This window comes from Cornus florida, unplaced genomic scaffold (genome assembly GCF_030987335.1).
Source record: "Cornus florida cultivar Cherokee Brave unplaced genomic scaffold, ASM3098733v1 CherokeeBrave_3.0.0_Hap2_Chr07, whole genome shotgun sequence".
NCBI lineage: Eukaryota > Viridiplantae > Streptophyta > Magnoliopsida > Cornales > Cornaceae > Cornus > Cornus florida.
In genome coordinates, this window is record NW_026775577.1 from 18,084,394 (window position 1) to 18,156,482 (window position 72,089).

A 72,089-nucleotide genomic window follows, 5' to 3' on the forward strand; every position below is an offset into this window, starting at 1 on the left:
TTTCCGCTCTCCATATCTCTCGACCCTAATTTCAATCACCACGATTAAAAACTAATCATTCATTCTCATGATCATGGGTTGGTCCAAAGTTTAGACCTTGGTACTTTTGACCACGTGGCATGATAATTTTTTGTCGCAATTTAGGTGTTAACAACTCCATTTGAAAGTTAGTTACTTGAATCTTGTAATGTTTCAAATTTCTCTAGATTTTTCGGTATTTTTATTTTATTTATTACTCGTACATCGTTTTACGCGCCATGTGGGTCTCGAAATTATTTTTTCATTATCATGCATTTATTTATTTATGTGGTGACGTGTTATGTATATAAATATATAGGTGTATATGTGTAATACCCCTAATTTTTAAAAGGATAAAATTGAAATTGAAATTTTTATTTCATGTGTATTTTTAATTGATTTTGTGGCTATGTGTTTATATAGCAAATTGTTTATTCGAGTAATTGTTTATTTTAATTATGTGATTTAATTATGTGTTAATTGCTTGTTTGATTATGTGGTTTAATTGTAATTAAGTTGTTAGACTTAAATGATATATTGCTTTATGTTTTATTTTAATTTTATTTTAAAAAGGAGTTGTTTTTGGATAGTAGTAGTGGACCAAATAAATGGTCACATGGACTACTTGGATGGACCTTCATGGGTAGGGAGTATGACCCATGGGTACTTGAGGTGATTATTATTATTATTCTAATTAATTATGATAAGGAGGATTTAGTTATATATATATATTTATATACTATATTATATTTATAAATGGTTATATTTATATGTAAATACGTTATATGTAAGGGTAGTATAAGTATTACTATAGTAGGATTATTTATTCCTCTTTTCTGTATAAGCTGACTTAGGGTTAAATTAGGATTAGGGTTTTATGTTGTATGTATATATTATTGTCTATATATATGTATTTAAGTCTGTAGAGGAGTAGGCTAGGTTTATACGGGAGTTATTTTATACTTAGAAAATAAAAGAGAACAGAGAAAGAAAAAGAGAGAAACTGAGAGAGGAAGCTAGGGTTTTGGCCAAGGATTATAGGCTGGACCAAGGAGGAAGGTTGAGGGCTGTTCGAGGGTTAGAACCAGAGCAGTTGGAGGCTTAGACAGTGGCCAAGGATCGTCGGAAAGAAACTAGGAAGAAAAAGTTAAGGTTTCAATTCGAAACCTAGATGCAAGTTTTATTTCTTACTCTTTCCCTTTGATCTGTGTTCTGTACATACCTAGATAGTCTCCAAGAACCTAACGAATATTAAAATTGATTATGTGAGCATGTAATTCAAAATTTTAAATTATATTTTATGTGTTGATTAATTAAAATTTAATTGTGGAACAAATTGATTCATATTCTGTTTTAACTCTTGTAACGATGCTACTGAGTTTATATGGTTTTTTCTGGATGATTTAGGACTTAGCCGGACCTCTAGGAACTTAAACTAAATATTTCAGAGGGTTTTAAATGCCATTGGAGACGAAGACGATGACAGGAAGTAGGGACAGAGACGCTTCTAAGGGAAGAAAGCCAGCTCATTTTATTTTTCAGCCCACAACACTCTGTGAGAAAGAGAGCCGGCTCCATAGAATTAGGGAGCCAGCTCCCTTGGTCATAGAGCCAGCTCCTAAGGTTAGGGAGCTGGCTCCCTTGTGTGGGAGCTTGCTCTCTCATTTTTAAGAGCAAGCTCTCTTGCATAGTAACTCACTGAAATTGTTTTTTTCCACGGTTTTGATAATTTTTGGGGTTTCCGGACTGTTCTGGGTTATTATTAAGGATTTTAAACATTGTTTCATGTTATATTAAAACCCCATATGGTATAATTAATGTCTATATGTTAATGGATTGAACAGTATGAAAGCTTGAACAAGTTTGCACACTGTTAACAGATAGGAGGATTTAATTGCTTAATTTGATTTTAGCAACTTAAATGACTGTAATATGATATTTAAATCTATATTGGATGCATAATAGGGTCATATACTTGTTAGATTTTATTATGCTTATTCTGGACTTTAATTGATGAACCATTAAATATTGTTCTATCAATTACATGGATGTTATTCTGGACTTTAATTAGTGAACCATTAAATATTGTTCTATCAATTACAGGGATTGTTATTCTGGATTTTGGTTGATGAACCATTAAATTCTGTTTCTATCAACTATATGGGTTATGTGGATTTTACTTGATATACTGTTTTAAGTGTTGCATCATTTATGGATCATATGCATTATATGCACCGATATGGGACGGTGACATATTAGGGATGGATTAGATCAAAACGCTAATTCCTACCTATTCATACATACAGAATGGATTAACTAAAACAGTTAAATCCTACATGAATTTATGTCTTGTCAACTAAAACAGTTGAACGACATATTTGATGTTTGTTTTACATTTTGTATTAGGAAGGTTTTATATATATGATTATGGTACCGTGACATGAACTTGAGTCTAAGGATCATGGTTAAGGTTCGTATATCGCATGGGATGAGTAACTGGAACATAGGTGTTCCCTGGTAGGTGTACATGCCACCGTGATGTGCGATTTACATGTTACCTCCTATTCAGGTTGAGACAGACTTATGGGCTAATGAGCGTCCTATAGTGTGTATTTATACATATATGGACTACTTAGCTATTGTTGAGTTATCTAGGATCTATCTATGTATTGAGTCTATGCTTGAATTGTAGTTATAGTAGAACTTGTTCGTGGGCCTGACCTACCATTATTTTTTCAGTTTTTCGTCAGGAGTAGGGATTGTTCGTGTTGAGCAGGGATCGACTACTTCACTCTTCCGGATTATTTACTTAGAAGTTTTCCTTATGTTTCAGTTTTCTGATGTAGACAGTTATGTCTATCATTTGTTTAGTTTTGATTTTTCAGGGGTCTACAGAGTATGGATTCCTGAGTTGTACAAGTTGGAGGATTATTTGTATCAGAAGAATTTATTTATAAGAATTTGTTCTGAGATTTTCGTTAATGGTTTATCGTTTTAGTTTCTTTCAGCAATTTTATTTATTCCTATTTATTATATTTGTATTCTGTGTTCGATTATTGCCATTTGTTTTTTATATCCTCGGGTATTCGGGTGTGGTTCTGGTCAACCCGCATCTGAAAATCCGGGGGTATCATAATACGTGGCATGTGAGATGAAGTAGATATTTTATGGTATGACTTGTAGTTGGATGAGCTTTAGAAAACATTGTTGTCATTTAGGGGTGTAGTGGACTTTAACTCATTTTAGGCCATATGTTTTGAATGAGATAGGGTCAAGTCTTGAACATAATCTCATTTCATTTTCCTCTCTCTCTCGGCCAACTCTCACTTTCTCTACATTTCACTTCCTTTCTCTACATGTTCAATTTCTCTCTAAGATTTGATTTACTTAGTGACAACTAGGTAAAGTGCAAGAAGGTAAGTTGATTCTACTCTTCAAGGGCTTCATTTCTATACCAGTCTTGCTTTCATTGGGTGGATTTCGAGTTTGGGAGCTAGGAGTTTTAGGTTCATCTTTGAGGTATGGATGTTTAAAGTATTAAGTTTTGACTTGTATTTGAGTTTCTTGTTTTGATTCCATGTTATACTTGCTTAAATTGGAGGTTTTGAAGTTGAAATGATGTTGTGTGTTCAGTAGAAAGAGTATGTTTAAAATTTTTTTTTTTTTTTTGAAAGTTAAAGCAATTACGCACACACCCTACCTCCACTGAGGTTCAAACCCCCGACCTCCCTTTTAGGAAAGAAAGGGTGATACCGTTGGGCCAATTGGTCCTTTGGTAACATGTTTAAAGATGATGTTGATTATATGCGCATCTTGGTTGTTATGATGTTGAAAACATGATTAATTATGAAATGTTTTCCTCTTGAATATATATATGTGCAAAATGATGATGATTATTGTGATGAGCATGTTCCGTTAAGTAATTACAAATTGTAAGCATAAACGGATTGATCTCTATGATGCACGATTTCATTCATGGTATAAGCATGATTAGGGGATTGAGGTTGAAATGGTTTTTAAAGAATGTGTTTAGGAAAGGTGTGAAAAACGGTTTTATGAAATGAACCGGATTTTGTAAGTTCGGGACTAATTTGACCTAGAGGAAGTGCGTGCCAGATTTGGATATGTAACATTGATTACCCCAAATGACTGCCAGTTTTGGAGTCAGGGATGGTTAATCAATCTCGCCTCGGTAAAGTTGGTGGTTTTTGGTGTGTGTTGAGTCAGGCCGAGATTATGGTCGGGAAGGCATTGCATTCATGACATATTGATATACTTGTGTTGATTACAAATTCTTAATATTCCTGTGTATAATCCTTATCTTTTACCTATTCATTTTGTGTTGACTCAAGGGAGCCTAAAGCCAATGTTAGGCAATTCCTACTGGCCGTTGTGCTCACCCCTTATTTAATATTTTCAGGTCATTGCAAGGAAATTGTAGAAGAAACACCCCTACAAGCTTAGGCATTGGTTGATCCTCTTTAGTAATCTTTTGTGACCTTTTGTAATAGAGTTGCATAGGCAAAGAACAATGTATATGACCTTATTCTTTTGTTAGCTTCAAGAGAAATTTTTGTATTTATGCCCACAGGGGCCTTATTATTTTGTAAACCTATTCTTTTGGGTTTTGGATCATTCTTTTGAAACATTTATGTAATGAATTATGGAAGCTTTTATCCTTTAAATGATGAATTAATGGTTTATTTTGATGATTTCATGTGTTATTGTTAGGCTACGTGATATTTATGGACTTTTAATTGATGATTATTCACTCTAAGATGCAAATGGATGGTTTTGGGAACTGATCCATTCGATCACATTGGTTTCATCTAATCGACGAAATGAAGTCATCTTAACGTTTAGATAAGATCTGGGAACTATTTGTGTGCACAGATGCATTCATCTGTGTGAACAGATGCCCTCATCTGTGCATACAGATGATCCCTTAGTTTGATACCCCTATTGGATTTTCCATCTAAACGACAAGATGGACAATTTGTGCGCACCTATGAAGCACGTACACGTAGGGTAGGGGCGACGTACCAGTGTCCCAGCCTTGGACACGTGTCCGACACTCTTTTACAGGTGTCCTATTTTTTATTCTTTTTTTTCAAGTCAGACATGCCGGAGGACATGGTCGGGACACTTCAGAGGACACGACAGTTCAGATTTTTGTTAGAAAAAAAATAGGGATGAAGATATGTGTGTGGACAACACACCAAATGCAACTATAGATCTAGAGATGGAGGGGATAAGAGAGCAACTGGAAGAGAAACGAAAGCAACAAAGAGGTGATGAAAAACCTGATGATCATGATTTGTTGGTATAGATCGATCGAAATCTATCGAGTCCCAATTTGATTCAGAGAATTAAAGAGAAAATCTTCTTTTAATGGTTTAATTGAACTTCTGTATGCATATTCATTCATATATCACTATACTGTAAAATAGAGCCATCAATAAATGACAAGGGAAACAGAAAGTTAAAAGACAAAGGAAATAGAGACGCTGCTTAGAGGAGAGAGAAGATAATCAGTCAATGTGAGAAGACAAATTTAACTATTATAGTATTGAATACAAAGATAAACTACTTATTTATTGTTTTTATTTTAATAGAAGTTTGATTGGAATTAATATAAATGAGCTATGTCTATTAATATAAATAAAATTATAAGTGAAATTAAAATTATATATATATATTATTATTTTATCGTCGTATCCTTGTTGTATCCGTGTCCTATTTTTTAAAGATTTGTCGTATCCGAGTGTCCGTGTCCATATTGTACTCGTGTCCTATGTCGGTGTCCGTGCTTCATAGGTGCGCACAAATGGTCCGATATTCACTATTTGACCCCAGCCTTCTGTATAATTACCTAATTACCCCCAAACTTCACCCAAAGCCTATAATAGCCATAGAAAATGATAGTTTTACCCCTAAAGAGTTTGTAAGCTATAATTTAAAGTAATAAATGACTATTTTACCCTTTTGGGGGTTTTAAACCATTGTTTAACCATAGTAAATGACAATTATACCCTTATGGACTCGTGAACTACTATATTGATGTGAAATGACTATAGTACCCTTGTGTGTCCTCGGGCTCAAGTAAAGACCCGGTTAGCAAACCGGATCCCCGGATTTGGGTCGTTACACCATCCCTTTTACTTTTTATGATGGTCTTTCAAACTTGTTTTTGGCTTCAGAATGAAACATATATAATTTTGTTAATTTAAATTTTAATTGCGATATCATTGTCTGTCACGACCCGACAATTCCAATAACATCCTCCATTAATTCATATACAAATACATCAAAATACACCCAGGATCAGAAAAATTGCCCTCTCTTTTATACAAAAATCAATTTTCTCAAATATACAAAAATTCTCCAATAAATAAAATAAATCCTGCAACGCCAACTCTTCATCCTAAGCCCGTCTCTACGATCCCCGTCCATCTTCGGTACCTGAAACTGGAGGGTGGTGAGACAAAAGTCCCAGTAGGAAAAACCAAACAAGAATCTCATGGAGGTTTAATAAAACAGTTTCACAAAACATACATAATCATGTGAGTATATAGACAAAATAAATATGCATTTAATCAAAACATTTAATCAAAACCTCCCCATGCCATTCAAGGAATAGAGAACCCTACACTGAAAAAGATTTATGAATCATCAATCCTCAAACTCCGGCCTCCTCTGCAACTCTCAGCTCCTCTGTCCCTCTCTCAACTCCTCTGTCCCTCTCTCAACTCACTCTGTTTCTCTCTCTCTAACTCTCGGCTCTCACTGTCTCTCTCCAATTTTTTCTCTTCTGTATCTGCTTACTCTCTCTGTATTCATTCTTACGTAATAGTGCACCCAACACATAATTAAATAGGCCAATTCACTTACTCATCAACAAATGCTAACCACACACAAATATCAAAAGACAATCATTAATCAATGGACCCCACAACCCATAATTTCTTTCCTCATAATTTTCTTCCTTATCACATCATATCTGTCAATACAACAATATCACACTCCACTCCAAGAGACTAACCCACGTGAAGAAAATAAAGACCAGAAACTTTTTGGTCACAAAATCACATTAGTGGGACCCAAAAAAAAAGATCATCACAATCCTATTTCCCACCTTTTTCAATTCTTTTCATTTCACAAAAAACATGGAACACAATCTCTCATCCAATAAGCCCACGTGAAGCCAAAGACGTTTGGTAACAAATGGGACCGCCATCACCACCTTTTCCTTTTCTTCTTCTATTTTCAAATTTCAGCACCCATTTCAACTCTTCAGCAACCAAAACATAAATACATAATTAATAAATAGAGACAGTCTAAAAATCATAAAATACTTAAATTAAAATCCTAAAAATTCGGGTCATCACATTGTCTATGGTAATAGTATATATAATATCATTATTGCTAATACTCATATTGTGTTCATATTTTGGAGCACAAATTTTATTTCATTGTTTACCCTCTTTTTATTTTGAATTTGCATTGTGTCATTTTTAAATTTATGAGCATTTTTGGGGTTTTTATGATGTCACACACTCGATGTCATCTATTTTGTCCCTTAGTGAGGTATGGACAGTTGAACACAAAATGAATTGACTATTTTTCTCTTGGGATTGAAATTTTGGTCAAATAAGTGTTCGGATTGTAACATGGCCAATATTATAATAATTTTAAAAGTTTTTGGACATTTTGAACGTAATGATGATGTTCGTTTATCCATTTTACCACTAGTTTAAAAAGTCAAACTTTTGAATTGACTGTGCTGTTCTTATTTAGCAACTTTAGTTAAATTATGCTGTTCTTCATTGACAAACAAAAATGACTCGTTCAATCTTCAATGTTAACTTTTATAATAATAGTAATAATATTTAATTAAATAAATAGTAGTAGTAGTAGTTAAGTCGAGCCTAAATGGGCACATTTGAGATATCTCTATGCACCCAAATTTGAAAATTGATAGGTGCATCGTGTAATGTTACCGATTTTTCCTATTTTCTATTTTCTAGAATTTATTTAATTTTTTTTTGGATTATTTTAATCTTTGCCTCGTTTTGCGTGTCATGCGGGCCTCGAGGGTCGTTTTGGTCATTTTCTTGAGCCGAGAATTTTTAGAAATGTAATTTTTAATTATTTTAAGTCATTTGGAGGCGACGAAACTATTTTTAGAATTTTCGGAAGTTAAGACGATTTTTGGGTTCGGGAACTTCTCCCGATTTTATCATTTTAAGTGAGGGGCATTGTAGTCATTTCACATGCATATACATATAAGTGTATCATTACATTAGAGGAGATATTTTAGGGACTTTGTTGGTATTGCAATGGATGTTGAAGGACAAAAGAGTAACTAACCAAAAAGTGACAATACACACATTTTAACAAGTGGCAAGCCTTTAGCCACAAGGTCAAAAGTTGACAACCTCATTTTTTTTTTTTTTTCCCATTCTTCTTCTTCTCGGCAGAATGAACCTTTCTCTCTCAATATTCCATTTTCTCTCTCTATATTTCTACATTCATGTCTCCATGTTTTCAAGCTTCCTTTTGAGTGAGTTATGTTAAGATTTTGATGAAGCCATATGGAAGAAGTTGTTGAGCTTGAGGAGGGCTTTTATTTGAGACCAATATTGCAAGGGGTTAAGGATTTCGAAAATTTGGAGGCCTTAAGGCTTGTTTGGCTTGGCTAGTTACTTTGAGGTACGGATTGTCTAACTTGTGTAGTCTTAAGTCCTTGTAAGTGATTATTGTGTTTCCCTTAAAAGCATGCTGAAATTTTACATGAATTGGTTGAGTTGGATTATAGGTTTCATTAATGACTATTGCTTATTAAGTTGTTGTTTAAATTGAAGTTCAATGCTATGTTGTTTAGTTGTTAATGAGGACTTCTTGTTAAATTGTTGCTAAATGTAACAACCCACTCCACCATATGGTATGATATTGTCCGCTTTGGGCCTGAGCCCGTACGGTTTTGCTTTTTGGCTTTACCCCAAAAGGCCTCATACCAATTGAAGATGACACACTTACATATAAACACTTTACCTTTCCTCTACCCATGCGATGTGGGACTGTGTACCCGTAGCTCACCAGTGTGGTAGCCTGACAATGTCTCTCGCACCCGCCCACGGCACACTCGCCCATAAGGTCATCACAATCCACCCCCCTTGGAGGCTCGATGTCCTCGTCGGCACACTTCCAGCTAGGTCAGGCTCTGATATCATTTGTAACGACCCACTCCACCACATGATATGATATTGTCCGCTTTGGGCTTGAGCCCGCACGATTTTGCTCTTGAGGTTTACCCCAAAAGGTTTCATACCAATTGGAGATGACACACTTATATATAAGCACTTCACCTTTCCTCTACCCAGGCGATGTGGGACTATGTACCCGTAACTCGCCAGTGTTGTAGCCTGACAGTGTCTCTTGCACCCGCCCACGGCACACTCGCAGTATGTCATCTCCAATTGGTATGAGGCCTTTTGGGGCAAAGCCCAAGAGTAAAACCGTGCTAGCTCAGGCCCAAAGCGGACAATATCATACCATGTGGTGGAGTTGGTCGTTACATATGGTATCAAAGCCTGACCCAGCCGGAAGTGGGCCGAAGAGGATGTCGGGCCTCCAAGGGGGGTGGATTGTGATGACCATGTGGGCGGGTATGTCGTTGGCGAGTGCGAGATACTGACAGGCTACCATACTGGCGAGCTACGGGTGCACAGTCCCACATCGCCTAGGTAGAGGAAATGTGAAGTGCTTATATGTAAGTGTGTCATCTCCAATTGGTATGAGGCCTTTTGCAGTAAAGCCCAAGAGCAAAACCGTGCGGGCTTAGGCCAAAAGTGGATAATATCATACCATATGGTGGAGTGGGTCGTTACAAATGGTATCAGAGCCTGACCCAGCCGGAAGTATGCCGATGGGGATGTTGGGCCTCCAAGGGGGGTGGATTGTGATGACCCTATGGGCGGGTGTGCCGTGGGCGGGTGCAAGAGACACTGTCAGGCTATCACACTAGTGAGCTACAAGTGCACAGTCCCACATCGCCTGGGTAGAGGAAATGTGAAATGGTTATATGTAAGTGTGTCATCTCCAATTGGTATGAGGCCTTTTGGGGTAAAGCCCAAGAGCAAAACTGTGCGGGCTCAGACCCAAAGCGGACAATATCATACCATGTAGTTGAGTGAGTCGTTACACTAAAGTAAAGTCATTATTCAGATTGTAATTGTGTGGGATGATGGAAAATGTGTTGAAATTCACTCATCTTATTATGCTCTTTCGTGTTATGTGTCATGCTTACTTGACTTGAGGAAACGTCATTTAGGCATTCTCTACTGAGTAGTGGTGTTCATCCGTCTTATCTTAAACATTTTCAGGATTTTAGAAGTGACGGAGTGGATAAGACGCCTTCACACGCTTTTACGTAGTTAGGAAGTTTATGATTTGAAGTCCATATATTCATGTTCAATGTAATTGAATAAATCTTGATGTATAATGATGTAATTCAACCTCATTATGATATATGAATATTATTTTATCAATGTGAGCATGTTTATGTTTGTTTGGGATAAGGATTTCATCATATCAAAAGTTTTAAGTACAAACCATGTGATGCCAAGTTGTTCGGGCATTCAAATAGTGTGAAAAACGTATTTCTGGGCCATTTTGGTTGACCGGTAAGCCATTTCGATCGATCGTTCTCATTTAGAATTGAAACCAGTAGCCTCAGACACTCCAGAGCCACAACCGGTTGACCGGAGTGTCATTTTGGTCGACCGATGGGTCATTTCGGCCGACCGATGTAGCACTCACATGTCTGCTGAAATGAAATTGTGACAACTTTGAATCCCAGATTTCAAACGATCGTATCTCACTCATTTTAACTCCAAATTGGGTCAAATTTGAGTCTAACTTCAAGGATTTTAAATCAGCTTTCCAATGAAATTAATTTCACTCAAAAATTCTAATCGTAGGGAGAGTTATGACCTTTTTAGTGTGGACAACTCCAAAATTCTTTGAAAACGAAGGGAGTAATTGTGTGAAATCTTCATTCTTATGTCCATGACCTTGTGTCATGGGTTTAAATGACCCTTTATGACTTATGTTGACCCAATTGGACTTATTTAGAGTTATATTATTTATTACCACACCTTAGTTGACCGTTTTACCCTTGGATGTTCTCGGGTTCGGGTAAGGACCCGGCTAGCGATTCGGACCCACGGGTTCGGGTCGTTACACATCGTGCACCTGGACTAATCTGAGCAATGCGTTCACAACACATGTTGGCGCGTGCATATTACGAACAACTCAGATTAATCCGATGCACAGTATACCAAGCACACATAATATTTATTCCAAATTTGGCATGCAAATTAACGTTTATGGAACCTACACAGAGGCCATCTTATGGCTAGGTTTATGAATATGCCAATATGATAAACAAGAAATGTAAGAAACTGACAAATTGCAAAAACAGCTATCTTAAACCAAAAACAAATGAACTCAAGAGGCATGCATAGACATTGTATTTATGCACGCTCCCTCGTTCTAATTTAGTTGTCCATCTTTTCTTTTCAAGTTGTCCCAAAATATTTGTTTATTTACTAAAATTAAAATAAAATATTTTACAAACACTCTTAAAATTTAAACACCTTTATTTTTTTTTTTAAAAAAATTCAAATTTAATTATATATATATTCACCTTTAAAAAGAAAATAAGGTAATTTTGAGAAGAGATCATGCATTAAAAAAAAATTCAAATTTAATTATATATATATTCACCTTAAAAAAAGAAAATAAGATAATTTTGAGAAGAGATCATGCATTAATTGCATGTTCCAAGTTCAACTCCCTAAAATGATCAATATTTATTATGAGACAGAGAGAGTAGTAATTAGACGGACAGTAAAATAATGCTTTGAAAATTGAAATAAAAAACTATTCAATAATGTGACATGTCAAATTAAAAAAATGTATACGACAAGTAATGTGACATGTCAAATTAAAAGGTTAGAGAAATCATAATAATCTTCTAGTTTAAGAAGCTCTGTGGTAAAAGAATGTCTAATATAATGTTTGAAATTCTAGCAAATGAATAAATTTGAAATGTGAAATGATTTAAATATATTTAAAGGTACTAAAATAATATTTATTGTGAATAAAATCTTATTATAATGTAACATTTGCTCAAACGTAGAAAATCAGAATTGACACGCTGACTATTAATGTTGTTTAGCTTCCAATTATTTTTTTACTTTTCTCTGTTGGTCATAATTTGTGTTTTCAACTATATAAACATTTATTATTAGGGTTTTGATCCACAATTGTCGCTCATTGATGAATAATAGTCATACACTAATCTAATATCTCATTTGTTTTGCAGAATGTAATGTAAATTATGTAATGCATACTCATTAAAGATTTTTCTGAAAATTGCTTATTCAATATTCAAAATTTAATTAAATGCTTATAAAAGTAATTGAAGTAAATGTTCAATGAAGCATAAAATTACTTAACTAAATATTTATAAAAATAAATTAAAGGTTTTCACATTTGAAATCTTCAAATGAGCAAAATGTTCGCAGTTTTATTTCATTAAAAAAATTGGTAATATAAAATTTAATTTTTAATTTCAAAAAAAATTTCAACTATTCAATAATTGAAGTAAAAAAAAAAAAAAAAACTTAAAAAGATTTTCATTTATATTTTCACGTGCTCTATGCTAGTAATTACAAATAATAATAATAAAAAACCCTGCAAAATTTAAATATTAGGGTTATTTTTCTCACTTTACCCTATTTTGTATGCTTACATACTTGTATATATATGTGTAATATATTTATTTATGAATATATATATGACAACTTAAAAAATTAGAAGTGATGATGAAGTGCCAAATGTCATATTTATATTTAGGGTAAATTGCATTGACACCTCATGAGATTTTGGTCAATGTCACTTAATTACTGGTCAACGGCTTTTTAAATAATGACACCCCCTATGATTTCAAATGTCATATTTATTCCTAATTATTTAATTTAATTAATTTACAAAATATCAGCCATATTAATTGACATCATCAAGCCTCTTTCTAATCTTTCACTCCTTTTTTTGTTTTCCTTGACACGACTCATTTTATTTATTTATTTATTTTTTTGGTGGTGGTTGTTGTGGTTGGTGGTGTTGTCATGGTGTATGGTAGTTCTAGTGACGTTTGGGACGTATAAGTTTAGGCTGGCCATGGCTGTTTTCAATTTTTATTTATTTATTTATTTTTAGGGGGTGCTCAAGCCCATCAGAGCCCTCCTTTACATCTGTTTTCGGGTGGTGGTGGTGTACAGTTATCTAGTAATTTAAAAAAAAATTAATTTTAATTTTTTGTTGTTGTTATTATTATTATTATTTATGTCATGGTGATGATTATGGTGCTACAAGTATTATTATTAATAAACTATATGTATAGAAGAGATGAAAAAGTTAGTTTAGTTTATTAAATTTAGTTAGAAAGTTAAATTTGTAATTTTATGATTTAAATAGAGTTGTGGACAAGTTAAAAAGTTAAAAAGGTAATTTTATGTGATTTCAGAGGTCTGAAAAGATAGACATATACCTTTTCGAAACTTTAAGAGGTGTCCATGTAAAAAAAATCATTGACCGTCTACTTAGTGGCATTGATTAAAACCTAAAGAAAGTGTCAGTGCAATTTATACTAATATTTAATACAAGAACACTATAAATTGAGCTGAATTTGCTGGGAAGGAGATGCGTACCACTACCAGGATCAGTTACTTCATCTCCTACATGTAAGTGCAGTAAACTTTATTTCATTATAATCATGCAGTTTATTTTATCTTTTCAAGCTTTACATTACTTGTACCTTAGCTTTACTTCATTGTACTTTAATTTCTTGCAAACAGTTCATTATAATATATATATATATATATATATATATATATATATATATATATTGTACTTTAATTTCTTGCAAACAGTTCATTATAATATATATATATATATATATATATATATATATATATATTTTCTCTTTAATTCAAAATATATGTTCTCAATGGACTCTCATTCTAATGGGTATACCCTCAAATTCCACTTGAATCTTCATAATCTTATTACAATTTTTTTTTTTTTTTTTTCTTTTTCTAGATTAGGGGACTGACATGATTGTTGAACTAAATTGAAGCTGTGGATCCAGTGCTCCCAAACATAACATTAGAAATTTTCACTATTCCCCAAAATCAAAGTGTGTTTCTCTGAGATCCCAAGAATGCAACAGAAAATACCTTTTCATAATGTGTTTAATTTCGATATTACACCACTTTTACTTCCAATTCACACTTCAAAGTTGCATCCTTTTAGTTCCAAATTGTACCACCATTTTTTTATTTTATTTATTTTTATTTTATTTTTTATATATATATATATATAAAAATTGAGTTTGTTATTAGTTTTAGTTACTTTGATTGTCTGACCAGTTTTGGTTCATAGATTGCTGTATAAATTTCAATGGCGGGAGGAATTGTACAAAAAAGGAGACGCTATGTTGTTTCGATTAGTGATGGAGAAGATGAAAATGTTAGTGCAGGAGATGTTCACTCCACACCAAAAGCAACTGTAGTTGCCAAATCTTCGAAGCAGCCTGCGAAAATCTCCATTCGAATTAAGTAAACATTTAACATTCATATTTCTCTCTATCTACTTGTTTAAGCATTTTATGTACGTAATGATTTGTTTCCAAATGTTATGTATGATATCAGGTCCATCAATAACAATATTATTAAGGAACAAAAATCTAATGGCGACAAGGCCAATGCCAATGGCATTTCACGATGAAAGAGGCGTCCACGCACCGGAACCAAATGACTGATCAGGTCGAGGAGGAGCCTTATGGTTCTTGTACTTCGAAAAATAAGGTATAATGTGTTATTCGATACCACAACATCGTTAGATTACATAGTCTTAACATATTCGATACTCCTATGTTGTTCAGCCTTGGGCTCCAAGTTCTTCCGTCTATATATATAGTCCTCATTGTATATTCAATATAAACACCGATATATATAAATACAGTTTTAACAAAATGACATTTAATTTGGATTATATCTCTTAAATTAATTTAGCCATTGACATTGTAACTTGTTATTAATTCACTGGCAAAAAAACTGAGTAAAGCCTTCTTTGTCAATGTACTTGGGAGTAATTATGGGGCTAAAGAAATAGAAGACTTCATGAATATATCAAGAAATCATCTGAAAATATTGCTATTTCTTCGTGCTTGGTTTCTCTTCAGTTTATGGGCATTAATGTTGCTGATCTTGAGAGTTTTTTGTGTGTGCGCGCGCGTGTTTTGCTCTGTGTTTTTCTTTGAGGGACTTCCTCTTTTCGTGTGTATTCTTTGTAAATCTTTGTTACAGTAATAATATTAACCATATTCAGGAGAAAAAAGAAAAAGAAAAAGAAAAAAAGAACAAAAAGGAGGTGTGACAACATTTTCATAGATCTTCATTGTGTAAGTTCATCCAAGTCATATCTCAATTCGACGAGAATAAGAGGAAGGCAGTTCAACAGATTGGATTCGGAAATCTGTTGGAGTTGAAATTCTCCCATTGCTATGTTTGCCTCCACCTCATTGCTAGATTTGACTGTAGCTACCGTAGGCTTAGAGTTGGTGATGAGAAATCTATTCCCATCTCTACAATTGATAATGAGTCCATGCTAGGAATAAGAGGAAGACAGTTCAAACAAAAAAAAAAAAAGGGACTAAAGATCAATACTTTAGCTGATAAGCTTTTGAAAGTTCACGCTGGGGATGAGTTCAAGTGAGCATTTGTGCTTTTCAAAAGCAGAGGCATACTTATATGGCTTAACATACTTCATATACATACATATCTCAATCAGTCTATGTATTGGCATTGTCCCTACAGGTGTCTACTTCTCAAACAAATATTGTTGGGAGCAGAGCAGAAGGGTGTGCCAACAATGGTAACCAAAGGGAAGAGCATCTAGGCCAAAATTCTAGTCTTAACCTAACGGGAATGGATGAAATGTTGGATGACAACTCTTCTGATCTCAATGAGATTGGATCTTCTCTTTATTCGACTTTGGTCGCGGTTAATGGGTACAGAGTGAAGCCGGAATGGGCATCTCTCCTCAACGCCATATTTCTGAGACATGGAGATAATGCCAAGGATTGCTCCTTTGTAGGTATTAGATCTCGTTCGTCTCTCCTGGAGATAGTCTGTGAGATCATCCAGAAACTAGAGGATACAGAATTCATACATATCAAGCCTGTAGACCTCAAATCCATGCTTTGATCATGTCCGTGATGTGCAATCCGTAAAGCTGGAGGTTGGATGGTTGCATCAGAGGCTGGATGTTATTTCCGAGGCCATTGATCTGTGCAAGGGCTATCCCAGACTGACGAATGCACAAAGAAGAAGAACTGAAGTCATTGAGAAGAAAAAGGAAGAGTTAAAAAGCTTCAACATGGAGATTCTAGATTCGGAGGAGCAAATTCTTTCTTTACAGAAGAAGATTCTAACTTTAAAGGAGAAAGTCCTTTTAGCAGAGGATGAGCTGACTCCAATGAAGGCTGAGGCTGAGAAGATTGCTGAGACAATCTCAGACACAATGGCAAAAGTGAAACGTTTTCATCAAAAGTCTTTGGTGGATGGTCTACTTCAGTTTAATCTCTGCCTAATGATAACTTTTGTGACTTGTTTTACTTGCCAAAAAACAGAACTTGTGTGGTTTGTTTTGATTCTCTATCAAGATGGATGTGTAGTACATACTCTAATTGTGGTTTGTACCTTACTCTCATTTGTCCCTATAGTTATATCTGAATTCTCAAAGTTGAAATAACCACGCGCCTTTTTTCTCCTTTCAGGGCCTATCTGAAAGAGAATCCAGTTGGTCGTGAATATCTGAACTAGTTGTTCACTGTTCAAGAATTCTTGTTTAGGCAGTTCATACCATCCATACATAGTGTTTTGATCTAAGATTTCAATTCTTCCATGTTTGAGCAGTAGCATATTGTTCCATGGATTCTTTTTTGAACATGTATACCCTGAAATGATGCGTCGAAGAAGAGGGGTTCAGAGGTGGGATGGGAGAGAATGAGTTTAACTGACATCCGCAATCTTTGAAATATGAACTGCATCAGGTTCTGGAATGTCATTCGATCAAGTGTATGTGCAATCTTTGCTACATAACTTTCTGTCAGCACCACTTTTACATTGAGTTTGCACCCTTTTTTATTCAGTTTTGTGACTAGTTTGGCTTCCAATTTATACCACATTACCACTGCTACTTGGATTGTCTGACCAGTTTTGTTTCGTAGGTTGTTGTACCCATTTCAGTGGCAAGAGTACAAGTTCATACCATTGGTCCCCGACAATGTAATAATTTCTTAAAACGGCTATGCTATAGATACCATATTAAGCTAAAAGCAAATAAACTCAAGACCTGACTCTCATTCATATGATTTAAGCTTCATGCCATTGGTCTCAAGACCACGTAATAATTTCTCAAAATAGCTATTGTAGTGCGTCTATTCACAGATTGAACAAAAACACTCTCATTTTTTCTTTTCGTTGGCAAAAAACACACTCGGGCACCCACAATGCCCCCATGGGTAGGGATGGTTTGGGGCGAGGAACCATTCTCATCCCCATTTAGCATAGTTACCCCCCTCTCCGTCCAAAACCGTAAACTAAACGGGTTGGGAACTGGTTTTGTAAAGTATTTTTGTAATTATAATTTCAAATAAGAATAATTAATAAAAAAATTAATTCTCATCAAATAAGAATAATACAAAAGGATATTTAGTGATTGTAATAAAAAAAATTAGGATTTGCTTAATATATACCTAATATTATTGAATATAAAATAAAGTATAAAGACAAAATTATAATTTATTAGTATAAGTAGGGCGGGTGGGCCGGTGTGACCTTTTCCATCCTCGCCCCATAGCTTTGCAGGTTTTTAACCCTAACCTTCATCCTCGCCCCCAAAAACATTTAAACTCCCTCATAATGGTTATAAACGGAGCATGTAATCCGAAAATATTATTAAAGTAAAGATAATAAAATTATGAGTATCCTGATAGAATTATGGATCAAAAGAAATTACAATCTTTCCTAGGATGTTTGAATTATGCCAGCGATTATATATAATACTCGGTATTTGGCAAAATTAAGGGCACCATTACAAAAGAATCTTAGGAGATATATTTAAATGGATGCTATATGCCATGAACACACTCACGCATTACCCGTCCCAACCCTAAAACTCAACTCACACCAAAATCGTCAAGACAATCCGACTAGAGGTAACTCCCTGCAACCACGAGGGAAGATTAGCTAACTATCCCTGGCCTATGGCGACTCCCTAGCGCCATTTGGAGCCTAGGTAGCTCAATTATTCACGAGGGAGTCTCCCCGCTATCCCTCTAGATTGAATTGACACTCCGAACAAATGGCAACTCCATGTCGCTCGGTTTTCGCAAAACCTTCGCCACAAACTTTAAAAAATCATTTTCCCACAAACCATCACACATGCCTCCACAACACATGAGTGATGTAAGCATAAGTATCATGTTAATGTTAATGCCTCCTTACATCATGAATTATCATCTCACATAATCATGTATGCTAAACAACATGTCCTTACAAAGCAATTTTATCACATAAGCTCACTTAGGCAATTAATCGAACACATGGCATGCATTAGACATGGAAGAATATAATGGAAACATTTCCAACAAATTGACAACTCTAGAATCATATAAAACATACATAGTCCTAATTATCTCTTGCATATTACACATAGGGCTCATATTATAAGAAATTTAGCACCATTTGCACGAATTCAACAAATATTCAACAAGATAGCTTGGAATTTAGCAATTTAACAACCACCCTCATACTAAACATGTCATCCACTCTCCTAAGCATGTATTATCACATAAAACATACAAATCACTCACTAGAACTTAAGAAAATATGGGTTACACACAATTACCTCGAATTCTAGGCAAAACCCCAAAATGGATCCAAGTGCAAATTGGGTTCTAAGACCACCGGTGCAAAGCTCTCGTAGTGCTCGTTGAACTTCTCTTCTACATGCTCCTCAAAATCCAAGCCTAACTAGATCAAACACTCCTCTTAAGCATGTAAAAGTTAATTAAAATAATAATAATAATAATAATAAAATAATAATAAAAACAAAAGATAGAGAGGGAGGTAGAGAGAGAGAGCACGCACTACTGAAGAAGGAAAGAAGTGTGGCTCAAAAATGACTAATATCATCTTTACGTACACCTAGTCAAAGTGGTGGTCCCTCCAAGCACTATAAGTTCATTTATTCCTTCCATGTCCCTTCTTTTGACTTAACATAATTTAATTACACCAATGCTAAAATAAGGTAATAAGATAAGGTCGGAAGATTTTCAGAGCACAAAATCTCAAGGAAGACTAGGGATGGCAATGGGGAAGGTTGGGGCAGGTTTCTCATTCCCCATCCTCATTCCCGTTTAAATTTGGCACCTCCGAAACTGTCCCATAACTGATTATTTTTTTATCTCCAATCTCCGTAACCGCCCCCCGCCCAATCCCCGCTTGCCCCGGCTCCGCTCCGCATAGCTTTAGAAGATAGAAATGAGTATGGTTTATTTAGAATTGTATATATAATATAATATGATACTTATATATATAATATGTTAAATCGGTAAATATAGTAACATGGCAGGGCAAATAGGAGTAATTGCATATGTAATCGGGGCGGTTGTGGGGCGGGGTACCCCTCTCCTACCCCAGCCCCAAATCCGGCCGGTTGTTTTTTCCCAACCCCTATCCCCAAGCCATTTAAATAAACGGTTCTTCAAATCCGCTTTAAACGGGACAAGGCGGGGTAAATTGCTATCCCTAAGTAAGACCCACATGGGACCTCTCGGGCCCACAAAGCCAAAATGCTCGAAAAAGTTAAAAAATAATTCTAAATACATTTTTAAGAGTTCGAGAGTCGAAGAAATGACAAACCTTCCAATTCACATAGCATGTATCCCCGTACACACAATAATAATATGCTAAGAATAAGAAAATGCCTGAAAAAATGAAAAATGACACCGGCCTCACATGGATTAGGGAGATTCTGGTTACGGGGAGATGTACAACATATATATATACATATATGTATCTGTCAGTAAATATGGACTACGGAGAGATATAATATTGGGCGACACTTTTGTAGTAATGGTGAGTACAGAGGGTAATTTTGGCAACTTCTTTTTAAAAGATTCAATTTTTACTTTTGAGATCTGTATGTACACGTGGCCGCATGTCCACCGCTTAATTGAGCAGCAGATGGAAGCGGACCAAAAAAAGAACGTAGAGGATCCAAGTCCTCGGGTGAGATGTAGCCTGATATTGGATAATCAGGAGTTGATAGCATTCTAATCAAAATTTGGGAGAAATTAAGAGTGACACCTATTAATTAGAGTAGATTTAAGTGGAATGGAGTCAATGACATATACAAAGAAGACCTGTAGAGGAACCAGTAAGAAGAGGAAGACTAATTTGAATAGAAGAGAGGAGACTCAGAGAGGGCAACAGAAATTAACATGGGATAAGATTAGTAGAAATGATGTTAGAAAGATAAATCTAATAAAATAGACAAGAATGAAAAAATAAAAATAAAAAAGAACTCATGTGGCTGATCCATTCATATCGGATTAAGACAATGATGATAATGGCGATGATGAATTATCCTATCCGTCTATCACTTCAGGTCTCACCCTATACTCACATTTTTTTATTCCTTCTCCCTTCTGATTGATATGGACACAACTTCTTAAATTAGAAAGAAAATTCTTATTTACTAAGGTTTAAGCTATCTCTAGAGTTTTTATTAATTTAAATTTAAAATTTAAACTTTAAGATTATCCTTCTTTTGAGTGGGTTGTTACAGGTAATTTCCATAGACAAATTGCCTTCTGATGTATTCCAACCACACATCTTCATTCTTGTGGCAATTTACATACCAGTTTTCTTTGTTCCCTATGGGACCACTTCAATCACCAAGGGCTATAGTTAGTGGTATTATCTTGCTTTCTAAAGCAGAAGGGAATTTTTTTTTTTTTTTTTTGCCTTCTTCCAATTTTGTAAAGGTCTTAAATTTTTTCTTCTCAAAAATATCAGCAAAAACACCCTCTTCTAACCTCTCACGTCAGTTGGTCTCTAGACATGATCTTCAGTTGACTAGCAGAGGCATCTCTAATTTTCCTATGATTTGACCAGCCAAAATAAAGCACTTACTAAGCCCTCTATTCATATTTAGATTTAAAGGGCAAGTTTAAGACATCTAAAAATAAGATATATATTGGAATGTTATCCATAGATATATGTATCTTGTATTAGAGAATTTTGCTCTAAACCAGAATTAAAGAGTGCATTACATTTATATATATTTTCTGATGATTTGAGTAATACTACGTGACAATTTTAATCTAAGGAGAAACTCTGTGTAGCCTAGTCTCAAGAGAGAAGAATCGAATTCAAGACCTCTACCTTACGAGACTTGATTCTTTACCACTGCCTTAGGGTTAATGTATAACAACTTCTACAAAAATAACTGCTGACAGTAGTTTGATAAAACAAACAATTTGAACATAAATCGATACACACCGAAAAATGAGAAGTGCAACATGTCGTACAAAATAAAAAATGAAGGTAACTATATTCATGCAAAACTGTTGTATATATCACATTTAAGAACTAAAGAGATTATAACCTAAATTATGCAGAGGCAATCTAATACTTTGAAGTTCTCAAAAGAAACTATACACTAAAAATCATACACAAGTCAATTTATTAGGTTTGTTTTTCAAAACATCAGCTGGGTAGATATAACTTTAACCATTAAGGTTTGAATACAACATTGAAATGCTCTTTGATAATTTATTCTTTATGCTGCAAAACTATCAAATTTTTTTTTCCTGATCTAGTAATGCACAAAAACCATGATTAAGAGAGATAAAACACATAATGAATTAGAGATTAATTAGAAATACTACAGTATTAGTTAATTAAAATATAATAAACAAAGATCAGAAATGTGAATATTTGTAATCAAAAGTAAAAAGTACAGAGAGAAAATATAGGAAGAAGAAGAAGAAGTAGCAGAATTGGAAATCCTAGAAAAGCATTACTTAAATGAGTCAGTATGCTATACTATATGTACCTCATCCTCCAAGATCATCTAGTCGTGACGCCAACTCTGGACAAAGATCTCAAGCCCATCATTGCCCAAACTCTGTTGTTCTTCTTGAATTTTCCTGGCAGAGGTTTCAGCAGAGTTGCTACAATATTGCAGTTGAATCATCTCCAGTGTAGATATTTCCCCTAAATCATTAGGGATCTGCTTGAGTTGTTGACAGCGATCCAACACCAACCGCTGAAGGTTGGGAAAGTGTTTACTAGAGGCATTCCACTGCTCAATGTCCAGGCCCTGTAATTTCAAAAATCGTAATGTGCGAAACTCACTGTCATTTGCATCCCAAGTTGATCCCTCGAAGGCCTCACGCGATAATTTGAGAACCTCAATGTTGGGTAACCTCGCAAGGGTCCGCATTTCCTCCCAAGGCAAACGAAAGAATGATAAAGTCAGTTTTTTAAGATTGGGGGGAAACCAACTTGTTTGTGGAAGCTTGCCCTTTCTTCTGAACTTCTTACTACTTATTACTTGCAATGTTTCAAGGTAAAATAGAAAGTCCAATTTAGGAAAATCATCCGACACGCATTTCAGTTTTCTGAGGTAGGGCATCAATGCCAAGACTTGATTGTTTCGATCTCTAAGATCTAGTTTGCCAATGGTTTGTAGGTTATTTAATGCCGAGTGATAAGGGAGATTGGTCGCCTGAGGGAGTTCTAAAAAATGCTTAGTATACAAATGCCTCAACTTCATCATCTTCCACATATTATCTGGTAAAGCCACACGACCGCCAAATCCACCAACAATATAAGTTTCTAGGTTTGAGAGGTTGGATATAGATGAATCGAAACGTCGATAACTAACACTAAAAAGTGCTAAATATCTCAAATGAACTAGCAATTTTATTTCTATAGGAAAAAAGGGGACATCGACGGATGATAAATTTAAAACCCGAAGAAGTTGAAAGGATTGACAAATGGATGGCACATCCTCCTTAGATAAGTCATGAAATGAACGGTCAAGGGACAAGAAAGTGCGAACATATGTCACAAGATGCTCTACACCAATATAATGAACAACGCGAGTATCGGCACATAAGCGCCGCTGCTTATTTGCAACAAGGCTTGAAGAGGAAGAAAAAGAAGTTTGTTTGAACCTAGAGTTCTGGAGGAGAAAATTCTCTTCCTGTGCTTTTCTCAGGCATAAATCACGCAAGAGATCATGGATGCGACATGCTTTGACTCCACCATTAGACCTTTTCTTGGATACAACTACTAGACTTCTGCTAATTAAATCCATCAAGTTATCTGTTGCCACATCCTCCAAGCTCTTTGACTCATTTTGCTTTATAAATCCCTCCGCCACCCATAACCATATCAACTGCCACACCGGGATTTCACAATCTTCCCGAAATGCACTGAAATAGAGGAAACAAGGTTTCAAGTGATTAGGCAAGTAGTCGTAACTGAATGCTAGTGTGTCCATGTATTGTTCTGGGTCCCTAACAATGTATGAACTTACACTTTTAGCAACATGCCTCCACCAATCTGGTGTCTTGTCATTCTTTGCGAGAAGTCCTGATAAGACAACAATTGCAAGTGGTAGTCCACCACATTTTTTTGCAATTCTTTTCCCAATTTCCTTCAAATCTGGAGGACAATTATCATGCTGAAATGTCTTTTGTTGCAATAGATTCCAACTTTCATCTTCATTTAGAAACCGCAAATAGTGAGGTTTAGCATGCAAAAGTGTGGCCACATCTCCAAGCCGAGTAGTGAAAATAATTCTACTTCCATTGTTGTCATTTGGGAAATATCTTTTCAAATCATTCCAAGCACTGATGTTCCATATATCATCCATCACAATGAGATATCTATTACCCTTTAAGTGTTTGTACAATTCTTCACCTAATTTTTCATCGCTTAATTTGTCACAAGCAAGTTGAATATTAGCAGAATTTGAAATGCTAAGCAACAAATCTCTCTTATGGTATACTTGTGAAACATGAGTCCATGCACGAACATAAAAGTGATAGATGATGAAAGAATGATTGTACAGTCTTGTGGCCAGAGTAGTCTTACCGAGTCCCGGCATCCCGACGATCGGAATAAGCTTTAACTGCTTTTCATGGCCTTCAGTAAGCAAATCAATTATTGCGGTTGTTTCATCCTCCAAACCAACTACGATTTCTCTCTCCACTGTGGGGCTGGTGGCTCTTGTTGAATATACATGAGAAGACTCCTGAATTTGAGGAACCCCAATGCCGCATGTCATCTTCTCATAAGTTTGGATCACCTCTGTCTTAATAAACTTAATCTCTTCTATGACGCCTTTTAAGCCATTAAGAACTTTAGGAGAAGATATGTGGGGAATGAATAAACATGTATTTCTGGGTTTACGCCGGAAAGAAGACCGAACAGCACGACAGGGAATATATGCTTCTGAAGAAAAAGGGAAATTAATGTCTTCATCCAGATTTTCGCCATCATCAGGGAGATGAATGTCCTCATCCAGAATTTCGCCTTCAGCAGGATATAATGGATTAGGCCGTGAAGTCATAGAACCATCCCACTTAAATGCATCAACTACAAATTTTGTGTCCGTATTTTCAAAAGAACGACTGCGTCTTGGCCGCTTTTTGAGAATTTTGAGAAATCTTCTTACATCTCTCAGCACCAAATCATCATCTGGGAAATGATCAATTTCTTTCTCCTCCAATGTGATAGCAGCATCGAGTAAGCACAAGTCTATGATAACTTCAACCTCGTAAATCACATCTCTGATTTTTGCCACAATTTCTTTCACCTTCTCAACATAAGCCTGCTTGTTGGGGCGTATGTCCTCTGTATCCTTGAGAAATTTCCGCAGGAACTGCATCTCCTCATAAAGCCATTCAATTTCTTCCTTCTCAATGAGTTTGGCCTCATAAGCCTTGACAATCAATCTGTTGTCGCAGTTTATTAGCTGCATCAAGTACTCCAACAGAAAATCTGCTGCAGTGTCGACTGTCATCTCAATTTTTTGGATGAACAAGTAGTGTTGACCTCTTGGAAAGATCTGATCAACAATAGTCTTAGCAGAATGATCAGGCAAAATTTAGATTTGCAGATCTGAAAACAAAAAGGTCAGATTTGCAGAACTGTTGATCTCGCTGGAAACTCACCTACAAGGGCTTAAAAGTCTTTTGCTTTGAGCCTTTGACTGCTGTGCCAGTCTAGCATCATATTCATCTCAATATATATATATATATATATATATATATATAGGGTAATTACACTTATCTTTCTTGGGGTTAGGCCTAATTACAGGCGATACCCTTAACGTTAAAAAAATTACACCGTTTTCCCTTAAGGTTCGCTCCGTCGTAACACTTAGTCCCCTCCCGTGAAAGTCAACGCCGGTCAATGATGATTTTTGATGACATCAGCACTTTTTAACCCTGTAATACCACATCTGCCCTTATTATATTTGCAAAGACATTTTAACTCTTATTTTTGTATTAAAATAACTTATATACCTAGAAAAAAAAAAAAAAAGAAAAAAAAAAAGGGACAAATACTATGTAATATCAGTGTATGTGTGTGTGTGTGTGTATATATATATCTTCATCACTACCGAGATCGCCACCTCCCCCAACAACGGCGGATTCATCCTCTGCGCCCACCGCGCCTTCTACCCTTCGTTGGCTCCCTCATGGCTACTTAGTATTCCTCTCCGTCGTCCAGCATGCCTCGCCGCCTTCCCCATAATATATATCTACTGGACTCCTCTCTATATATATATATATATACACACACACACACACATTGGTTCATTCTAGATCTACATATATATACATAGCTACAAATCATCACCGCCACAACAATCGCTGCTGAAATCAATGGAGCCCCTTGCCGCCGGCATCTATGGAATCCCCTCCGCCGACAGAGCAGCTCTCCTCCTCGGCTTTGCCGTCCGCGGCTACACCTTAATCCAAAAACACCCCCCATAGATCAAAACCTATTCGAGTTCTTCATCGATCTGAACTTCAATCAACCCAATCGACAACATCGTCTTCAGCGTTGTCAAATCGTCGTCATTTCACAAGTCTCGCAGCTCTCAATTGATCGACGACTCGAACCGCTTCACCAACGAGAACCGGCCGAGCTCACTACGGTTTCTGAATTTGGATTTGCATCCAATCTGGAGTTTTGCCAGGTGCGACTTCGCCGGTGAATATTATGGCAATCACATCCATGTCGGCGAAGTCAAGGCGGTAGATGTTCATGTTCAGATCGGTGAATTTATGCCGGAGATGGTAGCTCTGTTCTGCCCTGCCCATACATCTATATATCTATACATAAGTTTGACCAGTTGAAACACTTTCTTGGATCCACCAAGTTTTCTTCTTCCTCAGTCTCCTTATTTTAGGTCGTTACCGTTGGCTTCGCTTGTGGATGATAATGCCGTGTTGGTTGTCGTTGTAGAAGAGTCTGCTAGTGGTGATGATTATGATGGTGGTGGTTGTGTGGTAGTTGTCTGTGTATGTATTCATGGTGTGTGTGATATAGAGGGAAAGTTGAGTGGTAATGATTAATGTAATGGATCGTCAGAGGAAATGGTTACATTGAATAAAATTGGTCGCCGGAGAAAATGGTTTCCTTGGTGGGTGGGGGACAGCGGGCGGCGGGGGTTTGTACATGTAGGTGTGTATATGTTACACAAGTATCACTTTATTTGTGGACAATATAGTAATTTCACATTGTCATGTCATATTAATAAAATATTAGAGGGTGTTTTAGTCATTTAACATGGTCAATGGCCGGAATAAAATGCCGATCAGTTTGGAGGGAGGTAAGTGTAATTTTTTAAACGTTAGGGGTACCGCCTGTAATTAGGCCTAACCTCAAGGGAGGTAAGTGTAATTAACCCTATATTATATATATATATTTTTTTTCGGAAGGTATCATATTCATTCCACGTGTTAGATTCTACAGCTGTAGGTCACGATGTAAGATTTGGTAAGATATTCTCTTTTATTTTATTTTTTTATATCTAATAAAACTTTGAAAGGAATAGAAAATCGAAAATGAATGTACATTGCGGATTTGAAGATTGAATGATAAATTACATTGACATCCTGGTGAGATACACATTTGTTTTTTTTTTTAATAATAAGATCCATTCAGGTTAACAATGACACTTACAGTCACCGCCAATCACATCTGACATGTGCCTCTTTCCCCTCTTGCTAGGGTTTCTGTGTCGCCTTTCTTTTTCACATAAGAGAGTGTGGTTGGTCAGAAATTCTCGCTCCACGACATCAAGCTTCAACGATCTAGAGCTTCCATGTTCTCCGCAGGCGAGGGAGGTCACATGAGAGCTGTTGAACTGAGTTTCAACATGTTTCTCGATACGTTGAGGTCCTCTGTTTATCAGAGTTTGGGATTGTCCCCACGCTAGTGTGTTTTTGCTAAGATTACTTCTCTCTCGTCTCCTGTTCGTCGATCTTGTCGGTTGTCTAGCCGGAGAAGTACCTGTGAGCGAAGGCTTGTAAATTTGGAGTTTTTGTGCCTTTGGCAAAATTGATACCCACTTTTTGCTAATCTTTCCTTTTAATCTGGGTGTTGTTCTTTTCTCCTTTGTTTCGTGTTTAATTTTAATGTTTGTTTTATGTTTTTTGTTGCCGAGGTCGGGTTTGCCTTTTCTATCTTGGTGTCAGCGGTGTTTACTTGCTCATCATCCATGGCTTTTTGGACACCTCTGGTCGCCGGAGTTTTCAATTTTGCAAGGCCGATTTTTATGCTCCGTTAGATCTGGAGTTTCAGGGCAGCTATTCTGTTGCTCCATGGTCAAGGAGATTTTTATGCTTCATCAGCTCTGGAGTTTCAAGGCCGATGTTCTGTTGTTTCATGGAAGTCTATTCCCAAATCCAAGTTGTGTTTCAGTCGACCGTTTTTTCCTCTTGATTGTGGATGGCCGTTACCGGACTGCATAGCCAGGTTTGTGCATATCCGATATGGATATTTGTGGATGTTTTCTATGCTTGGTTAAGGTTTATGTTGCAAAGGACATTTATGATGTTGGAGCTTATGGGATGGCAGCATGGCGGCGATATACTGTTCCGGTAATGTGCGTTGTTCCGTCGTCCTTGTTTGCTGCCTCATGATGTGTGGTGTTTCTTGTGGGCCACCTATTAAATATTGCAATTATGATCATTATGGTGGGGTGGGTAGGACTCGTATTTAAAGGGTAAAGTGTCAAAAAAAAAAAATAAATAAATAAATAAATAAATAAATATCTTCATATATATAAATTGTAGGGTTAATTACAACGACATCCCCTGAGATTTGTCATATTGACAGTCATATACAACTTAACCCCCAAAGACACCCCTTATATTTGTAAACTTGAACAATGACACCCCATTTTAAAAAAATGGAGCCAAACACAGCCTTAAGTGATATGAAATGTCTAATATATCCTAAGATATATTATAAGCCTAATATACCCCAAAATCCCAAAATTATTATAAAACCTAATTTTTATTTTTTTTATTTTATAAAATCCTAAAATTTTGAAATAAGTGTTTTTTTTTTTTATTTATTATGTTGTAAGGGCATTTTAGATATTTCGGTCTTTAAATTAAAAGATTGTCTTTATTTGCTCAATTCGAAAAATATAGGAGATTTTTTTTTCTTTTTTTTGTTCATTACCCTATTTATAAATATGTCATTTTAAATTAAATGAAGGTAATATATTGTCAAATCAAAAGATTGGAAGCCGCCATACTCTGAAAATACATGTATAAACACACATATATATTAAATTTTCCCCATATATAGCCAATTAGCCATGCTTATATGTATCATATATAAAAGTTTTAACATTCTTACATATATATAGAATTTTATGAATATGCCATTTTTACATTTAACAAATAACAAAGCATTATCAAATAAAAAAATTGGAAGCAGTAGATTTTTTTTTTTACCCTGGCAAAGAAACTGTCGTACGGCATCTACATAGGCAAGAGCAAGGAACCACTGAGACATAAAAAAAAAACACTAGACATACAACCTCCCAAAACAAAACTAACACCTAGCAAGATTAACAAAAACCTAAAGCTTTAAAGGGCGTTAGTGAAAATGGGAGTGCTAGAACCCACGAAATCCAAGACAAAAATACAACTCTGGGCAAGATATTGAAAGACAGTAGACCCCAATACCAAGGATCGAGGATGACATCACAATTTGAAGCGTAAAGAAGATTATGTTCAAGCAGGTCCATAGATAAAGATTTTGTCAAGGAAACCCAGAGATTTTGCATTTTTGCCTCCTGTCTAAGAAAGAAAATAAAGTGGTGGGCCACAAACATATTATGAAGCCTATAGGAAACTGAACCAAACCATAAAAAACCAGCCCTGTCAACCAAAAAGTTGAAACCATCCCATGCCTCTGGCCCACCACAAGCCAGCAGAAAGCTTTCACAAGAAACTTCAATAACATCAGCCATAACATCAACACCAACCCGGCCTACCAAGAATGCACCGACCCACTAAGCCGACAAATCGACTATCAAACCAGCCGATGCACCGGCAACCAGTTTGCAACAACCAAGCCAAAGCGAGCAGGGATGAAACCATCGCCGAGAGCAACACCAGTGCTAACAGTACAACGGCTCCCAAATGATTCCCCAATCCGGATCCAATCCCATAGGATACCATATATACCGAGGATCTGAGGGGGATTACTTGCAACACCCAACCCATATCCGAAATCCATGGCGACGGAGGTACATTCATTGTTGCCGATAAGAGGACCCGCCATGGAGAGGCCACACGTAGATGAATAGTGATACATAATGGCCAACAGAGATTCCAAGAAACACAACACCACAGAGAAAAAGTTAGCACATAAAACACAACCAATAAAACTATAAGAATACCTGGATCAAAGGGAAAAAGCGGTAAGAATGGGGCAACAATCCATCCAGCAACCAAAAAAGTTGATGGGATCACCAACCACGCACCAGAGCCCCTCCGGCCAAACAACCAACAAGATCAGCAAATAAAAGGAAATAGGTAAGACAACCCACCTAAATACTGCCATAGAGACAGCCTAAGCTCTGATAGACAGAGAACCTCGACGAGGCGAGGAACACACACTCCAATAGCCCTCATCACCCTTGATTGATACTCAGATCGAACCCACGAGAAGACCCAAAAGGCGGTGCAGATATAGTATCGTAGAGAGAGAAAAGGAGGAGGAATATCAAAACATGACTCACGAATTCATTGGAAGCAGTAAATGAAGCGCCAAATGTCCTGGTTTTAAAGTACGAACTACGTAATGACCCCATTTGCTTACCCGTCGCATTAGTCCCAACTCCCAAGGCTATAGTAAATTAGAGTTCAACTATGGTTAATTCATAGCTTACATTTTAGTTCATACTAACTTTTATTTCATTGTAATCATGCATTCAAGAAAAGATAGCAGTGGGAATAAAGGAGATGATTTAAAACGGGAAGTAGGGTCCGGCCAAGAAATGACCAGTCTTAGTTCATCCACTCAGGTGACCTCTCTCTCTGTGGGTGTATGTGTATGTGTTTTTCTTTCAAGAAAATATGAGCCAATGTGGTGGACAATAAGAAGCGGTCTCTTCAAATTAAGCACACACCTATTTCATCCCTCTTTCTTAACCCTAGAAAAGTTGTATCACTTTTTCCTCTGGTATGAGCATGCAAAACCATATTTTCTTTTCTTATGTTGTGTTTGGATGTAACAACCCAATCCACCATATTGTCGTGATTTGTTGTTGAATTTTAGTCTCGTACCATTTGGAGATAGTACTAGATGCACACGATTCGGATTGGACCGGTTTCGGAATATTTTGAAACCAAATTGTTCCTAAGGGTTCCATAAAATTTAAAACCGAAATGAACGATGAAACTAAAGGTTTAGTTCAGTTCAGTTCGGTTTCAGGTTCTAGACTGTACGTGCAAAATTTCGCTCAACCAGTAATGATTGAGAAAAATTAAACAACTCACTCAATAAACAATAAAAACAAACAAGAATAGTGTGTAGAAAAGCGTGGAATTGCTTGATCCCTTTATTGGAGGTCTAGGCCTCTATTTATATAAAAAAGTTAGAAGGATTATGGTAGGACTCGCGTTGTTTGTCTTCTAATTCTTTCCATATATCAATTTCTTTGCAAATAGAATTCTTTCCTCTTTATAATTCTTCCCTTACTAGATTTTCCTTACAAAGAACTTGCTCCTTTTGGAGACTCATTTTCCTTGCAGGACCGGCTCCTTCTTTAAATGGATTTGGGCCGCATTTAACTTGGTCCACATGACGGCTGGCGTCTTGATTCGGGCTTTAGTAAAGCTGGTAGTTAGATAATAGTAGTTTTGGGCTAATGACCAACTCAACTTGGGCTTCTGACGAGATGGGCTTTGAACTTTATTGAAGATAAAGTTATATTTATGATAACGTGGACTGCTCTTATTGGAGGGAGATTTTTTCCTCCACACAATTCCCTCTTTAATTGGATTGCGGCTCCTATTAAGAAGGGAATTGAAGTTGCACGGTTGTCTATTTTATAAAAAAACGGTTCAAAGATTGCCCATTGCCATTCTGCCTTAAGAGATTCCATAAGGGTTACTTTTGCTCTCACTACGTTTCTTGCTTTCTTCACTCCGTCGTCTTATCAGGTTAGTTCTTCATCTTTTTCTCTTTGATGTTGCATTATGAGTACTTCGACTACTCCTGAACGTATAGAGATCGTAGATTCTGTGTCCACTCCCTCGTCTTCCCCTAATCTCATTAGGGTTCCCCCACCTAGGGTTTCGAACTTTCCTAAACCTGTAAGTGACTCGGCTAATCAGCCAGGTGCTTCCCCGATCCAGGCTGAAACATCCACCTCTGGGTCGGACAATATCCTCACTAAGGAAGAAAGAAATGCAATTTTATCTATTCGTCGCATCCCGTTCTCCATTGAATCCGTAATGGAAGAATTCGAGATTCCTGAGGGGGTAAAAATTGCAGAGTACCCCAAAGGCGCTGATTTTTGCGCCGGCGAAGGCGTCGGAGAAGACGAGTTGCTCCTCTCTGTTGGGCACCTCAACGCTCTTAGGTTCCCCCTTCATCCTTTCATCACTTAGTCTTCAACAAATTGGGGATTGCACCCTTGCAAGTAAACCCTAACTTATTTCGAGTAATCTCCGCACTCCTCATTCGCCGGTGGCAGGAGAGTCTTGACCTGACTCTGGCTGACTTGCTGATTACTTATTCTATTTCTAAGGATGGAACCGAACCTGTCGTTTCTTTTTCACATCCCCCTTGCACCAAAGGATATATACAGACCTCCCTACTTCTGAAAAGAAGTGGAAAGAGAGGATAATAATTGTTAAAGGGAGATGGGCCATGCCCCAATCGAGCAAACTCCCAATCCCTCGTAAGTTCAGGAAGTTAGGTATAGAACATCCCCCCTTTCTTCATGAAGAGTGCTCTGGCTGTTTCCCATATCGAGTCTTATTCTTTCGATATATTTACGAGTTTCTTGGTGTTTTTTCAGCAACATTTCCTTCTTCGGCTGCCAAGAAGAGGCTTTCCTTCCTGAAAAGGCAGGTCTGGAGTGACCCTCCTTCGGTCGAGAGCTTACTCATTTCTGTGAGTCTTAAAGCAGTTGCTTCCAGAGCTGTATGCGCTGATCTCATGGACCTCTCACTTCCATCATTTGACAGCTTCCCCATGACTGAAGAAGAAAAGCAGAGGGCTAAAGCCTTAAAGAAGAAAGCTGCAGAGAATGCTCCGTTGACTATATTGCGTACAAATGAGCAGGAAAAGGATATTAACGAACTCCCTTTGAACAAAAGGGCAAGGCTGAACCCCTTCTTAACCGCGAAATCCAAGGGTGCTTCCAACCCAAAAAGCAAAGGAAAGAAATCCGAGGAGATTAACCCTGACGATGAGGTCAATGCTTACGTCCTTGCCGAGGCTGGGGCACCTTGCACTCCTTCCTTCTCGAGGGCTGACAAGTCCATCCTCCATGTTGGTGATTCTATGATCACTGACCCATTTGCAGCACTAGCCGTTGCTCGGGGAATGTGGCTCCCCAAGGATGAAGAAATTATTGGCAGAATGAGGTTGGAACAACTACTCCCATCTTCCCCTGTTCGTGCCATAGAGGTTTGCTCCTTCCTTCATTTTCATTGTCATAATTGCCTTACAAACTTTCTTACATTGTTATTATCTCATGATGCAGGGCTTGTATCATACTATGGCCCTCTGTGCTACTGCTGAGGCTCAGTCTCTTTCCCTTAAGAAGCTGGAGAAAGACCTCAGTAATTCTGAGAAGAAGGCATCCCATGCCATTGCTAATGCATAAATTGCATATGAGGCTCGGGATGTTTACAAGAAGCGTTTGGTTGCTTTTGATGCCAAAGTTGAGGCGATTGAGGCTGAAGTCCAATGCTTAAATGACGCCCTTAGCACCTGCATCGTTGCCGAGAGGCAAATGCAAGGTCGTTACTCCAGTCTGGTGTGTTTGTCAAGTGCAAAAGCTTACCGGTCCGACTTCAATCAAGGCTCAAGCCCCAAATCGATGGATCCTGATGCCTTTGATGTGAACATAGGGGTGTCCTTCCCTTATACAGAGGGTCCGAAAGCTCAGGAGGCTGAGGTGCTTTTTGCTGAAATGGTGAAAGCTCACCCGGAAGATCCTCTGAGCTCATCAACTCCTGTAACTCATGGTCCTTCAATTCCTCCACCTGCAAGTCCAGCTGTAGTAGATACTTTTGAATCTGCCCCGTTTGATCCGAAGAGGAAGTAGGATCAAACAAACATATATATATTTTTTTCTTGTAATGAAACAATTTTGAGAATGAATGATATATCATTTTCTTTTATTTTGCTTCGATTACGTATGCTTGTATGCTTCTGATATTGCATTCTGTTGAGATTATTATTATTTTTTATTTTTTATTTTTTAAGGAAGGTACTCTGCTTGAAGGTTCCTTATTTGTTTTAGTCCGAAGCAAAATAAATAAGAAGTTTTCCAAGCCAGACACTCAGTGTCCGAGGCGAGGTTTTTGCCGAGCCGACACTTAGGGTCCGAGGCGAGACTTTTGCCTAGCCGGACACTTAGGGTCCAAGGCGAGACTTTTGCCGAGCCAAACACTTAGTGTCCGAGGCGAGAGTTTTTTGACAAGCCGGACACTTAAGGTCCGAGGCGAGACTTTTGCCGAGCCGGACACTTAGGGTCCGAGGCGAATGAATTACTCCCCTGCGCTGAGCCAGTAAGAGATTTTGCCGATCCGGACGCTTAGGGTCCGAGGCGAGATTTTTGCCGAGCCGGACACTTAGGGTCCAAGGCGAGACTTTTGCCGAGCCGGACACTTAGGGTCCGAGGTGAGACTTTTACCAAGCCGGACACTTAGGGTCCGAGGCGAGAGTCTTTTGATAAGCCGGACACTTAGGGTCCGAGGCGAGACTTTTGCCGAGCCGGACACTTAGGGTCCGAGGCGAATGAATTACTCCCCGGCGCTAAGCCAGAAGGAGATTTTGCCTATCCAGACGCTTAGGGTCCGAGGCGAGATTTTTGCCGAGCCGGACACTTAGGGTCTGAGGCAAATGAATTACTCCCCGGCGCTGAGCCAGAAGGAGATTCTGCCGATCCGGACACTTAGGATCCGAGGCGAGATTTCTACTGAGCCGGACACTTAGGGTCCGAGGCGAATGAATTACTCCCCGGCGCTGAGCCAGAAAGAGATTTTCATACATATATCGTTTTGTTTTTTTTTTGTTTTTTTTTTTTTTTTTGAAAACAACTCGCCGAGGACTCAAAAATGATAGGAGGCCAAGAAAGCGAGTAACAATGGCTGCGAAGTTTCCTATTTGTTTACTTTGGAGACTTTCCTCCATTGATACTCCCTTCTTGGCAACTCTATGTCATGGACTACGCATATATTAACCACATTTCCAATCTATTTTTATCCGATGTGGGACAAAGAGCTTTAACCATAGGTCAAAACGCATGGTTCTTAATAACTTGCTTCCAACATTGCTTTGCATAAAAGCATAACATTGCATAACCATAGGCATAAAATTTCAAAATTTTTTCCTTTGCATAAAAATTTCTTTGCATAAAAATTGCTAATGCATACTGCAACGCAAAATTGAATAATCATAGAATGATGGTATGGCCCCCATTTTTATGGAAAGAAACAAATAGAAGCAAAATAAAGTAAAGCATGGCTAACTGTGGGCTTACGCAGCCTTATTTCTAAAGAATTCTTAAAAAAAAAATTGACAAACTTAACTAATGGAAATACCGTTTAAGGTGTATTGCATTCCAAGGATGTGTAATGGGACGTCCGTCAGCTTCGGCCAAACGATATGCTCCCTTCCCCGCTACTTCGGTAATCCTGTAGGGTCCGGTCCAATTAGGTTCCAGTTTTTTTAAATGAGCTGTCTCTTGCTTCAGAATCCAATCGCCTACCGCAAAACTCCAGAATCTGACACGTTTGTTATAACTGTTGCGCAGCTGCTACTGATATGAAGCAAGCCTAATTGCTGCAGCATCCCTTTTTTCATCAAGGAGGTCGAGACTATGTTTGAGCTATTGACTATTGTTTCCTTCAAGTAACAAGGATGTCCGAAGGGTTGGAATCGCCGTTTCGGTTAGAATCACTGCTTCGGAGCCATAAGCCATGGCAAAAGGACTCTCCCCCGTGGGCCGCCGTGGTATGGTTCGGTACGCCGAAAGCACCTGAGGGAGATTCTCGTGCCATTTCGTTTTTAGTTTCTCCAATTTCTTCTTTAAACAACTGAAAATGGTCCGATTAGTTATTTCAGCCTGTCCATTCCCTTGTGGATGACTAACTGCAGCTAACTTTTGTATAATTCCATGTTCAGCAAAGAATTTTCTTGTACTCCTATTGTCGAAGTTCTTACCATTGTCCATCATAATGACTTTTGGGACCCCAAACCAGCAAATGATGTTATTCCAAAGGAAAGTTTTTACCTGCTCATGGGTTACACTTGAGTAGGCCTCGGCTTCTACCCATTTAGTGAAATAATCTGTAGCCAGTAGCACGTATTCCTTTTGTTCCACAGTCTTGGGTAACGGGTTCACCATATCAATCCCCCACTGTGCAAATAGCCATGGATTTGCCATTGCGTGCAAATCTTCGGCAGGTTGATGCTTCATGGGACCGTGACGTTGACATTTGTCACACCTCCGAGTATACTCTTCTGCATTCTGGGCCAAGTACGGCCAGAAGTAACCTTGAGTCAGGACTTTATGCGCGAGGTATCTACCCTCAGAATGGTTGCCACAATCTCCGTCATGGATTTGTTGCAACATCACAAGAGCCTTAGTAGGGCTTAAACATTTCAGGTAAGGACCTGAAATTGACTTTCGGTATAACTGATTGTTAATGATGGTATATTTAGCTGTGGTGAGACGGAGCTTCCGTGCTTTGGACTTCTAGTCTGGAAGAACTCCATGCTTAAGGTAGGCTTCCAATGGATCAATCCAGCATGGTTCTCGAGGAATAAATGGAATCACCATTACCTTCTGCGGAGGATTAATGCTGGGCTTGTCCAAAACGTCAATAGGCACAATCCGAGTTAGATCTTCATTCGAGGATGACGCTGATGTGGCCAATTGATCCGTTTCGACATTCTCAACACGAGGTACCTGATAGAATTCGATCTGATCGAATCCCCGTGCAACGTTTTCTACAGCTTCTTTATATGCTTTCATTCTTTCCTCTTTGGGATGGTACTGACCTATCACTTGATTTATAACAAGCTGTGAGTCACTAAAAACCTTTAAGCAACGTACCTGGAGGCTGCTAGCCAATCGAAGACCAGCAAGTAATGCCTCGTACTCGGCCTCATTGTTCGTAGCCGGGAACTTCAAACAGATAGATTGTTGTAGCTTGGTGCCTTCGGGTGTTGACATTACAACGCCTACCCCTGCACTTGCTTGATTTGAGGAGCCATCGACTCGAAGTTCCCATTGTGGTTCAGGGTGTGCCGGCTCTTCGGGAGTATCTTCATACTCGAGAAGAAAGTCTGCTACGGCTTGTCCTTTGTGCGACATGCTTGGCTCATAAGTTATGTCGAATGAACTAAGCTCGATAGCCCACTTGGTAATTCTCACAGATAAATCAGGCTTGGAGAGTATACCCCGTATAGGATAGTTGGTAAGTACCACAATGCTATGAGATTCAAAATAATGCCGAAGCTTCCTCTTGGCATAGATCAAGGCTAAGATGACTTTTTTTGCTTTACTATATCGCGTCTCCGCATCTGCCATGGTTTTACTTGTATAGAAGACTGGATATTGCTTATTTCCTTCCTTTCTAATCAATGCTGCACTTGTCGCTATATTAGAAATTGCCAAATACATAATAAGAACCTCCCCGGGTTTTGGAGCAGATAGAATTGGTGGTTCGGCTATGTAACCTTTTAACCGACTGAGGGCCTCCTGCTGCTGAGGTCCTCATATATCTTTATTCTTAGATCGTATAGCATCGAAGAATGGTTTGCACTTATCTGACAATCGGGATATAAACCGGCTGAGGGCTGCGATCTGACCAATAAGAACCTGCACCTCCTTGCAATTTTTTGGTTCCTAATTCTGGATGAGGGCCTTAGCCTGAGCCGAACTTATCTCTATCCCTCTTTTATTCACTATGTGGCCGAGGAATTGACCTGATGATACCGCGAAGGAGCACTTGGATGGATTCAACTTCATGTTGTACTTTTTCAAGGTATTGAAGACTTCCTGTAGATGCTTCAGATGATCTTCTTTCTTCACACTTTTAACCACCATGTCATCTATATATGCTTCAACTGTCTTTCCCAGCAGATTATCGAATATCTTGTTGACAAGGCGTTGATAAGTAGCTCTAGCATTCTTCAGTCCGAAGGGCATGACCCTGTAATAATAGGTCCCCTTTTCTGTAATAAAAGCCGTTTTTTTCTTCATCTTCGGGGTTCATAGGAATTTGATTGTATCCCGAGTATGCATCTAGGAATGTCAGCTTCTCGTAGCCGGTGGTAGCATCAACCATCTGGTCTATCTTGGGCAGAGGGTAGCTATCTTTAGGGCAGGCTTTATTGAGGTTGGTATAGTCTACACAAACCCTCCATTTTCCATTCTTCTTTTGTACGACTACCACGTTCGACAGCCACTGTGGATATTGCACTTCTCGAATGAAACCTGCTTGCAACAATTTGCTCACTTCTTCAGCTATAATGTGATTGCGTTCAGGGGCAAACCTTCGGTGTTTCTGCTTAATCGGTTTGAACTCCGGATCCACCTTCAGACTATGGCAGGAAACTAAGGGATTGCTCCGGATAACATCAATTAATGCCTCATTTTCTTCGGACGTGGAAGAAGATCCTAGATAAGTAACCTTCTGAGGGTCGCTGAGGATAACTTCCATGGCTTCAAGGGTCTCCTCAGTGGGCTTCGTAATTTCCTCTTCCTCCTTTTCCTTAAGATACTTGGGCAGAAGGCTCTGTAATTGCTATTTGGGTCCAGTTTTGGAAACCACACCTGGTTGCTGTTGAGTCGAAACCCTTGTCGCCTCAACTTGTGTCAACATAAAGCATTCCTTCGCTGCGACTTGATCGCCCCATAGATTAATTACTTCTTTCCCGTCCGGAGATAAGCACTGCATCACCTGGTGAAGGGTGGATGGAACTCCCCTCATCCGATGTATCCAGCTTCTTCCCATGATGAGATTGTAAGAAGGATGGATCTCTGTTAAAACAAAATTCTCCTTCAGAGTCCTCTTCGCCACGGTTACGGACAAGTCTATTACTCCAAGGGGATCTACTCTTGTGCCATCGAATCCCATCAACAGGCTGGAGGTAGGTCGAATAGACGATGACGGGATCTCTAACTGATCAAAGACCGTCTTCGTGATTATGTTGGCGCTACTTCCTGGATCTACCAAAACCCTCCTGATCATACAATTGGCCACTAAAAGACTGATGACCAATGGATCCTCATGGGGGAGTTGCACTCTGGATAGGTCGCCATCTCCAAATCCAATACTGATGCTACCTGAATTGATAGCATTGACTGAGGATATCTTCCTGAGCTTGTGGGTCGCCCTCAGTCTGGATCTGTACACCTCCTCGGACTCTTGATCATCTTCAGACCTGCCATGTATTGCATGGATGACTTTTACTTGCGTACTTTCTACCTTGCGGGGATAGACCTCGCGGGGCTTTGCATACTCCTTCGTCATGAGGTAATCCGTCAACTCACCTCTGGCGATCATATTCTCCACTTGTCGCCTGAGGGATCTGCAATCGTTAGTTGAATGTCCATAATCTCGATGATAAGCGCAATGCTTGCTTTTGTCCCTTTGCTCCAGGGGTTGCTTTATTGGCTGCGGAGTTGTGAACTTCGTCTTATTCTCTTGGAAGAGCCGAGCCAAGGTAGTTCGGAGAGGTGTAAATCCTTCCTCTACCTTTTGCCTTTTTTCAGGTGCCTGGGTGACCGGCGTTAAGGAACGTTGGCTTTTTTGAATCTTTTGGGTTGGAATTATTTCTCGAGGCTTGTTTTCCACTGTCACGAGGGTGGCGTGCTGCGCTCGGTGGGCTATATTTTCCTCAAGCCGAATGTAGATCTGGGTCCTGGCATTTAGAGTCTGCATGTCGGGAGGAGAATACTTGACTAAGGAAGTGTGGAACTTCGTCCCCTGAATCATCGCGAGTTTAAATGCCTCTATAGCAGTCGCGGGATAACAATCTGCTATTTCTGATGCCTCCATATTGAATCTCGACAAGAAATCCTGCAATGTTTCCCCCCTTTTCTGCCTTACGGTGAAGAGGCTGGCAATGCTCTTCTTTTGCTTCTTATTTCCGCAATATTGTGCCAAGAACATGGTGCATAGAGTTACGTAATCCGGGATGGACTTATGCGGTCTATTCCTGAACCACTCTAGTGCTGCTCCTGTCAAACTGGTAGGAAAAACTCTGCACATCCAAGGGTCATTTCGATCATCCAAAGCCATCTTTTGAGCGTAATGATCTAAGTGCCGAGAAGGATCCCCTGTTCCATCAAACTGGGTGAAAGAAGGCATGGTAAATTTCTTGGGCCTTTCAACCAGATACACATCATCAGTGAAAGGAGTTTTGACCAAGGAATTTTTGTGTTCTCTAGCCATCTCGGCAGGTGTCTGAATCTTCAGGAGTCTCTTCTCGTCAAAGGCATCCTGAACACCTGCACCGTCTGGGATTCCATTGGACCACTCCGTAAGCTTATGGCTGGATTCGACTTCCTCATCCTGCGTGCGACGAGGGACATTGTCTAAAGCCGCAGCCTCAAATCTTGCCTTCCGTTGCTGCTGAACCTCATTCGACTGAGCCTCATTGGGTCGTGCCCCATTAGGTGGAACCCCATCAGGCAGAAGTCCAGTAATCGGAGGAATATTCTGACTAGGGGGTGCTGCTGTGTCACCCACTGGTGGGGTGGTGTCAGCTGAGCCAGCGTCATTTGCAGAGTGTTATTCTGCTGTTGAAGCAAGGCGATCTGAGCCACGCTTGTTTTGTTTGCCTGACGAAGTACGTTAAACTATTGTAGAAACTCTTCACGCATCTTTTGCATCAACTCCGTCTGTTGATCTGCTGAAGATCCTCCGTTCGACATTCTGGATGGTAGCTGCAGGATTCACTTGTGGAACAAAAACAAGAATGGGATGCACACGGTTCCCACAGACGGCGCCAAAGTGTAAGTGCAAAATTTTGCTCAACCAGTAATGATTGAGAAAAATTAAACAACTCACTCAATAAACAATAAAAACAAACAAGAATTGTGTGTAGAAAGGCGTGGAATTGCTTGATCCCTTTATTGGAGTTCTAGGCCTCTATTGATATACAAAAGTTAGAAAGATTATGGTAGGACTCGCGTTGCTTGTCCTCTAATTCTTTCCATATATCAATTTCTTTACAAATAGAATTCTTTCCTCTTTATAATTCTTCCCTTACTAGATTTTCCTTACACAGAACTTGCTCCTTTTGGAGACTCATTTTCCTTGCAGGACCGGCTCCTTCTTTAAATGGATTTAGGCCGCATTTAACTTGGTCCACATGACGGCTGGCATCTTGATTCGGGCTTTAGTAAAGTTGGTAGTTAGATAACAGTAGTTTTGGGCTAATAACCAACTGAACTTGGGCCTCTGACGAGATGGGCTTTGAACTTTATTGAAGATAAAGTTATATTTATGATGACGTGGACTGCTCTTATTGGAGGGAGATTTTTCCCTCCACATAGACTCTTTTATAATTCAATCTAATATATATATATATATATATATATATATATATATAAACATGTGTATCATATATAATATAATTTCTTATTATATTATGATATATAGTTGGGTGGTTAAAAGGCCAATCTTATTATTCTATTATTTATATAATATAAAATATATAAATATATATACAATTTATGTAATGGTTCGGTCTGGTCTTATGGAATCTCACCCCGTAACCGAACCGTTTAAAAACGGTTCAACCGAATTGCGAAAAAATCAAACCAAATCTCCCGGTCCAATTCAGTTTACCGGTTCAAGTGGTTTTTTGTGCACCCCTTACTAGAACATATAAGTACCTCACATTCACCTTCACCTTACCCGACGATGTGAGATTGTGTAACTTCTAACTCGTCCAATGTAGTAGCTGGCTCAATGTCTCACACTCACCCACATAGATTGCCCAATCACCCCCCAAAGGGGTCCAACGTCCTCATTGGCCACACTTCTGGCTGGATTTCGGCTTAGATACCATTTTTAAAGTGCTATTTATGTAGGATTGGTACTCTTCATGGTATAACGCATTTTGGGCTGAGGCTCAGGAACAAAACCTTGCAGTCACAGACCCAAAATAGACAATATGTGGTGGAAAAGTTCTATTTATGTAGGATTGAACTAAATTATTTACATTTTTTATTTTTATTTCTGAACTAAATTTCCTCTTATTATAAATTCAAGACACCAATTCAGTGCTCCCAAACATAATATTAGAGATTCTCGATCTTTCCCAAAACCATGGTGCATTTCTCTGAGATCCCAAGGATGCATTAGAAAACGCCTTTCCATAATGTGTTTAATTCGAGATTACCCCACTTTTACTTCCAATTTACACTTCAAAGTTGCATCACTTTTAGTTCCAAATTATACCATTTGTAATTTGAGTTTGTGAACAGTTTTAGTTTTCTCTTTCGAGTTTGCGCCACTTGTAGTTCAACTTTATAACCAGTTTTAGTTCTAAGATTACACCATTTACAATTTAAGTATACACCACTTTTGGATGGAGTTTGTACCACTTTTGATTCAGTTTTCTTACTAGTGTGGTGACAAGCATTACCAAGATAAAATCAAAGAGGCCTCCAAACAAGTAAGTGATAAGGAGGAACCTTATATATGTGGCAGCTTACTTGGAAGAAAGGGAAATCGACAGGCAGCATGCTACTTTTACTTCTAAAGAAATGGTAATGAGTTATTATATACTACAAAGTAACATTTAATTTGGTTATTATCTCTTACATTAATTCATTGACATTGTAACTTTTATTTTGTTATTATGAAGACGGTGTACCACGGTCTTCATAGATCTTCACCATATAAGTTCATTGAAGTCATATCCCAATTTGACGAGAAGAAGAAGAAGGCAGTTCAAAAGATTGGATTTGGCAATCTGTTGGAGTTGAAACGCTCCCATTTAAACCGCGAACTTTGCCTCCATCTCGTTGCTCGATTTGACTGGAGGTCCTGTAAGCTAAGAGTTGGTGATGAGAAATTTATTCCCATCTCTACACTTGATATTGAGTCCATACTAGGAATACCTCGTACTCAAATACCAGTGCCCACAGGCATTCCTAGGGGTGCTTCGGGGATAGAAGATGGAGGATTTTGTCAAAAAAATGGACTAGAGATCTATACTTTAGCTGAGAAGCTTTTGAAACTTGACGTGGGGGATGAGTTCAAGCGAGCATTTGTGCTTTTCACATGCAGAGCCATACTTTCCCCCAGTGGCCGATGTGAGGTCTATTCAAAGTTGCTCAAAGCTGTGGACAGGGTGGAACAGATCAGGATTTATAACTGGTGCTTTTATGTACTCAATCATTTGCTGGAATCTATCAAGAATTTTTCTGGCGATACAAAGTGTTGTAATGATTGTCTTATTTTTCTATTAGTCTTTAATATTATGAAAATTTAAATTCCTTTGACTGGTGTTTTATTTGTTTGTTACAATGAAAATTTAAATTCCTTTTAACTTGTAGTTTCTTTATTTGATGCGAGTTAATATAAAATGGCCCTCTCCTATGGGAGCTAGATGTCCAATCTATTGGTTTTTGGACCGACGAGCTCATCAAAGCTCGCAGCAAGATTTGAAAAAGAGGAGATAAGAGGTTCTGGACACTGTCAGGTAACACGTTATGCCATATTGAATTAGATGCTATTAAATAAGAAAATGAATATGTAGTAAACTTACTTACAGGCTCGAGTGTGTTCTTGAGAAATATTGTTTTAGCCGTAAATGTCAACAGAGCAAATCGTTTGCACTAAAAGGTCCCAAAATGATGTCACTGTTGTTGGCAACTTGGCATATGTTAATGTACAACTCACTATGTTAATGTTAGTCTTGTGTGGAAGTGTGTCCACATATGAAATAGTGGTGACTGTGATTACAAACTAATGAAGAAAGGACTCAAAAAATAAACAACTGAATAGAGAACACACAAAATAAAGATAAGGATTTACGTGGTTCGATAATATACCTGTGTCCACGGGCGTAGCTCAAGATCAATGCGCTAATATTCAAAGCCCAAAAGGATTACAAAAGGCTGACAAATGAATGTTTCTCTTCCTCTCTTACACTACGAATTGCTCACTTGAGTTTTTCCAACTTTGTACTCGAATGCCTTTGAAGCACAATGTCTCATCCTATTTATAGCCAAAAGCCATGCAACAATCACCGTAATTTTGGGTGATATATTGCATGCAATCCTTGAATTTTCCCAAACACAGCATGCCAATATGCGACTTTAACAAAGCAACCATTTCTACAGGAGAGCAGCAATTTGCACAGGAAGCGTAGATCTTTTTTTTTGGAAAGTAAAGGATTATATTAATAAGAAAAATGTACAATAAAGCCCAAATGACAAGGCCCAAACAGCCAACAAACAGATGAACCAACAGTGGCCCATTTAACAGTTAATGAAGACATTAATATTCTAAGAGCCCTAGAATAGATATGTCTTGGACAACAATAAATCCGGTGAGCGACGTGAGAAGAGGCAGAGCCTCTGGTGATCAATCCGTTTCCGGCGGCGGCCTTATGAAGGATTGAGGCAGATCCCATTCAAGCAAAAGCGTCCTCGCAGAGTGCGAATCCTTTACAGTGAAGGAAGATAACCTGTGTTTCACCAAATCCATGGTGCAATTCAACACCCTCGTTTGTGATCTCCTTTTGTTTGAGAAGGCCCTTTCATTGCACTCCATCCAGATCTAGTTGATCGTGGTGGATAGGACAAGTTTATTGATTGAATTCTGCAGGTTCCGGCGACTCCATCTATGCGAAGCCCAAATGATGAAATCGCTCCAAGAAGAGGGTGAATCACGGAACTTACACTTTGATTGCAGGAAACTCCAGACTGGGTTGATGAAGGAGCAAGAAAAGAAGATGTGCTCATGGGATTCGTCAACCGAGTGGCAAAAGAGGCAGAATTTAGACCCAGTGAAAGATTGCATACATTTGGTATCATACGTTGAAAGCCGATTTTGTAGGGCCAGCCACAGTGTAAATGTAATGGGTATGAATATATATATATATGTGTGTATATATATTAAAGTTATAAAGTATTTTTTTAAAAAAGCAAGTGGGCCCCACTAATGTATTAAAAACACCACAAAGGGGCATAAGGCCATTTCACAGACCAATTTCTCTCTCTCTGCGTCTCTGTCCAGAAGCTTCCCTTTCTTTTCTTTTCTTTTTCTTTTCCAATTTCAAGCTTTGATTCCTCCTCCCATACTTGGAATTTTTGGGTGCTATTTGTAGCAAATCGAAGAGCACGGCGAGTTCTACGTGTGAGTACCAACAATTTCAGTTTTGGTGCACTCTAAGGAGTTTGAAATTCTAGGGTTTTTGGGCTCAAATTAGGGGTTTTCATCAATTTGAGGTAGGGGTGTTCTAATTTACAATTTCTTGGCCTTTGGTGAATTTTTCCCCTTAAATTTGATTCTAAGCAAGCTAAATTTTAATTACTTAGCTTGTTGTTGTTGTAGTTCTTTGTAATTACAATGATAATTGTGCTCCTTGTATTATTTGAGTTCATATACATGTCTATTTTCATTACAGTAAATGAGCATGCTTAGTGTTTGATGTGTTATATGTTTCCATGATTATTTATTTATTTATTGTCTTGAAGAAAAAATGGATGCTATGGTTATAAATAAATAAATAAATAAATAAAGGAAAGGAATGTTTAGAAATTTTCATTAAATTGTGATGATAATGTAAATGGAAATGTGTGAAAACATATAGTTAAATTAATGATTTGAAGTATGAAGTATTCATGCATCCATTGGGAAAGAGAAAGGGGGAAAAATAATTGTTAGAACAAATAAAATTGTTTTGGGGAAAATATTTTCTAAAAGTGTTGCGAAAAGCGGACGCCTAGGAGGCGCCTAGTGGTCCGTGATGTTGGTGTAGTCTAGAAGGGAATGTAGTTGAGTTAACTAGGCCGGATGCGACGCCTTGGAGGTACCTTGTGGTCGTGGATAGTTAACCAACCTTCCTTTCGTGACGCCATGGAGGTGTCTTGAGTCGGACTACACTAACGGTTTGGTTGTTGAAACAGAATTGTTTCAGAAATGGGGAGTGACATTTGCATAACATTGCACTTCATGACATCGTGATAAATTTGTGATTGGTTGATATTTGTTATATACTTGTTATTATGGTTGAGAATGGGTGTTTTCCGATGGTATGATCCCGTTCACTTTTTATCTATTCATTGTATGGATTCACGGGGACATAAGAAGTATGTCTTAGACACTTCCTACTGAGCTTATACTCACCCCTTTATTTTTAACATTTTTTCAGGATATGGAAAAGAGGTGGCGGACGACGGTCCACCACAGGTTTAGATGAGCTTGAAGACCCATTCTATTTTGTTATCTTTTGTATTAGACTCTAATATTTTGTAAATGTAATATTAACTACCTTGTGACACTTTAGTTTAATTAGTATAATGTTGTAAGCTATGGACTTTTAATTCTAGCTACATTTTATGGACTGTAATTTGATGTAACTTAAGTGGATTCCATGTTTGGATAAGATGGAGGAACGGGACTTTTATACGTATGTAACCATTTTGGGAATGTAGTATAATATCTAAATTGTGCGTTGGGACATGATAAGTTAGATTTAAGACCCAGTGAGGCCACTGCATTTATTTTTTTGTATTTCAACAGGTTGTTGAGGGACATTTTCTACGGAGGTCATGCCAAAATTTTTATAGATTTTTGTTATTATTTGGGTATCTTTTCGGGTCTTTACAAATTTGGTATCAGAGCGATGGTTCGAATACCAATAGGACGACGGGTAGAGGCCTACCTAGGATTGCATGGGGAGTTGAGTTATTTGCTTACTTGTTTAATTGCTTACGTGATTGCATGCTTATATGTTTATGTGTTAAGGTGTTTAATTATTTGAAAAGCATGCTTAATTGTTTAAATGCTTATATCATTACGTGTTAAGTGGTTAATGTTGTTGTATATTATTATGATTATGTTTATCCTTAGTTGGGTATTTTGGAAGTATGGAAGGTGTTTATGTGTTTTCATTCTTGTCAAGTCATTCGTGTGAGGACTCCGTTCTCGTGCGTATTTTAGGGTCATCGTAATTGATCCGTTTCCTTTTCTTATAGCTTCATGGCAACACGAAGGGATCCCGGGGAAAGTTCTAGCTCCAATCCCATGGAAAGGGATCAGGAGCAAGTTGAGGAAGATATCTTATTGCGTGATTTGGTCCCACCAAGAGAGGGACAAGCGAGGGGGACCGTTGACCCACCTTTTCAGATAAATAGGGAGCAGTTGAGGTTAGCCGTTCAGGAGGCTATTTTTTATGCATATCGACTGACAGATGCGTCATTGTCACAGTTTGTGCCACCACCGGCACCACCACCACCACCTCCAAGGAAAAATGAGTTAGATGATACTCTTTACCACATTGCAAAGTTTGTGAAATTGATGCCAACATTGTTTAAGGGCGGTCCAGATCCCCTTGTTGCGGATAGTTTCATGGATAGGGTGGAGAAGTATATTAATGCCATGAATTTGGCAACGGACAAGTTGAACATTACATTGGCTACTTACAATTTTATGGGCGATGCTGAGATTTGGTGGAAGACTATTTCTCACACCCATAATCTGGATACTATGACATATGTTACATTCAAGAAGTTGTATTATGAGAAGTACTTTCCAGTGCCTAAGCGGAGGGAACTAAAGAAGGAGTTTGATGGGTTAAAGCAAGGAAGTATGACAGTTACAGAGTATGAAAACAAGTTTACATCACTTTTGAGGTTTGCACCGGGAATTGCTAATGATGAAGAAAGAAAGATAGAGAAATTTGTTAATGGCCTTGATCTTACCATTAGGCCAATTGTAGCTGCTTCAGAACCGACAGAGTATGCAAAAGCAGTGCGAAAGGTTTTAGTGGTTGAGGCTGAGAGCAAGGACAACAAGGCTATCAGGGAGTCCTGTGATATCCCCGGATTTCCGAATGCAGGTTGGCCAGGCCCACGCCCAAATACCCGATGATATCAAAACAAATTGATAATAAACGAACACAGAGTACAAAAGAATAAAGAAGAATAAATAAAATGCTGACAAGAAACTAAAATGATAATCTAATAATAAACCTCATAATATATTTCCATTAATTAATAAACTCTTCTGATACAACTGATCCTCCAAAATACAACTCGGGAATCCATACCGTGTGTACCCCTAGAAAATCCAAACTAAACAAATGGCAACAATAACTGTCTAAATCAGGAAACTAAATCATAAAGGAACTCCTATGTAGTATCGGAAGAATGAAGGAGACTGATCCCCGCTCAGCACGAACAACCTCTACTCCTGACGAACACCTGAAAAATAATGGTGGGTCAGGCCTACAAACAAGTTCTACTTTACTATAGCCCAAGCAGAGATCCGATACACGTATACATCCTAGTCAATCCAACAGTAACTAGTAGTCCGTATATATATATATATACACACACTAAAGGAACCTCACTAGATTATAGGGTTGTCTCAACCTGAATAGTAGGCAACATGCAAAACGCACATATAGTGGGCATGAGTACCTAGACCTACCAGGGTACATAACTACACTATATCTAGCTACACATCCCTGACGATATATGCACCCTAACCACTAATCCTGAGACTCAAACTCATATCATGGCACCATACTTATATATATATAATCTAGTAACCATCCTATCCAGTATAAATTAATCCTCCATAAGTCATTCAACTTATTCAGCTGACCTGACTTGAATATAAGTAGGACTTAACATTTTAGTTAATCCATTCCCTTATATAATAAATTAATCATCTATAAGTCATTCAACTTGTTCAGCTGACCTGACTTGAATATAAGTAAGACTTAACATTTTAGTTAATCCATTCCCTTATATAATAAATTAATCCTCCATAAGTCATTCAACTTGTTTAGCTGACCTGACTTGAATATAAGTAGGACTTAACATTTTAGTTAATCCATTCCCTTATATAAAATAGGTAGGACTTAACTGATAAGTAAATCCGGCTCTAGAATGCCACCGTCCCATACCGGTGCATTCAACCACATAATCCAACAATTGATGTAATAATTAAAGAAATACATCAAACATTCCAGAAATAGCTATGATAATATGATATCAAATTATCACATAATATGAATGACTTATTATTTATTTAAGCTTCCTATATCATATTTCCTGCACAAACTGAATCTTATACATGATGATATTATATTATATCGTCAAATAAGCATTCTCCATATCCAATCCATCCTACACATTTAATCTCAATTGCTAAAGCATTTTAAAAGATTAAATCCATTCGTTTGTTTAAACATTCAAATAGCAAGCATCGTTATGATTGAGTGTATTTAAATTTATTTAAACCCAAACTTAGTCCCTATTTAATGTTCAGGAATCCTAGGCATGTTTCTACGTTCCATCATTCCACAGATATGAAAAATATATAATTCAAACATGTAAAAATTCACACCAGAAATCAAATCAAAATCATGCATTTTTTAATTCATAACACAAGAACAGATATGAACCAATTTCATAAAAACCTATGCTTTAATCCAATTAAACATGCATAATTATTTAATTTTATGTGTTTAATAAATCCTGGAATTTCCTAGGCATGTACAAAAACACGAATCAAAGGGAAAGAGATAGAAGAAGAACTTGCCTTAAACTTTCGGATCGAAAGTTAAACTTCTTCTTCCTTGATCTTCTCTCTACAGGGTTTTTTTCCTCCTTCCTTCATTTTCCTCCTTCCCTCTCTAACTCTCTCTCTCTAGAATATATCACGTGAATATTTCTAACCCCTTTTTACAACCTATAGCTATATATTTATAGGGTAAATAAAATAACCCTAACCCTTTTTCCAATTCAAGTCAACTTAAAATATATATATATATATATATATATATATATATATATATATTAAAATATTAAAAAGGTAAGTAAAATATGTTACGCATATAATTTATGTACATCTTTATTAAATAAATAAATTATACACATCCTATTATTTTTTAATGGATTATCCAATAATACTTAAGTTACCATAATATTATAAAGTAACTTAAAACATAACACGTATCAAATCTATGTATATTTTTATTATTTAAATATAAAACATATACATAAGATTAAATATTACTACCCAAGTTACCATAAAAGTAATTAATAAATTACTTTCCCTTTTATATATATTAAAAAGGTAAGTAAAATATGTTACGTATATAATTTATGTATATCTTTATTAAATAAATAAATTATACACATCCCATTATTTTTTAATGGATTATCCAATAATACTTAAGTTACCATAATATTATAAAGTAACTTAAAACATAACACGTATCAAATCTATGTATATTTTTATTATTTAAATATAAAATATATACATAAGATTAAATATTACTACCCAAGTTACCATAAAAGTAATTAATAAATTACTTTCCCTTTTATATATATTAAAAAGGTAAGTAAAATATGTTACGTATATAATTTATGTATATATTTATTAAATAAATAAATTATACACATTCCATTATTTATTAATGGATTATCCAATAATACTTAAGTTACCATAATATTATAAAGTAACTTAAAACATAACACGTATCAAATCTATGTATATTTTTATTATTTAAATATAAAACATATACATCAGATTAAATATTACTATCCAAGTTACCATAAAAGTAATTAATAAATTACTTTCCTTTTTATATATGTATATAATATATATCTATATATATACATACACAAATATCCATGGGTAATAATCCACACACATCCAACCTCCTATCCAAGTAGTCCATGGGACCCAATTTGTTAGCCCATTACTACTAACCATAACCATAAAAGAAAAATAAAATAAAATAATAAAATAAAAAAAAATATTTAATTTACAATTAATCAAAACACCATTTAAGCACATAATCTAATTAAACAATTAACACATAGACAAATACAAATAATACATAGACACGTAATCAAATAATCAAGAAATACCTAATTCAATTAAACACATAAGTAATTAGTTAAATAATCAATTAAATAATTAACAATACAATTAAAATAAATAAATAAATACCGAGACTATCATTTTAAAATTAGGGGTATTACATTCTTCCCCCCTAACAAAAGGAATTCCGTCCTCGGAATTCGCCCTTACTTTTTTCCATTATCCTTAGAAATTGTGAGCAAAATACATCCTCCTATTCCCAAGTAGACGCAACCTCACTATAAGGGCTCCACTTAACTCCATTATACCAAGTGGTATACAGGGTTCCTATATTTTAAGAAACACAATAATCATACGATGCGTAGGTTGTATCAACGTAATCCTCCCATGTCGACAAGAGAATGATCTATATACCTCTAAGTCCCATAGAATATACGAACAAACTCCTATGTACCCAGCACTAATAATTCGGTAACGCTAATTCAGAGGCGACTGCCTCAATTGCGAAACACAATCTTTTAAAAGTCAATGTAATAAGTAAAATTGACCTTTCTCCAAAAATCGTCATTCTTCTTACATGGAAAACAGAACGAGCAAACTACTCCCTGATAGAAAAACTCTAGTATGCGAGTTTAACTATTTACAACATCCCACTATCGCTTCCCAACCGTGCGCAGTTCAATACAAAAGGAAGTATCTTTTTCCGGCATATTTTTAAATGAAGTCGAGGTCTAATTGTACAACCCTTACTTCCATTTCCAACCAACAAATGAGAGGTATGCATTGTGAAAGATACAAAACCTCCAAAGTTGTCACTCTAACCTTCTTGTGCCAACAATATCATAAACAAAATTCCGACAAGTGAAGTAAATACTTCCAACTGTCTATGAAAATTTAGGATATACGCCTCAAACATATCCTGTATGGTCTAATTTAATCTCTCGATTAATTCCTCCATCTATAGATATGAAGTAGAGCTGCTACTCCAAAATCTTCATAAAGCTTCTTCGAAATAGCACTTTGCATCCACTAATATGGACATTCACATGTTATAACACCACTATCACTGAACTATAGAACTACTATGAAGTTCTAAAATAAGCATCACTCAAATTTATGTCCTCAAGCGATCTTTCTCAATCCACCACTCGGATTCCATATGAAAAATTAAAATTCCAAATCAATGTTGATCCTTCCCACTGACCGTCACTCCTGTTTAGTTTAACTTCCATATTTGTTATAAGAAGTGGCTAAAGATTCCCATGATATCCGATGATCAACTTTCCACCTTTGTAGCAGGTTTTACACTTAGGGCAATTATATGCACGTCCCTATCCGTACCTGTCACCAAAACTGACATTTAATGTTGTGATGTACCTTCTAACCATTTGGGTATACCAAGAAAAATTATAAATTTCCATCTCAGTCGCCCGACCGTCATATCACTATTTACAGAAACTACTAACTATCCTCCAGTACCTTAAACTCCTTCTCTAGGGTCAGCTCCAATATTTAAAATTGATCTCCTGAACTACCTTGCTAATATCAAGTGTTATTATTACACCTGCTATACATTCAACTGATAACTCATCAATGAACCGAAAGATTTGAATATCTTATCGGTTGTTAAGAGCATCCACTTCCATAATTGCTTCCACCAGACGGAACTTGATATAAAATGTGAATTACCACTTCTATCTATCTAAACCATCTCGTGATCCATTCTATTCATATGAACTAAAGTCCTACCAGTTCGAAATAAACAAGAACTAAGCTGACCTCACTTATCAGTCAACCAATATCCCATCCAGAATCATGAGCCTTGTGCGAAGTCAGCAATTCCTCAACTAAATTCGTGGAAAATGCTCTCTCATTTCCACTTCAATATAGGGAATAGCTGTAAATGATCTAGTGATCTCTGATGGTCCATCTAGACTATCTAATAAAAATTACAATGGGAGACAAAATCACTATGCCCCCCCTCTTGCCTGTCATCCAAAACATCTGCTTCATACCGTGAAGTATCATATTTCCACTAAGATAAATAAAGAACTAAGAGTTGTGAAATTCAGTCCTTGCATCCTCTATCCAATTTGTCTGCAGAAAGTATCGTTAATCCGGTACCACCAGCTTTCGTCTGTACCCATTGTTTGAATTGGAATATCTTCAAAAGCGAATTCTGTAACTAAATCTATCCACTACTGATCTGTGATAAACTTACCGATATTGCAAGTCAATCGGTAATTCCATTTATCAATAATCAACTATGACTTTAACTCAACAAAAGTCAACAAACTACGACATTTCCATACATACCATGCACCTCATCTTTATATAAGTGTTTGGTCTCACCATCTTATCTTTGACACACCCTGCTTCTTTAAGACAAGTTAATGACAATCCAACTTCTTTGTCTAACTTCAAAAGAATATGAAATCTTTCCATCCTCTACATAAGTCATCAATTTCCTTGCAACAGCTAATTGTTGCAAATTGTGACTAAAAAAATAATTTCATATTATTTATGGAAATGAAGAGACTTAGTTTCCTCCTCCATGTGCAACACCGGCAAATTCCTCTTAATGACACACCCTCTTGAATAAATTCTTGATTAAGAATTTACTGATGAATATTTATTCAGTCTCCTATCCTCACTCGGTGTTATTCCAATAAGTACTTAATCCGATACTAAATTCTCCTTCTGACTTGGTAACAACTTCTGAAATTTTCAAGAAGATGTTCAGCAAATCCAGCACCTCTGATATATCATCATGGCGTTACAGTGGTCTTTATTTACCACTACCTCACGCATACCGAAACATTAACAATCACCAATATCATGGCATTGTAATATGATACGAATCCATACCTAACGTAAAGTATATCAAACTCATCGTTCTAAATTGTTTGATTCGTAGTGATGATTTAATTATCCCATCCCAAAACACACCATAATGACACATGTCCAGGTCCAATAGGTTAGCTAGATTTATGTGTATCTACCAAATACTACGACCGTATGCTCACAAATCTAGTGTAAATAACGCTATTACACCATGTTATTAAAACAATAATTGGCTGATCACACCCTTATATCCCCAACTAAACCACATACCAAATCCCGAGTAATTAACAAAATAAATAAATAAAACACGTATGATAAACACAATAGAACAAAATATACTCCTACTTAGGACATTGTTCTTTCTAGAAAAGAAAGTCTCATTTGAAATCAACCTTACTAGACTGTTTCAAAATTTTCTTTTATAGTTTCGTAAATAATCATTCAACCTCGAAACATATCCTTTGAAACATCGCTTAAAAGCACAAATGTTTGCCTAAGCAAATACCAAGGGCTTAACCCTCATCCTCCTTATATGCGGAATGTAAACTGTCTAACTTGACTTTATAAATCGAATTAGAACGTCACAACATAATACCAATGCCTTTTTGTATGTGATTTAAAAATTATGTATTTCGTTTGGATAAGAACACATCCGATCCCCAAACTTCTGAACAATACTTCTTATATACCTCTTTTAGAGATGATAAGAAAGCTTAATTATTTGTAGATTGATCAACTCCAATTATACTAATAACATTCGCTATATTATTAGCAATTCAGATCACCTCGCGCGATCATCCATCTTCAAGATTTAGTACCCTCTCTACTGGATGCACATAAATCTCCTTCATTAGGATCCTCTTCGGCTTCTACTCTTCGCTTGTCTCCTTTTTGAGATCAACTGAAGTCGTGTTGACCCCGATATGCAGTGATCTATCACGTACACTTAAATCCTTTCTTAGCTTATACTTTTAAAGTAACGCCAAATGAACCTAAACCATCGATCCCTAACTCTACCTTCTGGCAACGAAATCGATAACGTACTCCTTTACTCCTTTGGCTCTTTATCACTTTCGCCTTGAACCTATCTTTTTCCTAGTGCCAACCATTCTATGACTACAAAATATAATTGACATCAGCTCTTCCTAACAAACCGTAAATAGAGTACAACGAATCCTAATACGGGCTCTAAGTTTTAAGAGACGCAACATGGAAGTCACATAACGAAAGACACTCCTAAGGACACTTGAACCTGGAGTGCTCTGATACCAACTGTGATATCCCCGGATTTCTGAATGCGGGTTGGCAAGGCCCACGCCCAAATACCCGAGGATATCAAAACAAATTGATAATAAACGAACACAGAGTACAAAAGAATAAAGAAGAATAAATAAAATGCTGACAAGAAACTAAAATGATAATCTAATAATAAACCTCATAATATATTTCCATTAATTAATAAACTCTTCTGATACAACTGATCCTCCAAAATACAACTCGGGAATCCATACTGTGTAGACCCTTAGAAAATCCAAACTAAACAAATGGCAACAATAACTGTCTAAATCAGGAAACTGAATCATAAAGGAACTCCTATGTAGCATCGAAAGAATGAAGGAGACTGATCCCCGCTCAGCACGAACAACCTCTACTCCTGATGAACACCTGAAAAATAATGGTGGGTCAGGCCTACAAACAAGTTCTACTTTACTACAGCCCAAGCAGAGATCCGATACACGTATACATCCTAGTCAATCCAACAGTAACTAGTAGTCCGTATATATATATATACACACACTAAAGGAACCTCACTAGACTATAGGGTTGTCTCAACCTGAATAGTAGGCAACATGCAAAACGCACATATAGTGGGCATGAGTACCTAGACCTACCAGGGTTCACAACTACACTATATCTAGCTACACATCCCTGGCGATATACACTGATCCTGAGACTCAAACTCATATCATGGCACCATACTTATATATATAAAATCTAGTAACCATCCTATCCAGTATAAATTAATCCTCCATAAGTCATTCAACTTGTTCAGCTGATCTGACTTGAATATAAGTAGGACTTAACATTTTAGTTAATCCATTCCCTTATATAATAAATTAATCCTCTATAAGTCATTCAACTTGTTCAGCTGACCTAACTTGAATATAAGTAAGACTTAACATTTTAGTTAATCCATTCCCTTATATAATAAATTAATCCTCCATAAGTCATTCAACTTGTTTAGCTGACCTGACTTGAATATAAGTAGGACTTAACATTTTAGTTAATCCATTCCCTTATATAAAATAGGTAGGACTTAACTGATAAGTAAATCCGTCCCTAAAATGCCACCGTCCCATACCGGTGCATTAAACCACACAATCCAACAATTGATGTAATAATTAAAGAAATACATCAAACATTCCAGAAATAACTATGATAATATGATATCAAATTATCACATAATATGAATGACTTATTATTTATTTAAACTTCCTATATCATATGTCCTATACAAACTGAATCTTATACATGATGATATTTTATTATATCGTCAAATAAGCATTCTCCATATCCAATCCATCCTACACATTTAATCTCAATTGTTAAAGCATTTTAAAAGATTAAATCCATTCGTTTGTTTAAACATTCAAATAGCAAGCATCGTTATGATTGAGTGTATTTAAATTTATTTAAACCCAAACTTAGTCCCTATTTAATGTTCAGGAATCCTAGGCATGTTTCTACGTTCCATCATTCCACAGATATGAAAAATACATAATTCAAACATGTAAAAATTCACACCAGAAATCAAATCAAAATCATGCATTTTTTAATTCATAACACAAGAACAGATATGAACCAATTTCATAAAAACCTATACTTTAATCCAATTAAACATGCATAATTATTTAATTTTATGTGTTTAATAAATCTTGAAATTTCCTAGGCATGTACAAAAACACGAATCAAAGGGAAAGAGATAGAAGAAGAACTTGCCTTAAACTTTTGGATCGAAAGTTAAACTTTTTCTTCCTTGATCTTCTCTCTACAGGGTTTTTTTCCTTCTTCCTTCATTTTCCTCATTCCCTCTCTAACTCTCTCTCTCTCTCTAGAATATATCACGTGAATATTTCTAACCCCTTTTTACAACCTATAGCTATATATTTATAGGGTAAATAAAATAATCCGAACCCTTTTTCCAATTCAAGTCAACTTAAATATATATATATATATATATATATATATATATTAAAATATTAAAAAGGTAAGTAAAATATGTTACGCATATAATTTATGTACATCTTTATTAAATAAATAAATTATACACATCCCATTATTTTTTAATGGATTATCCAATAATACTTAAGTTACCATAATATTATAAAGTAACTTAAAACATAACACGTATCAAATCTATGTATATTTTTATTATTTAAATATAAAATATATACATAAGATTAAATATTACTACCCAAGTTACCATAAAAGTAATTAATAAATTACTTTCCCTCTTATATATATATTAAAAAGGTAAGTAAAATATGTTACGTATATAATTTATGTATATCTTTATTAAATAAATAAATTATGCACATCCCATTATTTTTTAATGGATTATCCAATAATACTTAAGTTACCATAATGTTATAAAGTAACTTAAAACATAACACGTATCAAATCTATGTATATTTTTATTATTTAAATATAAAACATATACATAAGATTAAATATTACTACCCAAGTTACCATAAAAGTAATTAATAAATTACTTTCCCTTTTATATATATTAAAAAGGTAAGTAAAATATGTTACGTATATAATTTATGTATATGTTTATTAAATAAATAAATTATACACATTCCATTATTTATTAATGGATTATCCAATAATACTTAAGTTACTATAATATTATAAAGTAACTTAAAACATAACACGTATCAAATCTATGTATATTTTTATTATTTAAATATAAAACATATACATCAGATTAAATATTACTACCCAAGTTACCATAAAAGTAATTAATAAATTACTTTCCTTTTTATATATGTATATAATATACATCTATATATATACATACACAACTATCCATGGGTAATAATTGTGATACCCCTCGGATCCGAGTCACGGGTTGATCAGGCCTAGGCCCAAACCCGAGGGAATATCAAACAATTAATATTTTATAATGAACACGGAATACAAAATAAATTAAGAAATGAAATTAAAGCTGGAAGGAACTAAAAATAGAATCCGCAAAATATTATAATTATTAAAATCCATCAAACCCAAACTCCAAAACTCCATCAGTTTACAACTTGGGAATCCATCTCTAGTGGACCCCTATTAAACATCCAAACGGAAGATAGAACAACTGTAATAAACGTCTAGAAATAAAACTATAGAGAGAGCCCTACATCGTCGGAAGAGTGAATAGAAACCTCTACTCAGCACGAACACGTCTAAGCCTGGAACTATCGTGTACCTGAAAAATAGAAGTGGGTCAGGCCCACGCGCAAGTTCTATATTACTACAATCCAAACAGAGGCCCGATACGCATGTACATCCTAAACAACCCAATAATAGCTAATAGTCCGTAAATATATATATATATATAGTCACACTAAAGGACTCTCACTGGACTACAGGCCGGTCTCAACCTGAATAGAGGTAACATGCTAAAACGCACACGAAGTGGGCAGATGTACCTATACCTAAACAGGGTACACCTCCAACCATCGTAGCCAGCTACACATCCCGATGCATATACGCTCCCTAGCCATCGGTCCTGAGGCTTAAGTTCATACCGAGGCACCATAACAATACATATATAAAATCCATCCAAAATCCCTTGTATTACCGCTCAATAAGCAGTTGCCATGACAATACAAATCCACGGGACTTAACTTTTAGTTAATCCCATCCTTATTCCAAGTAGGTGGGTAATGGTATTGTTTTAAAAAACCAAACCCATCCTTAGTATGCCACCGTCCCATACCGGTGCCTACTTTCTAATCCTCCAGTAGTCAATAATACCAATAAATCAAGTATATATCAACTAAATTCCAACATCCAACATTCAATGTTAGCAGTGATAAAATAAGCATTGATAAACAAGGTCACAACAACAACATATACATGCCCAATTTAAGTTGTTCCCTTTAGTCTGATATAAAGACAGAATTAATTAAAACTTCCATTTAACACCTTACAAATGACATACAGATATGTAGGGTATGTATCACAAAATCCTAACCTCCACAGTTGATACTAACTGTGATAATGTAAGCATCAAAACAATATTCACAGTATGTATGTAGACATGCTCAAATTATAGTGTTCCACAAAACCGATCTAGTGTTAAACTCAAATCCTCCTAGTATTTAAGTTCCAACAGTTGCTATTACAGAAGTTAAGATAGCTATCATCTAGACCCATCCTTCCAATAATTTATACTAGCAGTGGTAAGGAAAAACGTGAACCACAGAACCACAATGCATCCACAAACATGCTTAGTCTAGGTTGAACAAGCATACAACACTACTGTAACTACCAGTTTCATAGCAAAACAGATATCATTTTAGTTTGGTTTAATCTTCATTAATCCTGAAATCATTTAAGAGTGCAAAGAGTATGAAGCCTAAAGGAAAGAGTAAGGATAGAATCTTGCCTCAGAAACTTTTGTTCAAAGTTTCAACGTCGTCTTCTTAAAAAATCCCAGCGAGTTCCAAAACCCGGTTACTGTTCACGGGTACGAAACACTATTCCTGAACTCAAAATCTGATCTCTACCGTTCAGATTGTGCGATACTGAGTCATGAACCTATCCTCCAAATTTCAGCTCGATCGGACCACGGATGAAGCAGGATCGGATGTTTGATGAAATCTGGGCAGAATGAAAAAAAACCCTGTGTTGGATAATTAAGCTCATGAGGCTTAAGTTTCCGAGATCCATAAGAAATCGGTCGCTCCTCCTACATCAATACACATCCAAGACCCTGCAACGAAGCATCCGTGTAAACAAGATACTCTATCCCGCTCTGCGGAGTAGCCAGAACCGGTGCAGAAGTCAGCTTCCTTTTCAGCTCATCAAAAGCTCGCTGACAGTGTTCATCCCACACGAACTGTACACCCTTCTTGGTCAGATGAGTGAGTGGTCCTGCTATCTTGGAGAACCCCTGAATGAATCTCCTGTAATATCCTGCCAGACCGAGAAAACTCCGAATCTCAGTAGGTGATGTAGGCTGTCCCCACTCAACCACCACTGAAACCTTGGCCGGATCCACTGCTATCCCCTTTTCTGACACCACGTGACCCAGAAATTTCACCTCCCGCTGCCAAAATTCACACTTCTCGAACTTGGCATAAAACTGGTGCTCACGAAGCGTCTGCAAGATTATGCGAAGATGTCTAGCATGATCGTCCTCCGACCGAGAATAGATCAAGATGTCATCAATAAAGACAATAACAAACTGATCCAAATAAGCCCGGAAGACTCTATTAATTAAGTCCATGAATACTGCAGGTGCATTAGTCGTCTCAAACGGCATAACTCAAAACTCATAAGAACCATATCGCGTGAGAAATGCTGTCTTAGGAACATCCTGCTCCCTGACCCTCAGCTGATGATACCCAGAACGCAGATCAATCTTGGAGAAATATGTGGCTCCCCTTAACTGATCAAACAACTCATCAATCCTGGGCAAAGGATACTTGTTACGAATCGTAACCTTGTTCAACTCCCTGTAATCTATACACAGACGAAGCGAACCATCTTTCTTCTTTACAAACAGAACCGGTGCTCCCCAAGGTGATGTACTCCTACGAATAAAACCCTGGCTGAGTAACTGCTGAATCTGATCCCTCAGCTCTCTCATCTCTACCGGTGCCATCCTATAGGGTGCCCTAGCAATAGGCGCAGTGCCTGGAGCTAAGTCTATCACAAAATCGATCTCGCGACTAGGTGGCAACCCTGGAATCTCTTGAAATACATCCGGGAAATCCTGTACAATCGGTATGTGTGATACCCCCTAATTTTGGAACACGGATTGATCAAGTCCGCGCACAAAATCAAGGGATATCAAAACAATTTAAGTATTTAACAAGCACAGAATACAAAGATGAATAATAAAGAATAAATAAACCGCTGAAGAAAACTAATAAATAAATATTACTTAATGATTCTCCAACAATTACAATTCGGAAATCCCATAACTCAAGGACCCCTTAAACATTATCCAATAATCCAATACTATTTAAAAGTACACAAGATGAATAGACGAATGACAGTCTCCCAGCTGCGGATCTTCAACCTCGAGACTGGAACCTCTAATAACCTGAAAAATAAATCGTGGGTTAAACCCTACGAGCAAGTTCACTCTACCAGGCCTCTGAAAACCAATAAGCAGATCATCTCTGATCAAAACCAAACCTAATAAAGTTTTAACTTTAATAAAGCACGATATACATGTCTATATATAATTATATATACTATACTAATCACATCCATTAATAGGTTTATTAAATTTCCATACCTATTAAATAATTATTAAAATAATATTCATACCTAGACCAATCTACCATTTCATTTTATAAAAACTCCTTTGACCTTAATCCCATCCTAGTCAGTTGTTTAATCATTTAAACAACAAATTATAATAAAAGAAATACTCTATTTAATCCCAACCCGATAATGATTTTAATTGTTTAAATCACATATCCAAAATCCAAGTTTTGACAAATCATCCACGTCTTCCCCAATATTATTTTATTAATGTAAAATAATACACTAACCAGTAAGTACTAAACTATTCTCATTTAAGAATATCTAACCCTAATCTAATCCATACATACAACAACTATAGATGATATTTTAATCATCTAACACATAACAACGTAATTATGCTTTGGCAAATCAACCATGCCATTGTAAATATTTTTATTTATATATTAGCAATTCAACCATGCCTCCATAAGTATATTTATTTATACATTGGCAATTCAACCATGCCTCCGTGTATGTATATTTATACATTGGCAATTCAACCATGCCTCCACAGGTATATTTATTCATACATTTAATTAGCAATTCATCCATACTTTCCATATATGTATTCTATTCATACAAATATTTAGGTAATATATTTAATCATTTGACAATTCATCCATGCCCACACTTTAACCATGAATTAACTTTAAAATTAACAATACGCTAAATCATACATAGCCATCACATGCATATTATACGCATATTATTAATTTAACAACCAGCCTATTAAGATATGCCAAATAAGAATGATAATATTAATCATCTTAATGATTTATATATATATATACCTACACATATGTTATTTAATGTATTTATGTGTTTAACACCTTCTTTAATAATCCTTGATTATTTAAAATCAATATACATACATACATACATATATATATATTCATCCTTCCATACAACTCATAGACAAATTAAACTATATATACACATATATAAATAATTATATATATATATATATATATATATATATATACACTTCCTTCCATAACAAATTATTAATTTATTATATTTACACAAATTAGTGCAACTAAATATGTCAGAAATAGTTTCCTTTAAATACTCCATATTGGTTTAAATAGTTTTCCGACACTTTCTCACTAAAACATAAATATCTCCTAGTAGGATGGGAATCTGATAATGAAATTGGTACCATTGGAAAGAAGACGAAAAATTCTTGAATTTGAGCTCAAGAATGACCCAATTTCGATTTAAAATGACTAAGTTATGACCGTTTTAATTTCTAGTGTCGAATTAGGCCAACATAGTTTCCCACGCGCGCCCACGTGCTTACTATGCACTTGCACGCGCTGGATTCAAGCCTCCTTGTGTGCTGGTATTGGCTAAGCTCTTTCAGCTACCGTGAGCTCACCACACTGAATCCATCACTTCCTTTATGCCGCATCCAATGGTCATAAATGAGTGCGCAAATGAACACGCTCACACTAGATTATTTTCTATTAACTATAATAGATCTAAGGTCCAGATCAGCGAGTGCACCATCTTCTCATGGTCTGCAATACACCAAATAATCCCATAGTTGACCAGACCACTTCTATGGTCCAGATACACATGCGCACCAAAGTTTTATGCGCCGCGATGCACCATATCAATTCACATAAGTTTAATTAATCAAATGGCCCTAATTGGCGTATACACCGTATTATCCTACACCGCGCCGCACTGGATCAATTCTTTATTGTGCCGCCGCTCCACATGCGCCAGTTACCTAGTATATATATATATATATATATATCCTAACAAATAATAGGAAAATAAATCCTAATAAATTCCTAAAAATATCAGAAAAATTCCAGAAAATTACAGAACAATTCTAGAAAATAAAGAAACCATAATTAACTCTTTTGGGTCACAAATCCACCTATAGATTGATTTTAAAATATACATAACACCTATATATATCAATTAAAATCCAATAATCTAAGAATCAAATATAATAGTTTATACTTTTTAATTATTCCGATCTAACCATAATTTTTAAACAAATAAATTTAATTAAAGCCTTGATACTCAAGGTGAAATCCTTATGAGTTCTAAGAGGAAAGTTAGAGAAAACTCGCCTGAAGGTTTCGAAACGAAACCGACGCTTTAAGCTTTAATTATCTCTTCCAATTCCGACGTCCTCCTTTTCAGATCCGACCTCCTCCTTGTCAGCCCTTCTTCTTCCTCTCTCTCTGTCTGTTTTATTTTTCTAACGTGTAAAACCTTTAACCCTAAAGCCTTATGTGTATTTTTATACACCTTAAATTCCAAATCCTATTCCAACTAGTATTATGAATTAAAATAATAATCTTTAAATAATTTATATCTATAAACATATATATATATAAATATATATTCCTTCCATAATTAACTCATTAGTTAATTAAATCATATATACTTATAAATATCAATAAATATATATCTATATATATATCTTTCCATAACAATTATTAATTAATTATATTTATATATAATTATATATATATATATATATATATAAATATAATTGATACAAAAGTGATCATTTAAATAATTAAATAACCACGGACCTTCATTAATTAACCCAATAAGGTTTCATACAAGCCCAAGATCACATCTTTTGGTCCAACTTTCCTTAAGCCCAATCCAATTAATTTAAATAAATAAGATAATTAATTAAATACCGAAATTAAAATAACTAATTACATGAAGCACATAAACAAACAAGAATTTACAACTAAGTCATATAATACCAATAAAATCAACACACCAATAATTCAATCAATAATCAACCACACAAACAATCAATCATCATACATAATCACGAAATATAACTTAATTAAAATAAGATAATTAATCTAGCACTCAATAAAATAAAATAAATCATTGAAAAATAAAATAAAATAATTAATCCTAATTAATAAATCTTTTAAAATTATCGGGGTATTACATTCTTCCCCCCTAACAAACGGAATTCCGTCCTCGGAATTCACAAATCCATGAAATAAAAACTTTGATTATTTAATTTCAAATTTCATTATTCCTTTTATCCGTGTGGAAATTAACCCATCCACACATATTCATTATTAGTAGACACATCACGTAATTAGCTAATTCCATATTTATATAATTGATAAATATAAGTACACACTAGAGACTCTCACTGGACTAAAGCAGTTTCAACCGGATAGTGGGTATCTCATGTAAAACGCACACAAAGGTGGTTACGAGTCCTCCTTCTACCAGAGCCCACACATCCTTAAACCCAGCTACCCATCTCAATCGGCAATATACGCCTCCATCCTAACCACTGATCCTGAGACTCAAGCTTATATCATGGCCCATATATGTGTGTGTGTATGTATATATATATATATATATATATATATATATATATATATATATATATATAATCCATTATATCTACATAAAAGTAAACTATCCAACCATATTATTTCAATGGCATACCATCCAACTATTCCGTTGACCTGACACGAATAAGTAGGACTTAACGCTATGGTTAATCCGTTCCCTTATAAATATATAGGTAGGACTTAACTTTTTTGGTTAATCCGTCCCTGAAATGCCACCGTCCCATACCGGTGTATTAAACCATACAATTCATAAATAAATAGGTAGGACTTAACTATTCCGTTAATCCGTCCCTAAAATACCTCCATATTATTTTATTGGTGCATAAATCCATAAAACCCATACTTCAAAATTAGGGGAAGACTCAACGATTTACCAATACCTTCTAAATCGGTGTCTTACCATTTTCCTGATAAGACTCAATGATTTACCATTAGGACACACTAATGGACCGAATATAGAATACAATGAATCCTAAACTTAAGCTCTAAGTAAAAGAGTACACAACGCGGAAGTCACACAACGAAAGACACCCTAGGGACACTTGAACCTGGAGTGCTCTGATACCAACTGTGATACCCCCTAATTTTGGAACACGGATTGATCAAGTCCGCGCACAAAATCAAGGGATATCAAAACAATTTAAGTATTTAACAAGCACAGAATACAAAGATGAATAATAAAGAATAAATAAACCGCTGAAGAAAACTAATAAATAAATATTACTTAATGATTCTCCAACAATTACAATTCGGAAATCCCATAACTCAAGGACCCCTTAAACATTATCCAATAATCCAATACTATTTAAAAGTATATATACCTTCCATAATTAACTCATTAGTTAATTAAATCATATATACTTATAAATATCAATAAATATATATCTATATATATATCTTTCCATAACAATTATTAATTAATTATATTTATATATAATTATATATATATATATATAAATATAATTGATACAAAAGTGATCATTTAAATAATTAAATAATCACGGACCTTCATTAATTAACCCAATAAGGTTTCATACAAGCCCAAGACCACATCTTTTGGTCCAACTTTCCTTAAGCCCAATCCAATTAATTTAAATAAATAAGATAATTAATTAAATACCGAAATTAAAATAACTAATTACATGAAGCACATAAACAAACAAGAATTTACAACTAAGTCATATAATACCAATAAAATCAACACACCAATAATTCAATCAATAATCAACCACACAAACAATCAATCATCATACATAATCACGAAATATAACTTAATTAAAATAAGATAATTAATCTAGCACTCAATAAAATAAAATAAATCATTGAAAAATAAAATAAAATAATTAATCCTAATTAATAAATCTTTTAAAATTATCGGGGTATTACAGTATGTTATCCAATGACACAGTAATCCCCTCCTCATTTTCCTCCTCCACATGGAACAAATAGGTGTTACCGCCCCCTTTAGAACGTGGCATAGCTACTACATACATATCCTGACCAGGTATAGTAAAAACAATAGATCTATCAAAACAATCAACTTGGGCATGGTAGTGAGACAACCAATCCATCCCAAGTATCACATCATCAGTGTGCATGTCCAGGACCAATAGATTGGCTAGAAATCTGAGTCTGCCAATATCTAGTGTCACAGGCTCATCACTCTCATGTATAATAGCTGTATCACCCAATGGTGTAGAAATACCCTGAGGTTTAGTGCATACCCTCGTCCTCATCCCAGACAAAGCAACAAAAGTCCTAACTACAAATGAGTGTGTAGCACCCGTATTAAATAAAACACGTCCATGCAAACCATGAATAAGAAACTTACCCTCAATAGTCTGAGGTGCCTGAACATCCTATGGCATGGGGTTATACACCCTGCCATAGTGCAACTGCTGTAGTGCCTGTCCCTGAGTCTGCGGTGGTGCCGGTAAAGCCAGATGTGTCTGTCCCTGAATCCGTGGAACCTGTGGAGCTGGTAGAGGCACTGGCGCCCTCTGTCCCTGCTATACATACTGTCTCTGTCCCTGTCCTTGTCCTGCTTTAGGACACTGCCTGGTGGTATGACCATACTCTCCACAAGTGTAACAACTACCCTGGAAAGTACCAAATGGCCTCCTCTGTTGGTTAGCCTGTGGCTGACCCTGTCCTGCCTGTGGTCCCCCATTTTGTTGTCTCTGAATAGGTGCCCCATTCCGGTGAGCATCTGAACCACCTTTGTGCTTCTTCCAAGGTTGTTGTCCTTGGAACTTGCCTTTGTCATTCTGCCGGTGACCATTGCCATTCCCCTTTTCAGCTGACTGACTAGTAGAGTCTTTATCTCCCCGCTTCTCACCACGAGCCTGTCTGATGTCCACAATCAACTGATACTGTTGTAGAGCGGCGTCTACCACCTGAACATAGGTAGTATCGGCTGGACTACCTGTAATAGCTCTCTTGATAGACCACATCAGTCCCTTGACAAAACTGTTGCGCTTCTTCTCCTCTGTATCCACCTCCTCCGGTGCAAAAAGAGACAAGCGTGTGAACTGCTGCTCATACTCCGCCACTGTCATGTTTCCCTGCTGCAGACTTAGAAACTCGGTCTTCATAGCTGCCCTGACTGCATAGGGAAAATATTTCTCATCAAAGCGAGCACTGAACTCATCATAAGACAATGTCATCCTCTCCTCTAAGGTGGTAACTGACTCCCACCACTGTAGTGCATCCCCAACTAGCTTGAAAGTAGCAAACATCTGCTTCTGAACCTCCGTGCACTGAACCAAACGAAGATGACACTCAACGTCCTGTTTCCACTGGTGAGCTGCTCTCGCATCGGTTGAGCCTGAGAACACAGGTGGACTCCCCTTTGTGAAAGAGCTCTTAGCCTTTCCCCAAGAATCCGTCTGAACCACTGGTGCTGGTACAGGTGCCGGCTGTACCTGAGGCTGATTCCGAAGTGCAGCTGTTACCCCAGCTTCTATAGCCCGAGCAACGAGGTCATTGAGGTGAGGAGGAATCTCTGGATCTCTGACCTGGTCCAGAGTCAGTTGAACATTCTCCTGTTCCTCCTGAAACTGATCCATGTCATCTTGAAACCCAAGCCTTTGCTGCTCTTCCTCCATTTGCTGACGCCGTAGGAGATATTGTTGCCTACGTGCCGTTCTCCTTTCCTTCCTAGTTCTTTGCATGTTCTGTTCATTTCTAGCGTTAACCATCTGTTAACACGAAAAGACAGACGTCCATACCCTTTCTATACGAACCATAAGGAATACAATGAATTCTAACTTAAGCTCTATTCAAGAGAAAACGCTACGCGGAAGACTTAATACGAAAACATCCTAGAGACACTTGAACCTGGCTTTGATACCAACTGTGATACCCTTCGGATCCGAGTCACGGGTTGATCAGGCCCAGGCCCAAACCAGAGGGAATATCAAACAATTAATATTTTATAATGAACACGGAATACAAAATAAATTAAGAAATGAAATTAAAGATGGAAGGAACTAAAAATAGAATCCGCAAAATATTATAATTATTAAAATCCATCAAACCCAAACTCCAAAACTCCATCAGTTTACAACTTGGGAATCCATCTCTAGTGGACCCCTATTAAACATCCAAACGGAAGATAAAACAACTGTAATAAACGTTCAGAAATAAAACTATAGAGAGAGCCCTACATCGTCGGAAGAGTGAATAGAGACCTCTGCTCAGCACCAACACGTCTAAGCCTGGAACTGTCGTGTACCTGAAAAATAGAAGTGGGTCAGGCCCACGCGCAAGTTCTATACTACTACAATCCAAATAGAGGCCCGATACGCATGTACATCCTAAACAACTCAATAATAGCTAATAGTCCGTAAATATATATATATATATAGTCACACTAAAGGACTCTCACTGGACTACAGGCCGGTCTCAACCTGAATAGAGGTAACATGCTAAAACGCACACGAAGTGGGCATATGTACCTATACCTAAACAGGGTACACCTCTAACCATCGTAGCCAGCTACACATCCCGATGCATATACGCTCCCTAGCCATCGGTCCTGAGGCTCAAGCTCATACCGAGGCACCATAACAGTACATATATAAAATCCATCCAAAATCCCTAGTATTGCCGCTCAACAAGTAGTTGCCATGACAATACAAATCCACGGGACTTAACTTTTAGTTAATCCCATCCTTATTCCAAGTAGGTGGGTAATGGCATTGTTTTAAAAACCAAACCCATCCTTAGTATGCCACCGTCCCATACCGGTGCCTAATTTCCAATCCTCCAGTACTCAATAATACCAATAAATCAAGTATATATCAACTAAATTCCAACATCTTACATTCAATGTTAGCAGTGATAAAATAAGCATTGATAAACAGGGTCACAACAATAACATATACATGCCTTATTTAAGTTGTTCCCTTTAGTTTGATATAAAGACAGAATTAATTAAAACTTCCATTTAACACCTTACAAATGACATACAGATATGTAGGGTATGTATCACAAAATCCTAACCTCCACTGTTGATACTAACTGTGATAATGTAAGCATCAAAACAATATTCACAGTATGTATGTAGACATGCTCAAATTATAGTGTTCCACAAAACCGATCTAGTGTTAAACTCAAATCCTCCTAGTATTTAAGTTCCAACAGTTGCTATTACAGAAGTTAAGATAGCTATCATCTAGACCCATCCTTCCAATAATTTATACTAGCAGTGGTAAGGAAAAACGTGAACCACAGAACCACAATACATCCACAAACATGCTTCGTCTAGGTTGAACAAGCATACCACACTACTGTAACTACCAGTTTCATAGCAAAATAGATATCATTTTAGTTTGGTTTAATCTTCATTAATCCTGAAATCATTTAAAAGTGCAAAGAGTATGAAGCCTAAGGGAAAGAGTAAGGATAGAATATTGCCTCAGAAACTTTTGTTCAAAGTTTCAACGTCGTCTTCTTAAAAAATCCCGGCGAGTTCCAAAACCCGGTTACTGTTCACGGGTAAGAAACACCATTCCCGAACTTAAAATCTAATCTCCACCGTTCAGATTGTGCGACACTGAGTCATAAACCTATCCTCCAAATTTAAGCTCGATCGGACCACGGATGAAGCGGGATCAGATGTTTGATGAAATCTGGGCAGAATGGAAAAAACCTGTGCGAAAATCCCGGCGAGTTCCAAAACCCGGTTCTTGTTCATGGGTACGAAACACTATTCCTGAGGTCAAACTCTGATCTCCACCGTTCAGATTGTGCGTCACTGAGTCATGAACCTCTCCTCCAAAATTCATCTCGATCGGACCATGGACGAAGCAGGATCGGATGTTTGATGAAATCTGGGCAGAATGGAAAAAACCTATGCGACCCAGTTACTGTTTATGAGTACGAATCACTGTTCCCGAGGTCAAACTCTGATCTCCACCGTTCAGATTGTGCGTCACTGAGTCCTGAACCTCTTCTCCAAAATTCAGCTCGATCGGACCATGGACAAAGCAGGATTGGATGTTTGATGAAATCTGGGCAGAATGGAAAAACTGCGTTTTTCCTTCTCCACTTCCACAAAACGTGTGCTTTGTTTAAAAACAAACCCTACACAGACATCTATCTTATACTTATAGAGTTTTCCTAAACCCTAAGTTTATTTAAGTCCAACTCACAATCCTAACCGGCCCATCCAATTAACGTAGAAACCTACGACGGTTATAATATAAAACCCTAATTTATACTGTAATTAAAACCCTAGTTAGATGTATTTTCCTAATTACCCTATTCACCATTAAATACTTAACAAATAATCTAATTGAACAAAATAATAATTAGTAAACCCAATTAAACCAAATAAGACACACATAAAATAAGACACACATAGAATAATTAAACCAATTACACTTAAACCATTAATGCCAATTAAATAATTAAAACACTAACAAGTAATTCCAATCAAATAACTAAACCAATTACACTTAAACCATTAATGCCAATTAAATAATTAAAACACTAACAAGTAATTCCAATCAAATAACTAAAAATAAATATCATTTAAATAAATTAAATTACCACAAAAGAAAACAATTAAATCACCACAAAAGAAAACAATTAAGCACCTAATAAAAAAATAATGACACATAATCAAATAAAATGCACTTAAATAATAAATTAAATACCATTAAATACCAGGAATATCCTTTTTAAAATTAGGGGTATTACAATAATCCACACACATCCAACCTCCTATCCAAGTAGTCCATGGGACCCAATTTGTTAGCCCATTACTACTAACCATAACCATAAAAGAAAAATAAAATAAAATAATAAAATAAAAGAAAATATTTAATTTACAATTAATCAAAACACCATTTAAGCACATAATCTAATTAAACAATTAACACATAGACAAATACAAATAATACATAGACACGTAATCAAATAATCAAGAAATACCTAATTCAATTAAATACATAAATAATTAGTTAAATAATCAATTAAATAATTAACAATACAATTAAAACAAATAAATAAATACCGAGACTATCCTTTTAAAATTAGGGGTATTATAAGTCCTACAAGCACAACAGGGGTATGAGTACTTTCTCCGAGGGTCAATCAAGTAAGAAGCAGAAACATGAGCAGTCAGGGTTCAGGGGACAGCAACCAGTCAAATCTGCACCCACAGCTTCAGTGTCCATGGGGTCTTCTAGACCGAATGTTACTTGTTTCAGATGTAGGCAGTTGGGACATTACAAGTCCTAATGCACTCAGACACAGGTAGCTCAGATGATTTGTTTCAAGTATGGGTAGCCAGGGCATCACAAGTCCCAGTGTACTCAGATTCAGGTGGCGTCTAGTGGATGTTTCGGGTGTGGCCAGTAGGGCCATAGGGTGAAAGATTGTCCACAGTAGGGCAGTGGTTTGGGCAGAGGTGGAGGTTCACAGCAGAGGCAGATGCAGTTTGCCACAGTTCAGTCAGGGTTTCGACCACCACCACCACCTCAGCTGTCTCAGCCAACTATGTCAGCCCAGAGTTCTCGACTTGGTAGGGGAGCTTCTTCGAGTGCACCTACTCAGCAGTCTGGCTATCAGGCAGGCAGTTCCCAGGGGTAGAGGACCCAGGGTCGCGTGTTTGCACTCACTCCAGCCGAGTTACCATCCAGTCCTTCAGTTGTCAGGGGTATGTTTCTTGTGTCCCATTCTTGGGCTCGTGTATTGTTTGATTCTAGTGCTTCTTATTCATTCATTGCTTCATCATTTGCACGGGCATTGGGTTTAGAGGTCAG

The 72,089-nt window shown here is 36.8% G+C and overlaps 4 protein-coding genes across 4 annotated transcripts; 2 read left to right on the forward strand and 2 right to left on the reverse strand.

The window, feature by feature from the left end:
• The first annotated feature begins 14,870 nt into the window (after positions 1-14,870).
• Positions 14,871-16,973, forward strand: LOC132316336 (uncharacterized). Its single transcript, XM_059814829.1, has 4 exons — positions 14,871-14,954; positions 15,966-16,331; positions 16,408-16,790; positions 16,928-16,973. The coding sequence occupies exons 1-4, from the start codon at positions 14,871-14,873 to the stop codon at positions 16,971-16,973; spliced, it is 879 nt and encodes a 292-aa protein (XP_059670812.1).
• A 1,831-nt stretch (positions 16,974-18,804) lies between these two features.
• LOC132266648 (putative late blight resistance protein homolog R1A-10) lies at positions 18,805-25,437 on the reverse strand. The gene has a single exon (XM_059767580.1). The coding sequence runs from the start codon at positions 25,258-25,260 to the stop codon at positions 22,297-22,299; it is 2,964 nt and encodes a 987-aa protein (XP_059623563.1). The 5' UTR covers positions 25,261-25,437; the 3' UTR covers positions 18,805-22,296.
• A 1,690-nt stretch (positions 25,438-27,127) lies between these two features.
• LOC132266649 (uncharacterized) lies at positions 27,128-34,531 on the forward strand. Its single transcript, XM_059767581.1, has 2 exons — positions 27,128-27,370; positions 27,483-34,531. The coding sequence occupies exon 2, from the start codon at positions 32,655-32,657 to the stop codon at positions 33,531-33,533; it is 879 nt and encodes a 292-aa protein (XP_059623564.1). The 5' UTR covers positions 27,128-27,370; positions 27,483-32,654; the 3' UTR covers positions 33,534-34,531.
• Positions 34,532-38,776: 4,245 nt separating this feature from the next.
• LOC132316337 (uncharacterized) lies at positions 38,777-40,911 on the reverse strand. Its single transcript, XM_059814830.1, has 3 exons — positions 40,857-40,911; positions 39,023-40,743; positions 38,777-38,932 (listed from the first exon to the last, which is right to left on the reverse strand). Exons 1-3 carry the CDS (start codon positions 40,909-40,911, stop codon positions 38,777-38,779), a joined length of 1,932 nt encoding a protein of 643 aa, XP_059670813.1.
• Between the last annotated feature and the right edge of the window lie 31,178 nt (positions 40,912-72,089).

What these genes read in the sequence shown, in the direction of transcription:
- LOC132266649 (XM_059767581.1), top strand. Translation starts at nt 32,655, where the DNA reads ATGCCCCAATCGAGCAAACTCCCAATCCCTCGTAAGTTCAGGAAGTTA.
- LOC132266648 (XM_059767580.1), bottom strand. Translation starts at nt 25,260, where the DNA reads ATGACAGTCGACACTGCAGCAGATTTTCTGTTGGAGTACTTGATGCAG.
- LOC132316336 (XM_059814829.1), top strand. Translation starts at nt 14,871, where the DNA reads ATGAAAGAGGCGTCCACGCACCGGAACCAAATGACTGATCAGGTCGAG. An exon ending in AATTCATACATATCAAGCCT is followed by an intron (nt 16,332 to 16,407) that starts GTAGACCTCAAA and finishes TGGTTGCATCAG; the next exon opens with AGGCTGGATGTTATTTCCGA. An exon ending in CAAAAAACAGAACTTGTGTG is followed by an intron (nt 16,791 to 16,927) that starts GTTTGTTTTGAT and finishes TTCTCCTTTCAG; the next exon opens with GGCCTATCTGAAAGAGAATC.
- LOC132316337 (XM_059814830.1), bottom strand. Translation starts at nt 40,911, where the DNA reads ATGTCGAACGGAGGATCTTCAGCAGATCAACAGACGGAGTTGATGCAA. An exon ending in GGAGTTGATGCAAAAGATGC is followed by an intron (nt 40,744 to 40,856) that starts GTGAAGAGTTTC and finishes ACGCTGGCTCAG; the next exon opens with CTGACACCACCCCACCAGTG. An exon ending in GGACTCTGAAGGAGAATTTT is followed by an intron (nt 38,933 to 39,022) that starts GTTTTAACAGAG and finishes ACCCTTCACCAG; the next exon opens with GTGATGCAGTGCTTATCTCC.